This window comes from Schistocerca americana, chromosome 9 (genome assembly GCF_021461395.2).
Source record: "Schistocerca americana isolate TAMUIC-IGC-003095 chromosome 9, iqSchAmer2.1, whole genome shotgun sequence".
NCBI lineage: Eukaryota > Metazoa > Arthropoda > Insecta > Orthoptera > Acrididae > Schistocerca > Schistocerca americana.
In genome coordinates this window covers 81,934,304-82,006,392 of record NC_060127.1, presented here as the reverse complement: position 1 = coordinate 82,006,392, position 72,089 = coordinate 81,934,304, and the positions used below count along the sequence as shown (strand labels likewise).

The following is a 72,089-nucleotide window of genomic DNA, read 5'->3' as shown; positions in this document are numbered from 1 at the left end:
CACAGAAAGAAATCCGGGGACGTCAGTCTGGTGAACGTGTGAGCCATCGTATGGTGCTTTGACGACCAATCCATTACATATTTAGTACTTTAGAACCCAATATTAGTTGAAACGTCTGTATGAATGTGACGCCAATAGAAGGAAGAGATTGAGAACGTATTTTCAGCTTTAATCTTCTTTGGTATCCGAAAAATGCGAGAATGATGCTCTTCTTTTGACTACTGTTTCTTCACTCTCCCAAACAAGACGCCAGAAGTAGTCGTCCATCACCGGAGGGTTCTCGTGGCCTAGATACGTGTTCCATCATAAGGGTATCTTGGTAAAAGTGTCAACCTGTTTGTCGCTTAGGCTACAAAAATTTTTCGCAGACAAATTAATGTGAGAATGTAAAAAGTTAATTTTAAACGACATTTTACCCGCCATGTTCTAGCAGCTGTCGAACAGATCATTCATAGTGGAAACGTCGTTATAACCTCTCCTCTTGCCCAAAAAGTCCATCACAATTGCTTCGGAGGAGGATCAGCAGGTGATTCCATACTTCTGAATTTAGCATCAAAAGTTGGATCTTTCATCAGTTTATTTGTGGTCGAACAAATATTCCTTTTTTTCGGCTTTGCTTTAGTCGATTTAAGAAACTTTTCTTTCACATGACTGAAGTCCTGACAGTAAAGGAAACTCTTAAAAGCTCAAAAATCTTACGTGCTAGAACATTTTGAAAGATATATCCGGATTCTACCCGCCAGAATAGGTACTAAAAAATCATTCAGGAGCAAACCTATCGTTTTGATTGGCAGACCCTTAATCTATTGGTTTTCCAAGAAACCACTTTAACCGAACAGGAGAAGATTAAGTACCTGTCATTCAAAAGGCCGGATCACCTCTATCTTTTTGAATGCCCATTTTGTCCAAATTCTAGGAACTTTGGTTTCGCCAGCCGATGTGGCCGAGCGATTCTAGGCGCTACAGTCTGGAACCGCGCAACCGCTACGGTTGCAGGTTCGAATCCTGCCTCGGGCATGGATGTGTGTGATGTCCTTAGGTTAGTTAAGTTTTAGTTCTAAGTCCTAGGGAACTGATGACCTCAGATGCTAAGTCCCATAGTGCTCAGAACCATTTGAACTTTGGTTTCGTGTTTTCTTCAACCTTTTGTATAAGGCAAATCGTAGAGTCAAGGGTCGCCTCTCGTGTTCCTGCAACACACACACGACACGACACGACAGCGGATGTGAGTAATTGCTACTAGGTTGAACGCAGCGTAGGAGGAAGTGGGGAGATTCTGCCGCGGGTGTAAGAAACGTTCCACAGTACTATGGTGCGTGTAGTGCTGTGGTGCATGACGCACAGCTGCTCACGCACGGAAAATCCAAGGTTTACGCCGGCCTGGCTGTATCGAGCGGGCTGGCGGCTTTCTCAAGAAGTGCCGTGCGCGTTCCCATGCTCCGTGTATCACCGCATCTGTCTCGGTCCTCACCTTTCCATAAAATCTGGCAGATGTACGCGAGAAGCCTACTAGACACCTACGTCTGTACTTAGGTAGACATCCTCTGCATCTGTGTACCAACTCTCCAAGTCTGGAGGGGTACCTTGTACCACTGCCGTACGTTCCCTTTCGTGTACCATTCACAAACGGAGCGAGAGAAAAACGACTGTCTGTACGCTTATGTACGAATCCTCATTTCACTTATCTTCATGGTCGTTACAGTGCAGTGAGTAACGGTAATATTTGGACACTACTAGCTTTTTACATTGTAGCATCATAACTTTATTCTTAAGAGGTAACAAGACTGTAATGACCTTAAAAAAAGCTTTTTTTGACAGTTTTTGAGTGGTAGTTATTGAACATATATTTAAGAGTATTACAAAAAATATCGGAAAATATTACAAAATGGCAAAACTGCATCAGTTTCGCCGAGGCATGCTGAATTTGAGGCGATCTGCGGCACGCGCTATAACTGGTGCCAATTTGAAGATTGGAAAAAAGGAAATCTACGAAATGTACATACTGTAGCTAATGAACCACGTACGGGATTTTAGAAATATTGATTTTTGTGTAATTGGTGAGTGTTTAACTAATGCAAAATCCCTGCATGCTTCACTTTGAAAAGTTATTTCAAAGTTGTGGTTAAATTTTCAAATAAAAATACTAAAAATTATTAGAATTGTGCTACGTGACGTTTTGAAAAATCATGTTCCAACAAAAAGGTGTTTAAAGTTATGAAATGTGTTATAAACATGAAAAAATGGAAAAATTGTTTTAGAAAACACTGACCATTATTCTATCCCAGGACTGACCTGTCGTATCGTTGCCGTCGCGATCTAATCATATCCGCTAGTTTATTTATTTATTTATGCATTTATTTTTCCTGGCAAGATTAGGGTCTTCAGGTCTCCTCTTACGCCTAACAAGACACACTCAGATGGAACGAATTCCACTTTATACAGAACATTGACATACCACGTGTTACAGTATTAATGTTAAAGAAAAAATGTAGAGATTGCAACAGTAGTACAAGGATAATTATAACAATCAAAAAATAATCATAACAATCAAGAATAACAATTATAATAATAATAGTAATGACTATGTATGTGAAAGTAAACATATTTTTCTTTTATGAATGTCAGTCCTATTGCAAGTTGGGAATTTTCTTGTTATGTTCTTGCAGCTTGAGTTATTCTCATCGAGCAGAGACATAAGACGATAGAATGGGGTGAAAGAGATACAAAGAGGTAGCTAGGTTAGAGGAAGAGAAATAGAATGGTAAAATTCGAAGCTGTGATGGACAGGAGAAAGAGAGAGATGACAGGGGCACAATAATTGTGGATATACCGTACCTAATATGTAAGGTTTGAGTTCCCTCTTGAATGTTGAGTGGTTCTGGATAAGACGCAGATCACAGGGGAGCGTGTTCCATAGTCGTATGGCTGAGATGGAGAATGACACGGGAAAAAGTTTTGTGTTATGTAAAGGTACGGCCAAGATGCTAGACGTATCCGATCTGGTATTGCGGTTGTGGAATGATGATATGTGGTTAATGTGAGAAGTTTATCGTAGAACGATTGATACATCAGTCGTAGCAGCTCCATGAACGAACAAAACTTTACAATTCCGTTTAGCCCTACTGCACCCAGGAGCATTGCTAGGACGATTCGACGGTTGTTTTTAATGCGTTCCGTGTAAACTTACTTCATGGTAAAACAACTTCTGGGCAGTTTGGAGAAGCAGTAATTATTGTGAAGCCTGAGTGTCGTGTACTTCGTTCTTGCAATGTGATTGCACGTTTTACGTTGCACTTATTGAGAAATAACAGAGAAAATAACAAAGTTCATAATTCTACAGCTCAATCCTTAATTCACATGAAAATCCCGGTCACTGTCTTTCAGTTTGTTAGCAGAGGCACTGACTCCTTCCGAACTGCTCTCAGCCTCATATCTACTCTGAGGACGCTTTGATGACCTAGCACTTCGACGCCTCGTTGGATACGACGTTTTCGTCTCATTCTTAATAGACAAAACTGTATTCTAAGAACTATCAAAAGTCAGTACTGCACACACACACACACACACACACACACACACACACACACGATTCGTACAGATGCTGACGCTAAGCTAACGTGTTATTGTTTTGAAATGTTACCCAGACAGTGCAGGGGGCATCGAGTTGGCGTTGGTGGGCAGTTTCGGGTCATCCAAGGCGCTAGAGGAGCAGAGTGGAGTTCGATAGAACAAATTAGTTCCTTTTGTTTCTGATTTTAGAAGATTCAAACTATCTTTTAAGGCAGTAAAAAAATTTTTGTTTGAAAATTCTGCAGCGTTGTGACCTATCAAAACGCAATACCAAGTATTATAAATTACGTCTTGTAAATAACAGCATAACCCTTATTAACATAACTTGCAAAAGTTCTTTAATAATACGATTTAAATAAAACACGCTTCTATTTGTACTTTAATAAAAATGGCTCTGAGCACTATGGGACTTACCTGCTGTGGTCATCAGTCCCCTAGAACTTAGAACTACTTAAACCTAACTAATCTAAGGACATCACACACATCCATGCCCGAGGCAGGATTCGAACCTGCGACCGTAGCAGTCGCGCGGCTCCAGACTGTAGTGCCTAGAACAGCACGGACACTCCGGCCGGCTGCACTTTAATATTGGGGCACTTTTCAGAACTAATTATTTCAAGACAAATTTTTATGAAAAGTATGTGTTCAATAACTTTTTGCATAACCATTCTGCTGTATGACTCTTTTCGAACGCTGCGACACGCTGATACTGATCCTTTTTTTAAATAGTCGGCACACAGACCGTCCCATTCTTCTTTTGATCGAAAAGTTTAGTTGAGAAATATTGATGTTTTTCGAATACGTCGCTCTAGTGCTCCCCAGACATTTTCAGTAGGGTTGAGGTATGGTAATGGAGGTTGTGGTTTTAAGACTTTCAAGCAATTGTACAGCATTTTATTTATTTATTTATTTATCGTGTGCCAATACATATACAAAGATTACAAAACTAGTACACGTCAACATTTAAGTACAGGTCTCCAGCATAAAATAACAGCAGCCGACCGCGGTGGTCTCGCGGTTCTAGGCGCGCAGTCCGGAACCGTGCCACTGCTACGTTCGCAGGTTCGAATCCTGCCTCGGGCATGGATGTGTGAGATGTCCTTAGGTTAGTTAGGTTTGGTTGGTTGGTTGGTTTGGGGAAGGAGACCAGACAGCGTGGTCATCGGTCTCATCGGATTAGGGAAGGATGGGGAAGGAAGTCGGCCGTGCCCTTTCAGAGGAACCATCCCGGAATTTGCCTGGAGTGATTTAGGGAAATCACGGAAAACCTAAATCAGGATGGCCGGACGCGGGATTGAACCGTCGTCCTCCCGAATGCGAGTCCAGTGTCTAACCACTGCGCCACCTCGCTCGGTTTAGGTTAGTTAGGTTTAAGTAGTTCTAAGTCTAGGGGACTGATGACCTCAGATGTTAAGTCCCATAGTGCTCAGAACCATTTGAACATGAGCAACTGTCTGTCGTTCCTCACCACAGCCAGACGTTGTGTAGATGATTTGCCCCACTTGTAGATAGTCTGTACATCGACCATGGCCCGTTCGAATGCGGTTCAAGATAGTCCAAATTGCCCGAGGCAGGTCGAATCCAGGGGGTTTCTTCTGGATTGTACAACGAATATTCCTGTACAATGCGAGCGTTATGTTTCGGGTCATTGTCCTCGTAAAACGTGAACGTGTTTGGTATGCCCTTTTTTTCCAGCACCTTGGCGTAAATTGTTTTTGTAATATCTTCAGGTAGACATATTTGTCTGTGGTACTGTGTTAAATTTACTTTCGTAAGTAAAGATAACGTCATTCCACTACGCTTCTTCCTTCGTAATAAACTCTCTATCAAAGACTGATCTCTGTTTTTCCGATTATGTTCATCCACATACGGTTTCTTCCTAGCCACTGTTCCATCCTGGCCACCTTCTTTCAGTGTAACTGGTTGACGATATACCTTCTTTGTAACATCGTTTAGAAGCTCACTTGCTAATTCGGGTGAACTGAGGGTATTTATTTTCCGTATTAGATTGAACGGCACCTGGTGGTGGCGGTTTAACAATTTACTTTGTCATCAGTGCCTGTATTAGCGCCAGGATGATGATGATTGATGGATGATGATGCCGGGGTGATGATGATGCCGGAGTGATGGGTGATGATGCCGGGGTGATGGGTGATGATGCCGGGGTGATGGGTGATGATGCCGGGGTGATGGGTGATGATGCCGGGGTGATGGGTGATGATGCCGGGGTGATGGGTGATGATGCCGGGGTGATGGGTGATGATGCCGGGGTGATGGGTGATGATGCCGGGGTGATGGGTGATGATGCCGGGGTGATGGGTGATGATGCCGGGGTGATGGGTGATGATGCCGGGGTGATGGGTGATGATGCCGGGGTGATGGGTGATGATGCCGGGGTGATGGGTGGTGATGCCGGGGTGATGGGTGGTGATGCCGGGATGATGGGTGGTGATGCCGGGATGATGGGTGGTGATGCCGGGATGATGGGTGGTGATGCCGGGGTGATGGGTGGTGATGCCGGGGTGATGGGTGGTGATGCCGGGGTGATGGGTGGTGATGCCGGGGTGATGGGTGGTGATGCCGGGGTGATGGGTGGTGATGCCGGGGTGATGGGTGGTGATGCCGGGGTGATGGGTGGTGATGCCGGGGTGATGGGTGGTGATGCCGGGGTGATGGGTGGTGATGCCGGGGTGATGGGTGGTGATGCCGGGGTGATGGGTGGTGATGCCGGGGTGATGGGTGGTGATGCCGGGGTGATGGGTGGTGATGCCGGGGTGATGGGTGGTGATGCCGGGGTGATGGGTGGTGATGCCGGGGTGATGGGTGGTGATGCCGGGGTGATGGGTGGTGATGCCAGGGTGATGGGTGGTGATGCCAGGGTGATGGGTGGTGATGCCAGGGTGATGGGTGGTGATGCCAGGGTGATGGGTGGTGATGCCAGGGTGATGGGTGGTGATGCCAGGGTGATGGGTGGTGATGCCAGGGTGATGGGTGGTGATGCCAGGGTGATGGGTGGTGATGCCAGGGTGATGGGTGGTGATGCCAGGGTGATGGGTGGTGATGCCAGGGTGATGGGTGGTGATGCCAGGGTGATGGGTGGTGATGCCAGGGTGATGGGTGGTGATGCCAGGGTGATGGGTGGTGATGCCAGGGTGATGGGTGGTGATGCCAGGGTGATGGGTGGTGATGCCAGGGTGATGGGTGGTGATGCCAGGGTGATGGGTGGTGATGCCAGGGTGATGGGTGGTGATGCCAGGGTGATGGGTGGTGATGCCAGGGTGATGGGTGGTGATGCCAGGGTGATGATGATTGATTAGTGGGGCGCTCAACTGCGCAGTCATCCGCGCCCGTGCGAGGTCCCAATCTTTATACAGTCCACTCTAGCTACTTTATCGAATGATGATGAGATGATAACACGAACACCCAGTCCCCGGGCAGAGAAAAATCCCCAACCCAACCTGGGATCGAACCCGGGACCCCGTGATTTAGAGGCAGCAACGCTAGCCACTAGACCGCGAGCTACGGACCCACCAGAATGAGCCTGCCCTTCTTACGAACTACGTTGTATTGATATTTTCAAAGTATTTGGTATGTTTTCTTCTTGCAAATACGCTACTCAGGTTTGCCACAGGACCGTATCGTGTAAATCCCACAATATTAGATCGAGGCAACTTCTCTACCTCTTCTCGTGGTCATAGTTGCTGCTGTGATAGTGCACAGCAGCCTACGTCTCTTATTACGTAACTTGTCAAACTCGGGTATGTCGTTGGCCGCCTTCTTAGATCCTGCTGCCTGGGCCGGGCGGAGTGGCCGGGCGGTTCTAGGCGCTACAGTCTGGAACCGGACGACCGCTACGGTCGCAGGTTCGAATCCTGCCTCAGGCATGGATTTGTGTGATGTCCTTAGGTTAGTTAGGTTTAATTAGTTCTACGTTCTAGGCGACTGATGACCTCAGAAGTTAAGTCGCATAGTGCTCAGAGCCTGCTGCCTGGTAACGGTCTTAAGGGGACGCCACGAAGTTGGGGTCACAGATTTACAACAAATTTTGTACACCTTTAGTACGCCATTAAACCAACATAGTGTGCATTACTCTGGCAATTCCGAGAAGATCGCGAGAGAAGTGTTACGTATCAGTTATGTAACGGACGTATCTGTGCGTAGGAACTGGATGCTAGAGTTCATAGTGGTCAAGTGGTTAGCGTTCGAGCTTAGTAAGACGAACATGTATGAAGCGACGGTTAGACACCCACTCCAACTCAGTTTTTAATCTAAATTTTTTCATCACTGGTCATATTTTATTTATGACATTTGACAGGTATATAATTGAAAAAACCACGTGTATTTGCATGAAGTTTTAGCGAATTTTGACTACTTACTATTTTTAATTAAATTTAATCATTAGAACAAACATATGTGTAACTATCGACAAGTAAATGAAGAAATGCATAGTGTTTCCCTGAAAATGTATGACTCGTGAATTGCGAAATCGCTTATACATGCGGTCTGGTAAGGTACTCGGAACTACTTCGCACGTCGACGCTTCGAGCTGCAGGCATAGAAGCAGGCCCCATTTGGCAGTTAACCTGCGTAGCGGTGAGACGTTGCTAATGTAGCAAGAACGAATAGTGTAGGTCCATTTTTTTTTTAATATCACAGAATTTGCACGTTTACTAGATAAATGATTTGAGCGCGACTCGAACTGTCACCTCATACACGCTCATCTTACAAAGGTCGAACGCTAACCACTTGACCAACAAGAACTCTAACGTACGTCCGCATCACACAGATACATTAGTTACACAATAGACTCGTAAAACTTCTCGTGCGATTTTCTCGGAATAGGCGGAGTACTACTAAAGGTGTGCAAAATTTGAAATAAAGACGTGAGCCCAACGTCGTGACCTCCGCTTGTGAGACGTACATGCAGTCCTCCAATGAGTCGATGGTCGATTTAGTAATCTACGTGTTTCCTCATGATTCTTCCAACTGACCTGTCTGGATGCGGGTTTTATTTACACTATGTGATCAAAAAGTATCCGGAAACCTGGCTGAAAGTCACTTCAAAGTTCGTGGCGCCCTCCATCGCTAATGCTGGAATTCAGTATGGTGTTTGCCCACCCTTAGCCTTCATGACAGCTTCCACTCTCGCAGTTCAGTCAGGTGCGGGAAGGTTTCTTGGGGAATGGCAGCCAGTTCTTCACGGAGTGCTGCTCCGAGGGGAGGTATCGATGTCGGTCAATGAGGCCTGGCACGAAGTCGGCGTTCCAAAACATCCAAGAGGTGTTCTGAAGGATTCAGGTCAGGACTCTGTACAGGCCAGTCCATTACAGGGTGTTATTTTCGTGTTACCACTCCGCCACAGGCCGTGCGTTATGAACAGGTGCTCGATCGTGTTGAAAGATGCAGTCGCCATTCCCGAATTGCTCTTCAACAGTGGGAAGCAAGAAGGTGCTTAAAACATCAATGTAGGCCTCTGCAGTGACAGTGCCACGCAAAACAACAAGAGGTGCAAGCCCCCGACCACAACATATCACCGCCTCCGAATTGTACTGTTGGTACTACACACGCTGGCAGATTACGTTCACCGGGCATTCGCCCACATCCTGCCATCGGATCGCCAAATTGTGTACCGCGATTCGTCTTTCCACACAACTTTTTTACATTGTGCAATCGTCCAGTGTGTACTACACTCTTTACACCAAGCGAGGCGTCGTTTGGCATTTGCTGGCGTCTGAAGGTGCCCCGGTAAGATAAACCACACCACACATTTACCCCTGGCAAATTCACGGCTTTGTCTAAATAGACGTTCGGATTTGCGGCGGCCCAGTAGATGCAGTTGTGGCGATTTTCTGTACCATTGAATTTGAACTGTGCCTCATGAGACCACACAATCATCTCTGCAAACTCTTCATCGTTGCGCATCATGTTAGTAAACCACTCGCAGTACTCCATTTTACGATCTGGGTCGTCCTTGTTCATTGCGTGTAGCAATTGTGGGATGTAGGACTTCCACTTTGCTGTCTTCAAAATTCGCCGAACACTTCAGCGACTCACTCCTGTTTCACGGGCACACTGTCTCACAAACTTCTGTGGTTAGCGACGGGAGTTGGCTGGACTAATTACTGTTACAGGTCGTCCAGGTCGTTGTTTGTGTACATCTTTAACACAGCCTTCGGCTTCAAATTTGTCTCGCATGCGACGAATCGTTAAACGTGTCGGTGGCTCTGTTTTATATTTCGCCATTGCCGTTGAACCTCATTAATGTTTTCGTACTTAAAATACCACTTCAAAACTGACTTCCTTTCGTCGAATGTAAGCCTTGCGCCAGCCATGTTTGCTCGAGTAAGTAGGTGCAACTAAGAACAAAACACTGAATATCTGGCGACTGTCATCTGACAAAACAAAAAAACGCAATACAACGCTTGGGTGGCGATTGCCGGAACTACAAACTATAACACTACCAAAGATGAGACAACTCCGCCAATTAGTTTGCCGGTTGTAGACTTTTAAACAGTGGATACACTTTTTTGGACCCCTATATATATATTTTCGATAATATTTGGGTGGTTGGCCCTCGGAGCACAGTTATGCAGCATACGGTCTTCTGTCACTACTCTTATGTTCTCTTCGCTATAGTGTGAGAATGTCACGCACACTTTACTATTACTGGATTGTGTGCCGTTTCTCTGCAAGCGTTCTCAACAAGCTCGATCATGCGTCTTCGTCTGAGAATTAGAGCTGTGTAGCGTTTTGAAGTGGAACTCAGTTCTTGCCCTCTCGCGGGCAACGCTCCACCAATTGAACCGTCCCAAGTACGCCTCGCGGCCCCGCCATTTAAGTTTCAATCAGCCAGTGATCCTTCTCTCGGGCTGCAACTCCACGTCGCCCGAGGGTCGACATGAGTACAGGGAAATTCTGGTCGCTGTTGGCAACCAGTCGGAGTGCAATACAACAAATGGACGCAAATGGGAGGTCCAGTTCTACCTCCCGCCGCGGCGACAAGAACTCTTCGACCTGCAGTTCTATGCTTGACGGGCGAGGCAACAAGCTGGCAGCGATAGAATAGTGAGTAACGAAAATTTTACTAGTAGATGGCGCTGTAAGCGTGTTGACATAATCGGGGTCGGCTCCAAATGATAGCTACATCTACATTTATACTCCGCAAGCCACCCAACGGAGTGTGGCGGAGGGCACTTTACGTGCCACTGTCATTACCTCCCTTACCGGTTCCAGTCGCGTATGGTTCGCGGGAAGAACGACTGCCGGAAAGCCTCCGTGTGCGCTCGAATCTCTCTAATTTTACATTCGTCATATCCTCTGGAGGTATAAGTAGGCGGAAGCAATATATTCGATACCTCATCCAGAAAGGCAGCCTCTCGAAACCTGGACAGCAAGCTACACCTCAGTGCAGAGCGCCTCTCTTGCAGAATCTGCCACTTCAGTTTGCTAAAGATCTCCGTAACGCTATCACGCTTACCAAATAACCCTGTGACGAAACGTGCCGCTCTCCTTTGGATGTTCTCTATCTCCTCCGTCAACCCGAGCTGGTACGGATCCCACACTGATGAGCAATACTCAAGTACAGGCCGAACGAGTGTTTTGTAAGCCACCTCCTTTGTTGATGGACTACATTTTCTAAGGACTCTCCCAATGAATCTCAACCTGGTACCCGCCTTACCAACAATTAATTTTATATGATCATTCCACGCCAAATCGTTCCGCACGCATACTCCCAGATATTTTACAGAAGTAACTGCTACCAGTGTTTGTTCTGCTATCATATAATCATAGAATAAAGGATCCTTCTTTCTATGTATTCGCAATACATTACAGCTGTCTATGTTAAGGGTCAGTTGCCACTCCCTGTACCAAGTGTCTATCCGCTGCAGATCTTCCTGCATTTCGCTGCAACAGTGGTAAAAGAACGGACTAACAACATTCTGCGCGTATCGAGCGCCGATTAGCGTCTCTCCAGAAACACCAAAGACTAAAGAGAGTTGTAGCCTGTCGCACCCCACGCCATAGGGCCTAGGGTAGAGCCAGTGTGTGATGAACGCATGCATTCTACGAGACAGCGCTCTCTAGGTCTACGCCGTATGCGCAAACGACAATTAGTTGCGTACAGGCCAGACTCTGCTTTCATCGGTGAAGACCGCGGCGTGCCGTGCCATCGTCCAAGTGACTCTCTGACGGCACCAGTTGAGTCGTGCACGTCGATACTGTGGCGGGAAAACGGGCTAGAGGTGTGAGCGCCCGTACTCCCACTGCTGATAAACGGTTCGAAACAGTTCGTGTACGGTCTGCTACTGCTGCCCTTACAATACGATCCAGTTGGGCGTCCGTGCTCATTGGACGTCCAGCACCTCGTGGGAATGTTTGTGACCACTGATAACAGCATCGATGCTCAACTGACGCAGCACATCCAAATTGCGTGGCCGTTCTTCTAAAGGACCTTCCCACCACTCGCAAGGCCACAATTTCACCCCTTTAATTCCCACCCAGTTCGCTGTATGAAGCACTAGTGCATGGATGCCACCTTGCTTCACACGTTTGCATCACATTGAGCCTTCTGGCTGCGGGCATTCCCTATTTAAAGGATATCTACATCTACATCCATACTCCGCAAGCCACCTGACGGTGTGTGGCGGAGGGTACTTTGAGTACCTCTATCAGTTCTCCCTTCTATTCCAGTCTCGTATTGTTCGTGGAAAGAAGGATTGTCGGTATGCCTCTGTGTGGGCTCTAATCTCTCTGATTTTATCCTCATGGTCTCTTCGCGAGATATACGTAGGAGGGAGCAATATACTGCTTGACTCTTCGGTGAAGGTATGTTCTCGAAACTTTGACAAAAGCCCGTACCGAGCTACTGAGCGTCTCTCCTGCAGAGTCTTCCACTGGAGTTTATCATCTCTGTAACGCTTTCGCGATTACTAAATGATCCTGTAACGAAGCGCGCTGCTCTCCGTTGGATCTTCTCTATGTCTTCTATCAACCCTATCTGGTACGGATCCCACACTGCTGAGCAGTATTCAAGCAGTGGGCGAACAAGCGTACTGTAACCTACTTCCTTTGTTTTCGGATTGCATTTCCTTAGGATTCTTCCAATGAATCTGTCTGGCATCTGCTTTACCGACGATCAACATTATATGATCATTCCATTTTAAATCACTCCTAATGCGTACTCCTAGATAATTTATGGTATTAACTGCTTCCAGTTGCTGACCTGCTATTTTGTACCTAAATGATAAAGGATCTATCTTTCTGTGTATTCGCAGCACATTACACTTGTCTACATTGAGATTGAATTGCCATTCCCTGCACCATGCGTCAATTCGCTGCAGATCCTCCTGCATTTCAGTACAATTTTCCATTGTTACAACCTCTCGATACACCACAGCATCATCTGCAAAAAGCCTCAGTGAACTTCCGATGTCATCCACAAGGTTATTTATGTATATTGTGAATAGCAACGGTCCTATGACACTCCCCTGCGGCACAGACGAAGCTCTGGCAACTAAGCCACTGCGCTCTCTCTTGGCGCACGACGCTGAAACCATCTACTACCCCCCAGGTGGGTCATGGGATCAAGAAAATGCGTCGTCTTTCCAGGTGTACTAATTTTTTTCCAGCAGTGTAAGTAAAGTGCAGTGCCGGTTTCGGCAGTAGCGAAAATAATAAAGCTGTGATAGGCCAGTCTAGGTGACTTCTTTAGCTTACTGGAGGCGGAGGATATCAGTCTGCACCAGGACTGGCATATATATATACGTGCAAATAATCAAAAAGAAATAATTGCGTAAATTCATTTTTCGAACTTTACGGTTGTTAAAGCTGTGACTACCCATTGTGCTAATAGGTCGTATTCTTACTACATCAAAAGAGTAGCAGTAATTTTCAAGGGTAAAAAGCAAACAGATTGCATTCTGTTGGTTGGTTGGTTGATTCTTTCAAGGAAGGGTACCAAACAGCGAGATCATCGGTCCCATCGGAGTTGGAAAGGATGGAGAAGGAAGTCGGCCGTGTCCTTTCAAAGAGCCCATCCTGGCATTTGCCTGAAGCGATTTATGGAAATTACAGCAAACCTAAATCAGGATGGCCAGATGGCGGGGTGCGAGATGATGATGATGATGATGATGATGATGGTGATGATGGTGATATGATGATGATGGTGATATGATGATGATGATGATATGATGATGATGATGATATGATATATGATATGATATGATATGATTATGATGATGATATGATATGGTGTGTGTGTGTGTGTGTGTGTGTGTGTGTGTGTGTGTGTGTGTGTGTGGTGCCCTCAATTGCGCGGTCATCAGGGCCGGTGCAAATTCCCAGTGTGTACACAGTCCAATCTAGACGCTTCAACGAATGGTGATGAAATGAGGAGGACAACACAAACACCCAGTCCCCGGGCAGAGAAAAATCCCCAACCCGGTCGGGAATCGAACCTGGGACCCCGTGATCCAGGGGTAGCAACGCTAGCCACTAGACCACGAGCTGCGGACACGGGGGTTTGAACCGTCGTCCTCACGAATGCGAGTCCAGTGTACTAGCCACTGCGCCACCTCGCTCGGTACATTCTGTTCCACTAGTACTTCCTTATTACTTACTGGGTCGAGTCGTATTATGCCATCATCAGGTAATTATTATCGTCTACAACCACCTGACTGTTAAAATGTAATTTTGTGAGGGGTAAAAGCAAAAAGTTTGTTGTGTTTCGGTAACGGAGCTAACTTATTTTTAAAAGATCGTTACTATTATTGTGCAGAGTACCAATAATAACATTTTTCTGAGATACTACCATTAATGCGTATCACAAAGTGGTGAAGTTGAACTTTTGAAACGGACGTATGATTATCATGTTCCTCACATAATCTAAACACACATACTTTTTACTGTGCATTTATGGTGATAATAAAACTGTGACACATGCATAAATGTCATAAAAATGCCTTCTCCGAATTGTAGGTAGTTATCGCATTAGTCTAGAAATTGCTTCATTATTCACTTCGCAACAATCAACGAACTATTGGAGGACAGCGCAAAACATCAACTATGTAATGGTGATAGACTGCTGTAGGGCTTACACTGTATTATTATTTGGCTGTCATAAGATAGGAAGCATTGGCGGATTGAAGTCTTACAATATCTTCTATTTCAGAAGTAGGGGGTCCAGCAATCAAGTGATTTACAAACAGTATTCGTTAGTATAGTGAACACACTTTAGTTTGGTTGATTTTAAACGTGGGAGTTCGTTAATAAAGTGCAGATAGGGAGAGCAGTGGTTCAGATGAAGCATTATTGTAATGAGTGTCTATCCTCAGTGTAAATAGTTTGCTTTCTTTTCTAAGGAGTAGTTGCACATAACACTCGTTACGTGCTGAGAATTTCTTTATCACCCTTAAGAAAAGGTCGTTACAAATAAGCAGTACCAATTGTCTCAATGACATGTTAGTTTGTGCTATAATAAAACACCTACCAGAACAAAATATCATTTACCTATCGTCATTTTAAAATGAAAGTGTTCTGGGAAGATACTTTTCATTTTAAGGTTTAGATAGGGCCTAATGATGATGGAGGGGTCGGGCGTGGAGGTATAGCTAATATTTTATTGTAGTTAGGGGTAATGAGTCTCTGAAAAAGGAACCAAATCTTGAAGACTAAGGATATTAACTACACAGACTCTTTGATTATGTCATTAGGTAGCGTTTCTCAAATAATGTGCGTCACTTGTGTATCAGGTACGCTACTAAACGTAAAGGCTACTACCTCCTTTAGTGTGTTAGATCTGTGAAGGGAATAAATTCCATTGTAAGTAATGTTCACTGTAAGAGTCACACATTTTAGTAAAAACATCACCTCGGAATTGTTATTCCCCTACTGACGTCGCTTTTCTGCCAATTATGCTGTAATCGCACCGTATTCTACAGCCTGATTCCCAGAAAATAGTCGTGCAGTGTGTAAACACTGGTCGTGAAAGCCTGCAGGGTGGTTGTTGTTTACAACTCGAGAGACTCTGCTTACGGTGTATTTTACTAGATGAGTGCAATCTTAAAAAAGTGAGTGTAAGAGCATTAAACTACAGTCTGTACAGTGAGTGGTATAAAAGAAGCACGAAACTAATACATACGATTCAGATGCAATTGGCGTGTAGCGTACAAATGTGTCAGTTGCTGCGTTATTTAAGTAGCAACAGCTATGTAGCCTCGTTAAAGAGCCAAATAAATTCAGCCAGACCAGGGGGAAACTGAAGGCAACCCTAATTAGCGACAAGCTACAATAATTTACTAAGAGAAATTGTGGATTAGTTATCTTGAGTGACAACCTGATGTGTGGCAGTATTATTAAAAGTTCACATGCACTGATCTGTCGGTGAAAACTGGTCTAGTCGTGTATCCTTGACGACTAATTTACCTAGTAGAATGTGCAGAAGGACTCACTTGGCCGGCGACAGTCGGTAAGACAAGAGGATGTCTTGAGGCACGGCGTCGATATTGTGGAACTAATTGTTGATACACAGTGTGTGATTGGACACGTGCGTCCGCCTATTACCGCGAAACGCGGATGAATGTTTCCCTCGGAACTATTAGTGTGACGCAAAGCTGAAGCATAAAGTAGTCCGTGTGCTGGCGCCCTGTATGGCGTTTGACCGTAACTGTGAAGCGCTTCTCTGCATGCTGACTTTGCTTGGTGGCGCCATCTTTGTCTACGGCTGTGTCTCATATCTTCTAGCGGACACAGCACGTAGAAACTAAGACCGAAAACGTCACCTTAGGGTTTTACAGAAAGTGAGAATGATGAAATAATTTTTATTTTGCGTGGAACACTGTTCTAAATTTGTATAGCTCTATTTGTGATGGAAAATTTGAAAGCTGATGCCCTTACTGACTGTTCATGGATATTAAAGTTTTTATTTATATATACTGCAGACAGAACAACAAGGCTAGCATATGGGCAAAGGAGGTAATGAGCGTTCTAATAGAGCTGACGCAGGAATGTTACACCCGTCTTTTCGTAAACAAAATGTGGTGTGCGAGTACGATACAGTAAACTGCCGCTCGAGCGCGCTGCGATCGCTTATACCACGTTGAGACACGTGACCCGAATGCACAAGTTGCTTCGTTTCTGAGCGTTCAGCAGCCATTGAACTCAACACGCTCAACGTTGGCGTTGGAACGCACGGTCTGTCAGCCGAGGGTTTAATGGACCGTAGTCGAGATAAATCCTGTTCCCTACACGCTATCTGTAGATACCAGGATTACGCGACATATTTTAACCACTTAGTCTGTTTACATGTTTACAATGTATGAGTGTTAGTTGTCCGCAGCTCGTGGCCTTTCGGTAGCGTTCTCGCTTCCAGCGCGCGGGGTCCCGGGTTCGAATCCCAGGGGGGTAAGAGATTTTTTTCTGCCTCGTGATGACTGGGTGTTATGTGTCCATCATCATTCCATCATCACTGACTCGCAAGTCGCCGAAGTGGCGTCAACTAATAAGGACTTGCAATACGGCGGCAGAACTTCCCCGGATGGGGCCTCCCGGCCAACAATGTCATACGATCATTTCATTTTTTTTCAGTCTTAATTGCTTTTTCAGTATTTTATAGTATTCTGTTATTTCAAATAATTAGTGTGTTCATCTTTAAGTTCCTCCTGATTTTAGAGATCGCCCTGGCCTTCAGGAAACAGAACGAAATGAAATACTCAGAAGCACTTTCGGAGGTTTTTGATGATGATTACTCAGATGTTCATAGTGAGAATGAAGATGAAGATGATTGTTTGGCTGTATGTTTTCATGGTTATGAGGCCGATTCCAGAGACAGTGACGTCATTAGACGTGTAAAGACGCGTAAGATGACACTATTTTAAAGTCATTCCGACAATAACGATCAGGGCGATACTGTTCTAGTCAAAGAGTCGTTTTGCCATAATGCCTTTGGAGAGTGTGCCCGAATCTCACTCGGGAGTCGCCAGTGCACGAGCGACTCGGAGTCCGTCTCGAACTAGCGATTCCAGTTCAGTTGTTTGTTGTTGTGGTGGTCTTCAGTCCTGAGACTGGTTTGATGCAGCTCTCCATGCTACCCTATCGTGTGCAAGTTTCATCATCTCCCAGTACCTACTGCAACCTACAGCCTTCTGAATCTGCTTAATGTATTCATCTCTTGGTCTCCCTCTACGATTTTTACCCTCCACGCTGCCCTCCAATGCTAAATTTGTGATCCCTTGATGCCTCAGAACATGTCCTACCAACCGATCTGTTCTTCTCGTCAAGTTGTGCCACAAACTCCTCTTCTCCCCAATTCTATTCAATACCTCCTCATTAGTTATGCGATCTACCCATCTAATCTTCAGCATTCTTCTATAGCACCACATTTCGAAAGCATCTATTCTCTTCTTGTCCAAACTATTTATCGCCCATGTTTCACTTCCATACATGGCTACACTCCATACAAATACTTTCAGGAACGACTTCCTGACACTTAAATCTATACTTGATGTTAACAAATTTCTCTTCTTTACAAACGCTTTCCTTGCCATTGCCAGTCTACATTTTATATCTTCTCTACTTTGACCGTCAGTTATTTTGCTCCCCAAATAGCAAAACTCATTTACTTCTTTAAGCGTCTCATTTCCTAATCTAATTCCCTCAGCATCACCCGACTTAATTCGACTACATTCCATTATCCTCGTTTTGCTTTTGTTGATGTTCATCTTATATCCTCCTCTCAAGACACTGTCCATTCCGTTCAACTGCTCTTCCAAGTCCTTTGCTGTCTTTGACAGAATTACAATGTCATCGGTGAACCTAAATTTTTTTATTTCTTCTCCATGGATTTTAATACCTACTCCGAATTTTTCTTTTGTTTCCTTTACTGCTTGCTCAATATACAGATTGAATAACCCTGCCTCACTCCCTTCCCAACCACTGCTTCACTTTCGTGCCCCTCGACTCTTATAACTGCCATCTGGTTTCTGTACAAATTGTAAATAGCCTTTCGCTCCTTGTATTTTACCCATGCCACCTTTAGAATTTGAAAGTGTGTTCCAGTCAACATTGTCAAAAGCTTTCTCTAAGTCTACAAATGCTCTAGAAACGTAGGTTTGCCTTTCCTTAATCTTTCGTCTAAGATAAGTCGTAAGGTCAGTATTGCCTCACGTGTTCCAGTTCAGTATCATTAGTCATTATAGTTTTACCCACCTACTAATGCCGTCTAGGCTTTACATGTCAACTAACTTGTCAAGAGCCTGCAGAGTCGTTTCCGTAGAAAACGGCCCATTTTAAGTCATAACTTGGTTGCTTACGGCCTCAGCTGTTTTGCGGCTTATGGCCCCAACAAACAGCAAATCGCAGGAAAACCAGATTCCAGGCTGAGATTAACTGCTAGGATCGAAAGGAAATGTAATTCACCCAGGAAAAAGGTACAAAAAATTCGTTCGTCCTGTTCTTGGTATACGTGTGTGTAATGTCAGACAGAACAAAAATCACGCGGCTGGTACATACATGTAAACATGAAGTGTAGCAAGGGGAAGGGAAGGATGGGTGGGAAATTATGACGGCTTGCCGGACAGAGCATTGTGGTAACGCAATGGCGAAAGTTGGAAATTTGTGCCAGACCGGGACTTGAACCTGGATTTACCGCTTGTCATGAGCAGTTGCCTTACTTCCGCTTCGGCCATCCGGACACGGTAGTTCCACCTTCCTCCCCTCCCCTCGTCCCCCCCCCCCCCCTCCCCGATTTCTGATCCGGCACAAATTTTGAACTTTTCGCCAGTGCATTAGCTCAGTGCCCTGTGCGGCTAGATGTTGCGATTTCCCACCCATCCTTTGCCTTTCCCTTTGCCTTCCTCCCCCTTTCCACATTTCATGCCTACACGGTTCTTGGGTATTTTTAGTCAGTCTGGGTGCCTCACCAGGTAAGATGAAAGCAGTGTAGAGGTTCGGTTATACTGAGCGCGAGACCGCTACGGAGAAGCTTAGGAACACGGACAGGTTCACTGTTGAAGTTGCGAAACTCCTCTTTACATTAAGAGTCACACACTATACTACTTCATCCCACAGGTATCTCGGGGAATGGCCACGACGGGAAACATCAGTCAGTTCAGAACTCTAAGGTGGTCTAGAAGGGGGTTCTTCTTCCCAAACACCATGGGTTCCCAACAAAATTTTCTCTAGGACCCCCTCATCGAGCATGATTGGTACCTTGTCATATCACAGTACCAAGTACCTAAAAAAGCCAAATTAAGAGTGTTTTTATACGTTTTCTATTTTTGGTACTTAGAAAAAACAGACATATTGATCATTGAAAAAAATATTGAGCTTAAAACTTTTGCAATTTGGCCATCACTGTTGTTGTTAAATTTTTCATTATTGCTCAAAATCTTTGTCTTCAAATCTGGGTGTTTAGTATAACAAACTCCTTAAAAAAAATAGATTATGAACTGAAAATGACAGGAAAAAATTAAAACTGAGTGTATTGGTCTTTGAAGTGTACTACACTTGAGATTGCATCGAGTAGACATGTGTGAAAAATAAGAAAACGCTAATTTCGTACAAGGTATTACTTATTTGAAAAAATACAGTTACAACAGAGTACTCCATCAGTATACAGTAAGTTTTAATTTTCGATTCTTAATGAGATGACTTCAATCTGACCTTTCAGTCCATTATTTCTGAAACATTAGGTTCCAAACTTGAAACTTTGACTCTGAAATCTGACCGCATGTCTAGCCGATTTCTATATTTGTTTTTCATGAAACATGGATCACACCGATATGTGGTTGCGCCACTTCCATCTGCTACATTGTTTTAGCTCCCTGTACCATTTTCTTCCTGTGTTGTCCATGTTTTACTGCTGACGCCCTGCTTCATCCCACGCTTTGGTGTGGGTGAGCACATATTTTTTAATGATTGTTCCCCGTGTTTTATGTTCCGTTTTATGTCAATGTTCTGAGTTTTTTTTCTTGGCACCCGTCCCACTATGATACTGAACGGGCGCTGAAGACCTTGCTGTCGTGCGCCCACAAAACCCCTCTAGTACTACTACTATGTGGTTGCAAATGGTAGGATCTTTTTTATTGCCTTATCTCCTAGCTTCTTGTAGTCCTTGCGTGCTGATGCCCAGAAGTCTGTAATTTAATCACCGATGAAAATGTTTATCATCGTACAACAGATGGACAGATCCACAAGTTGATATTGCACTTCTTCAGTGAGGTCTTAGATTTTGTCTGTTTCTTCACAGCTGACGTCCGCAGCTCGTGGTCGTGCGGTAGCGTTCTCGCTTCCCGCGCCCGGGTTCCCGGGTTCGATTCCCGGCGGGGTCAGGGATTTTCTGTGCCTCGTGATGACTGGGTGTTGTGTGCTGTCCTTAGGTTAGTTAGGTTTAAGTAGTTCTAAGTTCTAGAGGACTGATGACCATACATGTTAAGTCCCATAGTGCTCAGAGCCATTTTTCACAGCTGAAGAGATTTCGAATCCATCTGTCGTCAGGGTCAGGTTCAGGGAAATACTATCTAAAAGTGGTGGCTAGGCTGCGTAGACGCTCGGCTACATTGATCTTGATCTGGTCAGTCAAACTCTCCTCTGATGACTCCAAGAATTGTTTTAAAGTAGAAAAGTTAGTGACTCGTTTTCTATCCTTGACGCCCAGATCTGACACTTCTTAACCGTAGCACTAATCTTATCCTCAACTTGGACATGTCTACATTTTTTCCTTGTAAACTCGAGTTTAACACGTCCAAGTGTTCAAACACATCAGATAAGTACGCAACTGAGCAAATTCAAAAGAAGTTGGTGAGAAAATCCGCGTACTTTGTGTCAAGAAGGAAGACACGAACCTCGTCTCTAAATTCAAAAAATCTTGACAAAATCCTACCTCGAGAAAAACATCTTACTTCCGTATGAATAAGAAGTTGCTCATGCTCACTGCCGATCTGTTTACACTCTAGGAAGTTGGCGTTCGCTAAAGCTCTGCTCATGCAGGAAGTGGCCAAAACAAAAAAATCTCTTATCATACGAAATATATTTAATATGTTTTTTCTTCTAATAGCATCTTGCGGACCCCTCTGGCATAGCTCGCGGACCTCCGGGAGTCCGCGGACCACCTGTTGGGAACCACTGTATATTGAACGGGAAAGGGTGGAATGATTGTCGCGGCAGGAGCACCCTCCGCCACACACCGTAACCTGTTTTGTAGGTATCACGAAAGCTAGCGCTGTAAGTGGTGATACGCCGCCGGGGCTGTGACGTCAAAAAGTTTAAATGAGAAGCAGTCCATACACATCCGATCCGAATAACTCCGCATTATCACCTACAGCAGAGTGCGAACAGCCGCCTCACTCTGTAACTGGAAAGCTAGTGTCCCTTCCAGTGATTTTATACGTATGCACCGATTGTCTGCAGACGCGATGTTCTGTGTCTACTAGACTTGGCCACTGCTTCTATGTTTCTATACAGTGTATCGATACGTGGAACTGTTTCATTGTTTCGGAACGGCTGTGGTTCACTGTTTCGAAACAGTGGTGTTTCATTCCGCCCCTGTCTCGGATAACCGCACCAGATTCGATCTCGAGCCAGACACAGAAACTGTATCGTTGTTTCAAAATAAGGCTGTTTCAGTCCACCTGTGCTTGGAACGGACTGATTGTATCGAAACAGTGATGTTTCATTGCGCCCTGTGCCGGACGAGATTCGGGCTCGGCACAGGTAGTGAAACACAACATACCACTTCATGAAACACTTTCAAGCGTGTCGAAATCTTTTTGACAAGCAATAGCATGAAGCTTAAGATGTCCTAAAATAAAGATTCGTTTCTAGCTGACTGTCCTATTCCGAAATGGCGTAACATCTACTTTATAAACACTAACCAAACAATAAAACAACGCATACTATTCACATTCAAAATAATAAATATGTGAAAATCATTCAGTTAAATTACACTTTTTTCTGTAACATACGCTTCTCTGTTGATGTACAATAATCATATTAGGAAACGCAAGTAAGCCTACAACGTTTTGAATATAAAAAGGCGTAGAATGACAGTTATTAGACATATACATAAATTTGATGTAGGTATAATTGCAAGCAATCTGTTTTACATATCACTGATAGTGTAATGGTGAACGGGAAGGGCTGGGAAGCATGGTGAATTTATAGTAACGGCTCGAAACACCTTGAAAGACAAAATTTTTTTTGTTATATTTTGTTATTTATTCGAATTATTTGGCGTTATTTGTTAGTCTATAGTCACTGTGCCTATTATCCACAAGGATTCCCTTTGTGTGCATGGAAATTAGCAGGATGGGTGTATTCCCCATACTAACGGAATGTGAGAATCCCAGTAGCATATCCATTGTTTCTGCAGTTGGCTCCCACCTCCAGTTCCGTTCGTGGTGGTTCTTCTGTCTACAGCTATGGCTGTCCTCAGCCAATTGAAAAGTATGTAAGTCACACAACACGAAAGCAGAGCATTTGCTGCAGGAAATACGAAACTGCCGAGACGCCCAAGTGATAGTTTCATACTTTCTGCGATATGATTAGCGCTCTCGCACCTCATTTGTGTTTATATGGACATACTTATACAGTAGACATTAAGATGATAAAATGTGTAGGTTTATTAAACTACAAAACACAAATTGTTTCACTGTTACGAAACAGCGTGTCAAAACATTACATTGTACTGTTTCATTTGTTTCGAAACAGTTACGTGTTTCAGTTTGCCCATCTCTAGTGTCTACGTTTATAATCCGCAAGCCACCTTGCGGCGTGCGACGGGGGGTATCTGGTACCGCTATACGTAATTTCCCTCACTTCCCTGTCCCATTCGCGAAAGAAGGGTGGGTAGAACGATAGTCGGTGAACTTCCGTACAAACTTAAAATTTTTCGAATATTCCCAATGTTGTCATTTCGCGAGATGTATGTAGGAGGAAGTAATACGTCGTGCTGCTCTTCCCGGAAAGTGTTATCTCGAAATTTTAATAGTGAACCTCTCCGTGATGCACAAAGCCTCTCATTTAGCGGCTCTTACTGCAGTTTGTTGAGCATCTCGTAAACCATCCCGTGCCGAAACGCGCCGCTATTGATCGGATCTTGTCTGCCTCTTCTGTTAGTCCTACGTGGTAAGGGTGCTAGATACCGGAACAATATTCGGGTTATAGTGAAACGTGTGTTTCGTAAATCTCTCCTTTCGCGAATGAGTTACTGTTATTTGTCGCCAATAGTGTCATTGCAACGTACTGGATTTTTCCGCCAATAAGTTTGTTTACGTTCAGGATCAACTGCCAGTTCATAAAGCAGTCACAGTTCTTCTTGCATTTTGCTACGGTCTTCTGGCTTTGTCACTTTCTTATTGACGACAGCATCATTTGCGAATAGCGTCACGGAGCCATCGACGTTATGCTCTATATCATAATTATAATGACGTATAAACTGGAATATTACGCGCCCATTCGATAGAGCTGTCGTAGATTTGTCTAGCATGGTATTGTAATGAAAGCGAGAGAACTTCGTATTCCGTTAGTTTCGTTTTGACCTTCGAGCAGTCCTCGGCAGCTCCACTCAGACAATAGGTTGCCAGTGCACGTACAGTCGGCCCACTGAGAGAGAAAAAGAAATCACTTCCCGAGAAAACTTCATCGAAATGCACTTCAATGTACATCACCAATTACTCTCACCAAGTGCTTGGCGAAATGATGCGTTACGCATGATTTGTTATTGCTGAGACCTCGTGTGAAACACAGTTGGCTCTTTATTCACATGAAGTGTTGTGCTATTGACAAGGGACTTCAGATCGATTTCGTATTTCCGGAAGGCTTTTGACACTATACCACACAAGGGGGTCGTAGTAAAATTGCGTGCATGTGGAATATCGTCTCGGTTATGTGACTGGATTTGTGATTTCCTGTCAGAGAGGTCACAGTTCGTAGTAATTGACGGAAAGTCATCGAGTAAAACAGAAGTGATTTCCGGCGTTCCCCAAGGTAGTGTTATAGGCCCTTTGGTTTTGGAGACAATCTGAGCAGCCGTGTTCGTTCAAATGTGTGTGAAATCTTATGGTACTTAACTGCTAAGGCCATCAGTCCCTAAGCTTACACACTACTTAACCTAAATTATCCTAAGGACAAATGCACACACCCATGCCCGAGGGAGGACTCGAACCTCCGCCGGGACCAGCCGCAGCCGTGTTCGGTTCTGTGCAGATGCCGCTGTCGTTTATCGACTAATGAAGTCGTAAGAAGACCAAAACAAACTGCAAAACGATTTACAAAAGATATCTGAATTGTGCGAAAAGTGGCAGTTGACCCTAAATAACGAGGTGTGAGGTCATCCACATGAGTGCTAAAAGGAACTCGTTAAACTTACGTTACACGATAAATCAGTCTAATCTAAAAGCCGTAAATTCAACTAAATACCTAGGTATTACGATTACGAACAACTTAAATTGGAAGCAACACACAGGGGAAGGCTAACCAAAGACTGCGTTTTATTGGCAGGACACTTGGAAAATGTAACAGACCTACTAAGTAGACTGCCTACACTGCGCTTTTTCCGTCCTCTGTTAGAATACTGTTGTGCAGTGTGGGATCCTTACCAGATAGGACTGACGGAGTACATCGAAAAACTTCAAAGAAAGGCAGCACGTTTTGTATTATCGCGATATGTGGGAGAGAGTGCCACAGAAATGATACAGGATTTGGCCTGGACATCATTGTTATCAACGACAAACAGCACTTTCTACTTATAGGGGCACTTTCATAACGAGCATAATAGTCGAAGAAAACCCAAAGTTCATCAAAACTGATTAAAAACAGATCATTTAGCTAAGTGTGTTAGTACTAGATTTATGGAACCCTCTAAAATGTACATAAACTATTTAATCACCGCCGATATTTCAGATAAGGCAAACTTTAATATAATTATTTAGGATTACATACGGTACAAAAGCAAAATACGTTAGATGTTTCTAGTTATTCTTGCATTGTGACATGTTCCTTTCCTTGCATCTTCCGTCTGCTGTACGAGAAATTACGTCTAAACACAACGCATGTATTAACCATTTTGTCAAAACTCTGAAGGTACCGTAGTTATGTCAGTTCATCCCCATTTCTTACGACTGTTTTATATTAGTAAATAAATAGCTGTTCAAATGTACTTTGCGCTTGCCGCCATATTGCTGTACTAAAGTGCTGGCTTCAGTTACATCAGTGATACTATATACGGATTTGCCAGTCTAGTAATGTATGTCTGTGATACCATATGTTACAGCACATTTAACGTCCTCTCTGGAGTCCATAGACTAGAAAAATCTTTGGAGTGAGCATTGTGTTCTGCACATGTTGTCAACATTAAGCTGGAACTGTCACGTAATCTCGGGACGAAGCTGTTTAAGGCCAATTCACATTGGCCATCGTGTCATTACGTTAAAACATTCGTCAATGTATTTCAAATGGCGGCATTCACTCAGGTCATCAGTGGACCGCCACGTTAGGTCAAGGTTTCTCGAGAAGTAAGTTTTAACGGTTTCGTCGTCTGCTAACATCGTAAGTTAATCCGTTATCGCCGCGCTCACTCGTGTCATAGTGGGGGATTTTGTCGTTTTGATCCTTCGTAATTTTTATTTTATTAATATGCTATATTTTCGTGACAAATTGCAAACGTTCCATGACGATTTTGACATTTCTTTTTTCCATTGAGTGTTCTTACACAGGCGAGGTCAGACATCTGAAAGCGTAAGTTATTTACATTTTACAATAACAGAACAGAGCTAACACACACTGTGTGTGTGTGTGTGTGTGTGTGTGTGTGTGTGTGTGTGAAGAACATAAGCTGCCGAAGCAATTTCCATTACATAAAATTTTAAGGAAAAGCCCAGCTTTAATGAGAAGAAAAATAATGAATAAGGTAAACAGGCTCCATTTATTTCTTCATAGCTATTGTTTGACGTGTTTGTATGTGCATATTTCCTTTAGCAAATAAATGCCGGTATTTTGAAATGTTTCTTATTTCAGCACTTAATCAAACAAAACTGATCGGTAACATACGTTACGAAGTTTGCTTTGGCCATTAATAACCTTTGTCGTTTTTAATTGTTCATTTCCGATACTACACTCTACCATTTTTATCACAGATGGTGACTCATAACCCCACTTTCACCACTCCGTACTGGACTAAGCGAACTGACGTGACACGGCGTTTGGTACGGCGTGAATAAACGTTGTCCCGATGGTGCCGTGACGTGATGACCGATGATTTTGCGCATCACAGCGAAGAGCTCAATTTATTCCACGTATCAAATGCAAATTGGCGTGGTGTCTATGAAACATCTACGAAGGGGATATGTCTGTACTAGCGACCTGACAACATTCAAAATTTATAGGATTCATGACAGACAAGCCTTCGACCTCCCAATATCACGTGGCGACTGTGACAATGTATGATTATAACAGAAAACCAATTCTGCGCTTCTGAATGCACACTACAAAAATATTTCTACTATATGCTGAGGTCTCATGGCGTAAAACAGGATAAAATCACAATACGATATACACTATGTGATCAAAAGCATCCGGACACCTATCTGAAAATGACTTTAACAGTTCGTGGCGCCCTCCATCGCTTTTAGTGATGCTGTTAAGTTGATTTGTAAGGAGCAGCCAATTCCTATTATATCTAATTATTTACTTTATTATTTTTCTCCTGTTTTTAATTTAATAATTTCTTTGGCTGTTTGAGTAATTTTCCCTTACTTAACTTATATATGTTCTTTTTCTTATGGGTTTTTGTTTTTTTATGTTATCGGTAATGCTGGAATTCAATATGGTGTTGGCCCACCCTTACCCTTGATGACAGCTTCCACTCTCGCAGGCATACGTTCAATCAGGTGCTGGAAGATTTCTTGGGAAAGGCAGCCCATTCTTCACGGAGTGCTGCACTGAGAAGTAAGTATCGATGTCGGTCGGTGAGGTCTGGCACGAAGTCGGCGATCCAAAATATCCCAAAGGTGTTCTGTAGAATTCAGCTGAGGACTCTGTGCAGGCCAGTCCATTACAGGGATGTTATTGTCGTGTAATCACTCCGCCACAGGGCGTGCATTGTGAACGGGTGCTCGATCGCGTTGGAAGATGTAATCGCCATCCCCAATTGTTCAACAGTAGAAAGCAAAAAGGTGCTTAAAATATCAATGTAGGCCTGTGCTATGATAGTGCCACGCAAAGCAACAAGGGTTGCAAGCCCCCTTCATGAAAAAGAGGACCACACCATAACACCCCCGCCTCCGAATTTTACTGTTGGCACTACACACGCCGGCAGATGACGTTCACCAGGCATTCGCCATACCACGCCCTGTCATCCGATCGCCACATGTGCACCGTGATTTGTCACTCCACACAACGCTTTTCCACTGTTTATGCTCCTTACACCAAACAAGGCGTCGTTTGGCATTTACCGGCGTGATGTGTGGCTAATGAGCAGCCGCTCGACCATGAAATCTAAGTGAGAAAACCTGCCGCCTAACTGTCATACGACTTGCAGTGGATCCTGATGTAGCTTGGAATTCCTGTGTGATGGTGTGGATAGATGTCTATTACACATTAGACCCTCTTCAACTGTCGGCGGTCTCTGTCAGTTAACAGACGAGGTCGGCCTGTACGCGTTTGTGCTGTACGTGTCCCTTCACGTTTCCACTTCACTATCACATCACTGTGGACCTAGGGATGATTAGGAGTGTGGAAATCTCGCGTGCAGACTGATGACGCAAGTGACAACCAATCACCTGACCACGTTCGAAGTCCGTGAGTTCGGCGGAGCGCCCCTTTCTGCTCGCTCACGCCGGCCCGCGTGGCCGAGAGGTTCTAGGCGCTACAGTCTGGAACCGCGTGACCGCTGCGGTCGTAGGTTCGAATCCTGCCTCGGGCATGGATGTGTGTCATGTCCTTAGCTAGGTTTAAGTAGTTCTAAGTTCTAGGGGACTGATGACCACAGCAGTTAAGTCCCATAGTGCTCAGAGCCATTTGAACCATTTTGCGCTCACGATGTCTAATGACTACTGTGGTCGCTGAAATGGAGTACCTAGCAGCAGGTGGCAGCACAATGCACCTAATATGAAAAACGTATGTTTTTGGATGTGTCCGGATACTTTTGATCACGTAGTGTATATCGCACCCCGGGAAGAACAGTGACACCTTAAAAAATGCAGTACTTGAGGCAACTCGACTTAAACAATTCATTCTGTAAAACATATATTAATAAAGCATCCTTTAAATTTCAAGTAAGCGTTTTTGGCAGCAAATTTCATTGTATTTTTCGTCTACGTTGGGGCAGTTGTCACCTATTTTTTCAGTGACAAACTAAAATTGCCGTTTACGACTTGTCACTCTTTTTGGGCGGGCCGCGATGTGTCACGTACGAGGGTATGGCCGCAGACTGTGATTATGTGCATCTTTACGATAACTCTCTTTGAAAACGGCAGTAACCAGAGCTGGGTTTTTTTTTTTTCCAAATTGATGGCTGCCAGCAGTGGGAGTTCGCGGTGCGTAGATGGAAACTGTCCAGGACACAGCACCAACTTAGACCTGCTGTAGTTTGAAAACCCGACGGAGCACCTGCGCATTAAGATGTTTGTTGCTGCCTCGTCGCCTGGATATAACAGAGCGAACAGCCTCGACCTTGCAACGTTGCAGTCGCAGTCAAATTTAGATCGCACCGTGGCGTGGGGGACCACAGGTAAAATACTGGTCTCCGCGAAGGCCGCGGTTCGGTTCTGGATCCGCTTTCCTAACTTTGTTTCCTATGATTTCTCATATCTCCCACATCTACATTCCGCGACCTATACTGAAGAGTCAAAACATTATGACCGTCTGCTTAATAGTTTACTTGTCCGTCATTGACACGAAATAAATCACTGATTCTACGTATCTGGGATCCGACAGTTTTGTGGTAGGTTTGTGGAGGTATGTGGCATTAGATGTCGTAAGCACAGGTCATTGTAATTCGTGTAAATACCTGGCCGCTGATATACATACGCAATGATGCCGCGCGAGAGCGACCCAGATGGTTTCCATAATATTTACAGCAGGCGAATTTGGTCGTCGAGACATCAACGTGAGTTGATATTCTTCACGGAGGTGCAGCTGGACCCCATCTTCAGGTGGCTTAATACTCTTGCACTGCCTCGCCGGAACTGAATTCCAGTCACAACGATGGAACCATTATACAACATGGACAGAGCACCGCGCGTGCGCGAGGTGATGGGCAGCGCCTCCTGGTGGCAAGTAGAGACGCAACGCGCCGGTGGGAGAAGACTGCAAAAACGATAAATCTCAACAGCACTAGTTGGAAGAATCAAATGATCGAAAAGAAGACCGTTGTTGTTTAATGTCGGACAAAATAGGATTCCATATCTTACTTACTAGGGGAAGGCCTCAGACACGGCCAGCCGATTCGGCTCAAATTTGGCAGGTCGCTTGTGTACAACCTAAAACGAAGGAATCTAAGATATTTTAGGTCAACACCCCCTCGTTTTTGAGAAAATCATCCCTAAAGGTTATGACGAGCAATCAACTCAAAATTGGAGGGATCGATAGATAATTGTAAATAGAATTTTTCATCGTCAGCTATGGGGTCCAAAAACGCATACTTTTCCAGAAATGGTGTTAAGAAACTTTTACAACTGCCGCTTCTGTACCGAAATGCAAAACGCTTTTCGCCGGCAGTGCCAATAGCGCAGTGGCCAAGGTAACTGGCTCGGAATGGGAGAGCCCGGGTCCGAATCTCGAAGAAACCTAGCGGATGTTATTCTTTTCGTTTGTTTTTTTCCATATCTCAATTGACAGGGATAGGAGGGTTAATAAGGTAAGTAAATCAATAAGGAGTGATAATAATAAGGTAGGCAAACTAATTTCCCAAACTCCGTTAGTTAGTAAAGTATTAAACTTTTAAGCCTTGTCATATGCAAACAACTCCGGGTAAGAGTGCTGCGAATTCCTCACGATGGATCACAGATAGCCAACCGCGCGACGCTTATTTACAGCGAGGCACTGGACAGAATGCACGCACGGAGAGTTATGTTGTCCCGGTTGCCTCTTCGTGATATCCTAGTTGTGAACTTGGAAGAGTCAAAGAGTCCAGCACGAGCCTTATAGAAGTCAATCGGAAAGAGTTGTTTTCCGTCATTAGGCTGCCGCGAACCTCGCGGATACATGTAGTGATTTTTCCATCGTTAATGCGCCGAATGAAATAAGTTTTGTGAATGAATACAGTGTCCTTCCGTAAGTAACATGACGAGTACTGTATGTAGTTTGTAGTAATTAGCTCGTCTGTTTATGCTGTAGTAACTAGTTATTGTTTGTTGTCATATCTTTCGAGATTCGAACCCGGGTTCTTCGAATCCTAGGCAGTTACCTTGGCCGGTGCGCTATCGGTGCTGTCGCCGAATAGCGTTTACCATGTGGGTACAGAAGCGCCAGTTATAAAAGTTTCTTTCCTCGATTTCTGGAGAAGTTTGCGTTTGCGGACCCCATACCTGATGATGAAAAATGCTCTGTTTACAATTATCTATCGATTCCTCCAATTTTGAGTCGATTGCTCTTCACAACCCTTAGGGGTGATTTTCTCAAAAACGCGGGGGTGTTGACCCAAAATAACTTAGATTCCTTCGTTTTCGGTTGTACACAAGCGACCTGCCAAATTTGAGCCGAATCGGTTGGCCGTGTCTGAGGTCTTCCCCTTGTTAGAGGAAAACCTTTACCCCTGTTAACAATATTACTTGATAATCTAATTTCAATGTATTCTTTAAGAACACATTTGGTCACGTCTTGTCGTAATTTCCTTCTTTTTCCATATTTAGATTCCGCACCTTTGTACTAGTTACTCCATCTAACCACCTAAGCCGGCCGCGGTGGTCTTGCGGTTCTAGGCGCTGCAGTCCGGAACCGCGGGACTGCTACGGTCGCAGGTTCGAATCCTGCCTCGGGCATGGATGTGTGTCCTGTCCTTAGGTTAGTTAGGTTTGAGTAGTTCTAGGGGACTGATGACCTAAGATGTTAAGTCCCATAGTGCTCAGAGCCACTTTTGAACTATTTTTGAGCCACCTAATCTTAAGCATTCTTATGCTGGACTGTATAATAAACCCTTCTTTGCTGTACCGCTTACGTTCACGTTTCACATAGGTAGAAGGCTACACACCAGACTACGGAACACTTAAATGTATCTTCCATGTAAACAAATTCCTCTTTCATTGCTATTACCAAATCCTCTACTTTGGTAATCATCAGTTATTTTGGTATACAAATAGCAAAACTCATCTACTACTTTCCGTGCAATATCAACAAGGAAATCTGATTTAATCGGACTACATTCCATTATGTTTGTTTTACTTTTAATGATACTCATCTTATGACCTCCTTTCAAAACGCTATTAATTCCGTTCAACTGCCGTTCCAAATTCCTTGCTGTCGCTGACAGAATGTTATCGGCAAAACTCTTCTCCCTCAACTTTAAATCCTTAACCAAATTATTAATTGGTTTCTTATCAAACGAAATTATTAACAAAGCTTGAGTCATTTTTATAAAACGGCCTCTTTTTATCTGTAATGACTAATCGAACGAAAAAGTGGGGGTATTAAAGATAGAATAAAATTTGCTGTAATAATGCTAAACATCAAGTAGAAAGTAAGACTTCTTTTTTGTTCCTAGAGACTGAACAGTAATGGTGATATATATAAACTTTTTTTCGTTAAATGGTAAGGCATTAGAGTTTGTATATCAAATTTTAATTTATTTTCATGTGATACATAATTAAACGTAAAATGCTACTTTTATTAAAATTTGTTCTTGTGTTTATTAATTAATATCTCGATATGATAGTAAATTTAGAACTTCAGTGAAAGGAATAAGTCGCCATTGGCGAGAATTGTACTTTGTGGTTGTAAAACTTGGTACGTCTCAGTACCGTCAAATGGCGTAAAGCGAAGGAAACATTTTATATTGCAATCTTTAATGTTGATTTTTTTCTTCGAGTCTTTTTTATTTGCATCATATACTATTTTGGGAAAATGGTAGCCAGGCAGTGATCTACAATTATAAGTATGAATAAAATCGAAGAGGCCGGAGCTGCAGCTAATGACGTGTTGTTGGAAATGCGAGGCTATTGTCACGCGCGAATGTTGCGTTGCTGTTAAGAGTCAGGTATATAAAAATACTTCAAAAATTATGTTTGTTTGATTAAATATTGGTTAACAGAAGGCCTTGCGTGTCTGCCACTTGCGCTTCACACACTAAGAGCGGTTTTAGTTTCTTTTCTGAATTCCCAACATTTCTAGTGTAACTATCGCTGACAAAGATAGGGGTTTATAGTGTATTACATACAGAGGCGTATTGTTGTTAACAGTAACAAAAGAACTGTTCCCTGTGTGAAAGCTTGGGTTTCGGCGCACATTGCACGTCTGCGAGAAAACAAGCTCATTGTCTGTTTCGCAACTGGATAGTCCGTTGCTCGTTGTGTGTTGCGCCGGAAAAAAGCCCGAACAGACTGGTACTTTGCAGTTTCCATTCCACTGCGGTAACGGTGCTATTTAAGAAACATACAAGACAAAAAACACTACAACACAAGCACAAGGAAATATTAATAAACTGGTATAAAATTATAGCAAGTGAACATATAGAAAGGTTACTAATATCAAAAGTTCCGTCAAATTCAGAGATCTCAGTCCAGGTCACTTAACCATGCAATAGTATTTGAAGAGCCTTTCCAGTCTCCTTGAACTCTTATTGGACGTTCAGTAACAATGCTTTTTTCTGTTTGTTCCACCGCGCAACAGCCATATTACGGTCTGTGTTGGATCCCACTTTAAAAACATGTGCGTGCCACGCCAAAGCAACAAACACTCCGTGAAAAGTTCACAGAAGAGGACTCGAATAGATGTGATTATACTGAGTTCATAATAAGAAGTAAAGTATGATGATAAGAATGTTTAACGCTGCGCGTTTAGACTAGGGTGTCCATTCGTCCCGTTTTTCCCGGGACAGTCTCGTTTTTTACCAAAATGTCCCGCTGTCCCGAAAGTTTTTTTGAGGGCGTTCAAATGTCCCCTTTTTATGATTCCGCTTGGCTAGAGTATTTTATGCTACTGGTTGTTTGACTTGCTATTAACTGCGCAATTATTTACGCTAGGAAGCGTGTGATGACTTTCAGCGTATCCCCAAACATGTACCGAACTGTCAAAAATCGCAAGTAATTTTAAACGCACTATAGGTTACGAATAACAACGAAGATTCTTCTCTTCTAAATCGATCCACTGAATCCGTCCTTTCGGTCCAGAGATACTCTACACCACTGATACTTGTTCTGTGGCTTTAGTCACCACACTGTTAATGTTTTGCACTGTGCAATCACTGTTTCATTATGCAAAAACGAAGGTGTAATTTTAACAGCGATATAGAAAGCGAGTTTCCTTTTATCACTGGTAGTGGAGAAACTGTAGAATGTACGTTGTGCAGATCCAAATATGCTATTGCTCATGGTGGAAGGTCTGACATTGTGAATCACATTAAGACGAAGAAACATCGCATGAGTGATCAAACGAAAAGAGCAAATAAATGCGTGGGTGACTACTATGTAAACTTAAAATCAGTAACAGAAATGGAAATGGATAAGCTACGTTTGCATACCACAGTGCAATGCATAACCATAGCTTTAAGTCAATGGACTGTACTACAGCAGTTGTTAAAAAAAACTTTTCCATCCTAAATTCGCATGAGGACACACAAAATGTAATGCAATCATTTCAAATGTTATTGCACCGTATGCAGCTCAGCAGGTTTTAAATGAACTGAAAAGTGCTCGATTCATTCCTGTAATGATTGATACATCGCATCATCCGGATTTGAAGTTGGTTCCTCTCCTTATCAGGTATTTTCACCATCACGGTGAAAGTGCTTGACTTGTTTAATTTAGCTGGAGAAACTTCATATTTACTTCAGAATTATGTGCTGTAGGTTTTAAAGAAATATGATCTTGAGGGAAAGGTGATTGCAGCTTCTGCAGACAACAGTAACACCAGTTTTGGTGGTAAGCATAGGAAAGGAAAAAACAGTTTGTTCTATAAACTGCAACAGAACACAGTGAATAATACAGTAGGTGTTGGCTGTCCAGCAAATGTGGCGCACAGTTCCTTACAAACTGGCTCAGTTTGCCTACCCATCGACTACCAATTAATTGCAAACAAAATCTACCAGCATTTCCACATATATACAGTAAGGGTTGAATCTCTGAAGTCATTCTGCAAGTTTACTGAAACTGAATACAAAACTGTACTTGGGCACAGCAAGGCGAGGTGGCTATCTCTGCTACCAGCATTGCAAAGAATTGTAGAGATATTTCTTGCTTTGAAATCATACTTCATTTCCCTTGATAAGTGTCGTGTTAACCTTACAGAATTCTTTGGTAACCCTGTGTCTATTGTTCTTCTACATTTTCTTGTTAGCCAGCTAAAACCTTTCTCCACAACGATTAAATGTATTGAGAAACAAGACATCACAATAGTGGAAGTTTATTAAGAAATAAACAAATTATTGGGCAAATTACAATATAGAAAATCTGAAAGATTTCTCACATTCTTTGTACATGAGACTCTAAGAAAGCTGGAGGAAGAGGGTGAAATTACTGTAGAATAATTTCACATTTATGCTGACATCTTCTATGACTCTTGCATTGAGTATATTAAAGAATGGTGTTTACTATTTCTCACACCTTTTAAAGCATTTGACTGGGTTAATACTGAAAAGAACAGCTACAGTGGAAGGATATTCAGGACTGTTGTGTTTTTGTTAAAAGTATTGTACCAAATTTTCCTGTTGATGAAGACGAACTGTTCGATGAATTTTCATGTGCACAGAACTTCTCAAAAAGTGAAGGAGGAGACAAAGAGAGTGTTAGTGCAACGTGGTGTAAAGTATTTGCTTATTTCAAAAGTAAAAACATTAACATGAAAAACATGATTCATTTGGTGGAGTTTTGTCTGGCAATTCCTGGGTCAAATGCTGCTGTGGAACGTGTGTTTTCGTTAGTGAACTCTTTGTGGTCAGATGAAAAAAAAAAACAGACTGAAGTTGAAACAGTGAGGGCCTTGCTCATTGTCAAAACACACTTTAATGGTGTATCGCGCACTGACTTTTATGATACAATTTCAAACGAAAATGCACTTCTTGATGAAGTACATAAAAGTGAAAAGTACGGAGATAGTGTGGCAGAATAATTCTAAAAAGTGATTTGGGATCATCTGAGTGCACGTTGTAAAGGTAAACTTGTATGTGTATTAAATTTAGTCAATACAATATTTGTGTCTCGTTTTTTTTTTCTTCTCTAATTTATTTTAAATTTCCCATTTTTCAATGAAAATGAAATTGACACCTTAGTTTAGGCGCACATCGACTCGGCGATAATACAGTACAAAACTTTGCCAGCACATTTAACTTTGACAGCACTAGCCAGCCAGCTGATCCAACTAACCTGCAATGGGTTGAACAGTTACGGTTAAGAGGTAAAACCAGACTGAAAAACACATCATGCTCTCGTTCTTAGCTGAAGTAGTATTGTAATTAAAAACAAGAGTGATAAAAATTCCTAATTTAACACAAGGTAATTTTCTGCGTGAGCTACGCGTGAAGTAAAAGCGTGTTGCAGGGATTTCATATACGTAAATATTGATGCAACTGAAGTAATGTCTGTCAGTCGTCTGGAACTCCCTGAAGCCTTTCCGTAACCGAATCCGAGGAATACATTTCAGAATTTGGTCATTTGCTACACTAATAACGAGGCGATCACCAACATAACCCACGAGCCATTTAAATGTCCCATTTTCTCTTCTTTTATGACGTGCTGTTCTACATCCGGGCAGCGTTCGGCAGCGACGTGTGACAAAGGTTCGTGCATTAGCTGCAGTATGCCTGGAAGCTGAAATGTCTTGTTATTTCTCGCAACAGATCTCTTAACTTCGCTCCAGGTCAGTCGTGTTAGTGTCGGATTGCAGCTGTAAAATTGGATAATTTGTACGATATGCTCGATACTGTGAAACTTGATCCCCGTTTTTGTATGACGCTTACCACCCTGGCTCGTGAGAGACCACATCTGTAATACAAAACAATGGTCGTAGTTCAAATCTGATTTTTCATCTTTGTTCCGAAAATTTAATTTATAGTGTTTTCGTAAACAATCTTTAACAATCTTAATAATAATGATTGGTAATAATTAAATAAATAATCAATTAAAAGGAAATGTACTAAATGAAAAGCAAAATGAACCTAAATATTTCACAGGCGCGCGCGCGCGCGCACACACACACACGCACACACACACACACACACACACACACACACACACACACACCACTTTCTTAGTCTCTATAATGAAAATTATTTTTTTTGTCCGAAAATTCACTCGATATTATCAATTATGTAAAAAAAATCACTGCGCTCCTTACTTAGTACTGTTCCTTTTTTACCTTTTTTGTTGTTTGAAGTGAAGGTCGGTAGACTCGTGGCGTGCTGAAAAACGTTTAATTTGGGTTTCTATAATCTCAGGCAAATTACTGTCTTGTCGCCTCGCGAGAAAATTCAGAATAGTTTAGTTTAATTTCGTGGGTATCGCGTTAGCAACGTAAGAAGAAATGTAGTAAGGCAAAATCTTTAGAATTTATAAATTGGGGATTGGTGATCGTTACTATGAAATGAAAGAAGAAATGCCAAACTGAACAACTATTATTTAACGTAAGAAGCTTTTTATACAGACAACTGACATCTCGTGCATTAATGTCACAGTTCTGAACATAATAAAGAATTTTTTTACGTATTCCGGCGAAATAAGTAGAAATTACAATATTCTTAGCCCGACTCTGGAGCGAAAGAAAGTATTCATAGTAAAGTCATATCAGTAATCGCGATTGGCGATAATAATGGCACAATTAAACAAATTCGTAGCAGGATTACAGTTCCAGTTCATTTGAACAAAATGGAAGAAAATAAGAGTAAGATACTGTCAGAAGGCGCGCGACTAAAGAAGAGAGAAAAGACGAGCCCGCATTCTTATATAGAACAACATACAGATGATAATGTTACGCCGCTCTCATTATCCTGCGCGTACATATTCGCCGATTTGCAGCGCAGTTCATTGACTCTGTGGTTAAATTATATCTTTAAGTCTTGATATTTCGATAGGAAAGGAAAACAGTATGTTATTACGTCGCGGGCAGGGCACAATATTACATCTTTTATGAAATGTCGATACCTAAGAACATATATTTGCAATGTAAACTGGAATTTTGTGTAAGATATGCAATTAAAAAACAAGAAGCCGTGCATTTTTCATAGAGAGAGATTAGATATGTGTTGGTTGGCATATATTATGTTTAACTGATGATGGTATTGGAACTGAATGACAGAAGGACCAGAGCGAGATTCGAACCAGCGATCCATAGAATACATAGTTACCATTCTCCAACTCCACCGGTTCAGCTTCGTATGGTGTTCACGCAAAGGCCGTAACTGTAGTAAACAAAGTTCCTTGGAGAACTTTAAAGCAGATTTTCTCTGTAAACTTGTGGAAAGTATTTAAAGAACCACCTCCTCCTCGCCACTTCTTAAGGGTGTTTTCTCGCGCCTGTTTCACCTCGAACCAGGAAACAACGTCAGCCATTTTCACACTACGTTTTAACAGCGCGACAATCGCAGCACAACATAGTGAGACTGCGACTGTACGCCATTTTTAAATAGCCAAAGTACGATAAAGAAAAAACGTTGATGGCTGGTAATAAATTAGAATATCTTGAAGTTTAATTTGCCATAACTTAGTAATAAGCTATTTAATATGCAAGTAGGACCTACTTCATTCCAGGAACGAAACACCAGTGTAGATGTGCTACGGCTGTGACCGACCACCGCGTTTGTGTTCGTTTACATCAGATTTACTCTTATGATAAAGAAGTATACCGCTAGTTCCCACCCGTTTATTTCTGTGTTGATGACAGAGCAACAGCTACTTCTTGCATTGTTGCTACATATTAATATGCTCTCCTGTAATGTATTAAGACTATGGAGAATGACCTACTTATATTAAACACTGACCCTGTGAGGACTCGATTTCAAACATTTTTTATTCATTTCTTCTTCTTCTTCTTCTTCTTCTTCTTTCGTTTTGGCCATCTTGTTGTTGTTGTGGTCTTCAGTCCTGAGACTGGTTTGATGCAGCTCTCCATGCTACTCTATCCTGTGCAAGCTTCATCTCCCAGTACTTACTGCAACCTACGTCCTTCTGAATCTGCTTAGTGTATTCATCTCTTGGTCTCCCTCTACGATTTTTACCCTCCACGCTGCCCTCCAATGCTAAATTGGCGATCCCTTGATGCCTCAGGACATGTCCTACCAACCGGTCCCTTCTTCTTGTCAAGTTGTGCCACAAGTTGCTCTTCTCCCCAATTCTATTCAATACCTCCTCATTAGTTATGTGATCTACCCATCTAATCTTCAGCATTCTTCTGTAGCACCACACTTTGAAAGCTTCTATTCTCTTCTTGTCAAAACTATTTATCGTCCATGTTTCACTTCCATACATGGCTACACTCCATACAAATACTTTCATAAACGACTCCTTGACACTTAAATCTATACTCGATGTTAACAAATTTCTCTTCTTCAGAAACGCTTTCCACGTTAATGCGCTTCAGCTTTGTTTCTTCTGGTCTTTCTTCTTTCCCAATATTGAAGGCCTGCATTTTTTATTTAAAAATCACCCTGTTATACATCTCTAGTTCCTGTATTCTCATTTCTTCCAGATCTGTTTGTATCTCTTGGATCCAACGTTCTGTGATTTTCTTGTTCATCAGAAATTGCGTGATTCGCCGTTATTTATTTTTTTATATATGGGGAAGAATTTTATGGAACCTTTTCTATATATGCATTCTCATCCGTAAAAAAAAAATAGGGTGAGGTGAGGGGGTTGGACAGTAGTTGCTAAGATTATTGGGCGTTAACAGTGGTATAACTCGTAGCATGAGGACAAGTAAATCTTCTCAGGCAGATATATGGGGTACAAAAAAGCTGCGTATACCTTAATGCAGCTTATTAGAATGTTTAAAGAAGATACACGCTCCAATTACCTTAATGTATCAGCCACCTATGTTCGACGTAGATTGTAATTACCACTGACATCTGGCAGCAGGAGGATATGTGAAGCGTTTAGGGGGTAAGAGGGGGGAGGCGGGAACAGTTCAGTCATTGTCGTTATGGGGAAACAGAGCTATTTACCCGATGTGCAAAAGGCATTGTCACTGACTTCAAGTCCAAGGGTGAAACATTTCCGAAACGGCTAAGTTTGCAAACTATTCTGCGTGCCGTCATGGTTACGGTACGGGGTGTTCAAAAAGTCTCTCCGCAGTGCCGTATGATTTAGCCGCGCGTGCCTTATGCCGCAGTGAATACACCGAAATGAAACTCAGTGAAATAAAAGTTATTAATTTATTGAATATTCATTTTTACTTACAAATTTTCACATTAAATGTTGAAAGTGTCCCCCCTGTTTTTGAATGCACAATTCGTCTAATTATGTTTCCAAACACAAGCTGTAACATTACTAATTTAACGGAGGCAGTGAAAGAGGATTTTGAACGGTCTGTAACAGAAGCAGTGAAAGTGGATTTTGGACGGTTTCTATAGCTTTCGCTGGACCTCAGAAGAAAGTCCCTATGAAATTATTCTATCACCAAAACATCAGCAAGCAGTGACACTGAAACGCGAGCTGTATGCGCGGTTGCACCATCTTGTTGAAAATGACCATTCAGTATTTCACTTAATACAGGTTCTCCTATGAATGGGTACACAATATCACTGCAGTATCGTTGTGCGTCCGACGTCTAGAAATTGCAATCCAAACCCCTATTTTAACAGGATGAAGCGGTTCCTCATGAATACACAACGGATTTGCAGTACTCCACATGCAAGAATTCTGCGAGTTCATGTACCCGGATAAATGAAACCACGCCTCATCAGTGAAAAACGTTTCATTAAGAATATCCCTTCCTTTTTGTTGAACGAAATTTTTGAGCCATTGACAATAATGCAGTCTCTTGCCATATTCAGTATTTTTCAGTTCTTGCACGACTGTTACTTTGTATGGGAAAAGTTCTAATTTTTTCCTTACAGTTGTGTGGGCCGTTCCGACAGTAACAGCGATTTCCTGGGCGAGTTTTCGTACTGACTTGTTCGGACTCACGGACATTTTATCGGAAATATCGAGTAGTTTTTCCTCAGACAAAACGCTAGGACGACCACTTTTTGGTACATCTGTCACCGAACCCGTACTTCGAAATTTGTTAGTCAGATCTCGCACAGTATCGCAATGTGGGAGTGTTGTCTCCGGGAAAACTGAATTAAATGTTTGACGAACTGAAACTGTGTATTTGCCGCCAGCTTTGAACACTTGTTCGACTAAAAACACACGTTCTTCAATGGTCAGCATTTTGACAGTGACAAAAACGAAACAGACGAACAAAGGAACTAAACGTTCACGTCAACGCGTAACGACACACACCAACGATGCTACTGACGCTGGCTGAGATAAACGAAACATTGGAATGTTGGGAGAGTCCACTTGAAGGGAAGTAACCCAGGCAAGCGAACTGCCATACAGCACTACGGAGAGACTTTTTGAAGACCCCGCATATCGTGCATGGCAAAATGGCGCTATCCAAAATCCGCCCCAAGGGCCGTAGATCACAGGGGAGAACGACGGCTGCAGAGATGTGTACGGGCGGACTGAGGTGCAACTGTTGGGACACTGACCCTCTAGATGTAGTGAGCTCCCAATAGGGCCTCATCAATGACCATTGAGCAAACGTTGCTGCTTATGGCCTAAAGCCGTCGGCACACGGACCGTGCATCCGAACGTTGATGGTTGAGCGTGCCCAGTTTCTGACGTCATAGCGTGGAATAGCACGTTCGGGGGTCTTTGCGAACGTGCAGAGCAATATCTGGCTTGTCAGAGATTCTGAGCGTGTGTGTAAGCGTTGACCAATGACATGATACAGCGCCACCTACGTCACACGCACGCCGTCTCCCTTCAGTACAGAGTTGTGAGGCGCCATATTGGCGTTCATTTCAAGCCTATATGTATATATATGCCGTTTGAGCGCCAGCAAATTGAGAATCACTGGAAAAACCGTTGTTAACTGTGTGATTCGTTCCAATAAAATAATGAGAAACATCATATTCGTGGCAAAAGATTATTGCAACTTGCGTATTATGAGAGTAGGTTATTTGAAGGCAGCGACACACTGAAGATCCAACCAAAACGCATTGTTCTTGGTACAATTTGTTATAATTTAAATTTCAGTTAGTAACATATCTACGATTAAGGTTTTCAGCAAGGCGTAACATAATATGAATCGTCATAAGGGTTCTGTTGTTGGGTTAGCGTAATGAGTAGCGTCAGAGTCTGCTAGAAATGTTCGTAGGGACGATGGTTCGCGTCTTTACACTTGTAATTATTATTTTCTTATGATTCGCGTTTTTATTACGTTCTGATACTTTATTATTAGTTTAATATAACTATACTATAATATTTGACGATATGTAAATATAAGTTAACCTTTTTTGAGGGGTGACTTTGTTCAATTGGCTTAATCTACAGGACAGCTTGCGCTACTTGTATAAAGATTTCTTTTACGCTTCGTAGTTCACATGTTGCAAAAATTCTGCTACTGGGTAGGAACAGTGATTAAGTAACACTGACCTTGGGGTTTCACTAAAATGTGGGAATGATGAAATAATGTTTATCTTAGGCAGAGAAGTATTCCAAATTTGTACCGCACTGTTTGTAACGGACATGGTACTTTCCTTTTCGTGGACGATGAAGGAAACGTACGTTTTAATAGAACTAACGTGGGAATTTTACGCGCGCCCGTTTCGTAAACAGTGTGATTTACGAACTAGAAACATCACTCAACTGCCGCTGGAGTGCGTTGAGATCGCGTATACCACGTTGGGGCCCACGTACCGTACGCACAAGTCGCATCGTTCCTGAACGTTCAGCAGCACGGTGAACTTGGCACGTTCAACGTTAACGTTCGACAGCTCGGTCCGTGTGCCGACGGCTTTAGGCAGTAGGTGCCTGGTTCGTGCACCCATGCTAACTCCTGGCGACCAAGGCTCGGATTTGCATGCCAGTACCACAACTGGATATCCATTGAGTGCCGACAGGTGTCATTTTTAGATGAATCACGTTTCGTGCTCTGTCAGCATGAAACATGTTAAACTTCTTGCAACAATCGCAAGGCTCCGGGCCGGAGGAGGTAGCGCTACGGCCTGGGGAATGTTCTCGTGACATTCCCCGTGCGATCTCGTCATTCTGGAAGGCCCAGTAGTTCAACGCAAGTATGCATCTATCCCTGTGGCCCATGACCACCCCTACATGCAGTTTGTTTTACCTCCGCACGATGACATCCACCAGCAGGACAACGCAACGTGTACGTGCGTGCTTCGAAGAGCACCAGGAGTACTTCCCTGGCCTTAGATTCACCGGATTTAAACCCAATTGAGAATCTCTGGGACCAGCTCGGTCAGTCTGTTCACGCCTCTACCGCAGCTGTCCACGCAAATCGAGTCGGCACATTCTACACTACTGCCCATTAAAGTTGCTACACCACGAAGATGACGTGATACAGACGCGGAATTTAACCGACAGGAAGAAGATGCTGTGATATGCAAATGATTAGCTTTTCAGAGCATTCACACAAGGTTGGCGCCGGTGGCGACACCTTCAACGTGCTGACACGAGGAAAGTTTCCAACCGATTTCTCATACACAAACACCAATTAACCGGCGTTGCCTGGTGAAACGTTATGATGCCTCGTGTAAGGAGGAGAAATGCGTACCATCACGTTTCCGACTTTGATAAAGGTCGGATTGTAGCCTATCGCGATTGCGGTTCATCGTATAGCGACATTGCTGCTCGCATTGGTTAGCTGTTAGCAGAATATGGAATCGGTGGGTTCACGAGGGTAATACGGAACGCCGTGCTGGATCCCAACGGCCTCGTATCACTAGCAATAGAGATGACAGGCATCTTATCCGCATGGTTGTAACGGATCGTGCAGCCACGTCTCGATCCCTGAGTCAGCAGATGGGGACGATTGCAAGACAACAACCATCTGCACGAACAATTCGACGACCTTTGCAGCAGCATGGGCTATCCGCTCGGAGACCGTGGCTGCGGTTACCCTTGACGCTGCATCACTGACAGCAGCGCCTGTGATGGTGTACTCGACGACGTACCTGGGTCCACGAATGGCAAAACGTCATTTTTTCGGATGATCCAGGTTCTGTGTACAGCATCATGATGATCGCATGCGTGTTTGGCGACATCGCGGTGAACGCACATTGGAAGCGTGTATTCGTCACCGCCATACTGGCGTATCACCCGGCGTGATGGTATGGGTTGCCTGCCATTGCTTACACGTCTCGGTCACCTCTTGTTCGCATTGACGGCACTTTAAATAGTGGAGTGCAATTAGACATTAGCTAGTACCCCCCCCCCTCTCTCCTCCACCACATTATCACGAATTTTAGCACCTAACTAAACTGTAGAATGGAAGATTTTTCTTGGAGTACTTTTATTATTAAATTAATGAAAGGTGCATGATATTTAGTTTTGTGTGTGTGTGTGTGTGTGTGTGTGTGTGTGTGTGTGTGTGTGTGTGTGTGTGAATGAATGACGAAGGAATTCGTGGTGCATCGTAAGTGCTTCTAACTATCCACACTAAGGGTGCACACTTGTTACAAAACATGCTTCCCCTGCAATACTCCTCCCCATTGCGCCACTTACATATCCTCCGCACTGCAACCCCGTTTGAAAGCATTCAAGTTAAAATGTATGCTCCATACTTACTGTTCGTAAATCACTTCATTGCTGCACTTCTTGCTTCTGAACAGACAGAAAGTGGAAAACTTTAGGCTGTTATTGTTTTGTGTCTGACCACAGCCACTAATACTAATAAAATAATAATAATAATAATAATAATAATAATAATAATAATAATGTGTAAAGCACTATACTAGCCCTTATGTAGTTACTGCTGTGTCGTGCTGTCAAGTAATTCATTTGCCTGTTTCGAAGCGACTAATCAAGCAATTTCCGAACTGCTGCAAATTCTATCTACAACTTGGAGGAGACCTTTTTTTAGAGATTTAGCATTTTTGATGTATGTATCTCACTTTTATCAGCAGCGATAGACAGTAAAAAGCATATGTGTGTAGTGAGTGGGAAATGTGTAACCTCCACAGCATTACAGATACTAATTGAGAAAAAGTAATTATTGATAACTTACGTAATTCAGTATTAGAATCTTATAAAATTGCGGTAATAGTAATGATCTTTTGAAAATGAGTCCGCTTCGTGACTGAAACAGAATCAAATCGTTTAGTTTTCACCCGTCACAAAATTTTATTTTACTCCTCAGCGGGTAATTACCCGCAATTTTGGAACCAATGTTCTAGAACGTAACTGACTCCCCTGTCGCAGTGATCAGCGCTCCAAACGGTGAATTTAGATAGTTTTTGCCCTGGAAACCGGTACATCGGTATCCTGCAGTTGTCTGCCTTTATTATTATACAGCAGGTAAGTCGACAACGTCTTGGTACATTGAAACTGTGTGGGGAATAAGAACCCCGAACCTTTGCTTTATGAGGGTAATGCTCGTACCAGCTGTGTATTAGAACACGATTCCCACGTCAGAACGATAATCCCTTAGACTGTGACTACGCTTTCTTTTTACAGACGTGCTAGTCTCGCAACGTATATTGTAGAGGTTCTGTAACGTCGAAATAAAAGTGCTGTTAGAATTGAAGCTGTCGCGAAATGTTCATGTGCCAGGAAACTGCAAAACAGCGTACGTTCCGTGAAGATCTACGATTGATTCTTTTATAAATCCCCGTGGGAGGAAAATCGTCTCACGCTGTCTAAAAAGATACGTGTATCTTAACGACCTGTGAATTAGTGAATTACTAGCAGGAGACTACTTAATCAGTTTCTGCCTCTTATTGCGGAGAATGCCGGCACTAATACTGTTACGTGGGGCGTGTATAGGATGTGTTTCGTGGAGGCCATCACGTTTGAGTGGAGCTGCATCTGCGGGCACACGTGATGTAACTGCAGAACTCAAGGCTAAACGAGATAGCGTCACTTAACACGACAGGCGCGAACTGTTTTCCATTCAATTCGTACCCTCTCTCCGCCCCACTTAATCTCTTTGTCTCGTCTGCTGACGCACCTAACATGTCGGCGCGATAAAATTTGTGAACGTTGTTCAAATTCAGATTCTCTGGAAGCGATTCTCAGATGAACAGAATTGCTGCTGAGTCACAATTTAACGTAGAAAAGGGCTTTTAAAAATTTGTGACCGGAAACGTTGCACAAATGAAGACTATTTTCCTGACAGGAAGCTTCCACTGGTTATATCATTATCTTGTCATTCGCTCAGTATGACACAATAAGAGGATCATAAGGATTTTCTATGCCAGGAAGCTTCAGGATTTAATAATTTTTTGCACAGAGTTTTACAGCCCCTAAGAATTTGTTAAAGGTTAAAAACTGTAATATTGAAAAGAAATTGTGAATATAGAATGCCAATATTTTCTTATTTAAGGAATAGGTTAACATCCAGGTGTAATCATGGTTAAACTTTTATTAGCGGCTGTCGGATCCAGCGTAAAGAAAAGGATTGACTTTCTGCATTGCCAGACATTGTGAATGTTGTCGCAATATTAACGGCTGCCGCGCGGGATTAGCCAAGTGGTCTCAGGCGCTGCGGTCATGGACTGTGCGGCTGGTCCCGGCGGAGGTTCGAGTCCTCCCTCGGGCATGGGTGTGTGTGTGTGTTTGTCCTTAGGACAATTTAGGTTAAGTAGTGTGTAAGCTTAGGGACTGATGACCTTAGCAGTTAAGTCCCATAAGGTTCAAATGGCTCTGAGCACTATGGGACTCAACTGCTGAGGTCATTAGTCCCCTAGAACTTATAACTACTTAAACCTAACTAACCTAAGGACATCACAAACATCCATGCCCGAGGCAGGATTCGAACCTGCGACCGTAGCGGTCTTGCGGTTCCAGACTGCAGCGCCTTTAACCGCACGGCCAATTCGGCCGGCAGTCCCATAAGGTTTCTCACACATTTGAACATTAACGGATGATGTTAATAAAAGTTTAATTTTTCCAAAATGTTTCAAGCGTCGGTGGAATAATGATTTTACCACTTAGGCAATTATGACGTTTCAATGACCTGACAGTGTAATTGAAGACGTAGTGTTAGTCGCATTGTCAAAGGAAATCGGCCGTGCTCTATCCGTGGGAATTATCCGAACAGTCCCTTTAGCGGCTTGTGGAAGCTACGGAAGAATCAAAATCTCCACAGTCAAAGGGGAATACAACCTCAGCCTCCCGCCCTCCCCCCCCCCCCCCCCCCCCCCCCCCCCCCGAATGGTAGTCCTGTGTCTTTAACCATTACTAACGCTGATTCGAACGAAATGTAGTAGTCAGGTCGTTTGTTATACCGTGGTTCGGTTTAATATGTAAGTACACTGTCTTACATAGCCTCTCCCCGATGTTGTTCAATCTGTATATTGAGCAAGCAGTAATGGAAACAAAAGAAAAATTCGGAGTAGGCATTAAAATCCATGGAGAAGAAATAAAAACTTTGAGGTTCGCTGATGACATTGTAATTCTGTCAGAGACAGCAAAGGACTTAAAAGAACAGTTGAATGGAATGGACAGTGTCTTGAAAGGAGGATATAAGATGAACATCAACAAAAGCAAAACAAAGATAATGGAATGTAGTCGAATTAAATCGGGTGAAGCTGAGGGAATTAGATTAGGAAATGAGACACTTAAAGTAGTAAAGGAGTTTTGCTATTTGGGGAGCAAAATAACTGATGATGCTCGAAATAGAGAGGATATAAAATGTAGACTGGCAATGGCAAGGAAAGCTTTTCTGAAGAAGAAAAATTTGTTAACGTCGAGTATAGATTTAAGTGTCAGGAAGTCATCTCTGAAAGCATTTGTATGGAGTGTAGCCGTGTATGGAAGTGAAACATGGACGATAAATAGTTTGGACAAGAAGAGAATAGAAGCATTCGAAATGTGGTGCTACAGAAAAATGCTGAAGATTAGATGGGTAGATCACATAACTAATGAGGAGGTATTGAATAGGATTGGGGAGAAGAGAAGTTTGTGGCACAACTTGACTAGAAGAAGGGATCGGTTGGTAGGACATGTTTTGAGGCATCAAGGGATCACCAATTTAGCATTGGAGGGCAGCGTGGAGGGTAAAAATCGTAGAGGGAGACCAAGAGATCAATACACTAAGCAGATTCAGAAGGATGTAGGTTGCAGTAGGTACTGGGAGATGAAGCAGCTTGCACAGGATAGAGTAGCATGGAAAGCTGCATCAAACCAGTCTCAGGACTGAAGACCACAACAACAACATACACTGTCTTGTGTATGTGATAAGAAAGAATAAATTACTGGAAGTGTGTTATTGCTTTACCTTGGAGATTAGTTTACAAATTAAAATTCTACTTTCCATTATGAGGAATCAAATGGCTCTAAGCACTATGGGACTTAATATCCGACGTCATCAGCCACCTAGAACTTAGAACTACTTAAACCTAACTAACCTAAGGACATGACACACATCCATGCCCGAAGCAGGATTCGAACCTGCGATCGTAGCGGTCGCGCGGTTCCAGACTGAAGCGCCTAGAACCGCCCGGCTACACCGGCCGGCTATGAGGAATCAGTGAAGTTCCTGTCACATGTAACAGAAATGTGACATAACTGGATGCTGTTTTTTTTATGCAGTTCATGCCTTTTTTGAGCCAAAATTAGTTCCATCGAACAGCTATGAGAGCTTATTTCGGTTTAGGCACAAGTGCGGATATTACACTGAAGCGCCAAAGAAACTGGTTCAGGCATATGCCAAAGAAACTGGTTCAGGCATATGCCAAAGAAACTGGTTCAGGCATATGCCAAAGAAACTGGTTCAGGCATATGCCAAAGAAACTGGTTCAGGCATATGCCAAAGAAACTGGTTCAGGCATATGCCAAAGAAACTGGTTCAGGCATATGCCAAAGAAACTGGTTCAGGCATATGCCAAAGAAACTGGTTCAGGCATATGCCAAAGAAACTGATACAGGCATGTATTCAAATACTCTTGGAAACGTGTCGCTTGGTCGGACGAGTCTTTGTTTTAAATTGTATCGAGCGGATGGACCATGGAGATAGACAATCTCATGAATCCATGGACACTGCATGTCAGCAGGGGACTGTTCCAGCTGGTGGAGGCTCTGTAATGGTGTGGAGCGTGTGCATCTGGAGTGATATGGGACCCCTGATACATCTAGATACAACTCTGACAGGTGACACGTACGTAAGCATCCTGTCTGGTCACCTGCATCCATTCGTGTCCATTCTGCATTCCTACGGATTTCGGCAATTCCAGCAGGACAGTGCGACACTGCACACATCCACAATTGCTACAGAGTGGCTCCAGGAGCACTCTTCTGAGTTAAACACCTCCGCTGGCCGCCAAACTCCCCAGACATGAACATTATTGAGCATATCTGGGATTTCTTGCAATGTGCTGCTCAGAAGACATCTCCATCCCTTCCTACTATTACGCATTTATGGACAGCCCTGCAGGATTCATGGTTTCAGTTACCTCCAGAACTACTTGAGACATTAGTCGAGCCCATGCCACGTCGTGGCGCGGCACTTCCGCGTGCTCGTGGGGCCCTACACGATATTAGGCAGGTGTACCAGTTTCTTCGGCTCTCGACTTCAGTGCAATTATTGTAATTTAATACATGTCATTTCTGTTCTGTGCTTAATTCTTTCAGTGAATGAAAAATCACTCTTGGCTTCGGGGTTGTATTTATTATTTATTTACCAATGACGCCAGATTCAAGCATCTCTAGATTGAGCTACTCAGAAATATACATTTTGTTGGAAGCGGCATGACCCCATTTTGCAGAATTGGAAATACTAACAAATTCCAACATGACTTCTTGATATTACTTGGTATTAAGCGTATGGGATACCGAGCATACAAAACGTCACAGCAAGTAATTGCCCCCATCAGATATTCGGAAACATTGCGCCGTGTCCTATAAATAAACAGAACAAAATATAGCCAAGAAGTAATGAAATCCGGTGACCGGCTTTGTCAAAAAAGTATATGTATTGCAGACAATGAAAAAAAAAAAGAAAAAAAGATTGCCTTGCTGATGCATGCAATGTAGTCCATTCGGGAGCACGAAGAAGCGTGCGCGAAGTGTACTGTTAGTGAGCTGTGAGCTAGAGAGTATTATTTAACTGCCAAATATCGGCAAGGATTAAATAGTAAAAATGAGAATAGTTGTTTGCGTAGCCCTAAAATGACCAACTACAAACCCAACATTTTTGCTTGGTTGACAAATAAATGTAGGGCTGATCTTGTTTTGTTTTCACTGGAATGCACTGCATAACTTAGCAAGGTAATTTTTCTTTTTTTTTCATTATGGTGTGTAATATCTATTTTTATGACAAAGTCGATCACCAAGTTTCACTATTTTTGAATACATCCCGTTCAATTTATTTATGTGATACCACGCAGTGTTTCCAACTTCTTGACGAGGGCAGTATTTTTTGTATGCTCGGTATCCAATGTGCCTAACACCATTTGACATTCTGTAAAGCGTTTCTGAAGAAGAGAAATTTGTTAACATCAAGTATAGATTTAAGTGTCAGGAAGTCGTTTCTTAAAGTATTTGTATGGAGTGTAGCCATGTATGGAAATGAAACGTCGACAATAATAGACGATAAGAGAATAGAAGCTTTAGAAATGGGGTGCTACAGAAGAATGCTGAAGATTAGATGGGTAGATCACATAACTAATGAGGAGGTATTGAATAGAATTGGGGAGAAGAGGAGTTTGTGGCACAACTTGACTAGAAGAAGGGTTCGGTTGGTAGGACATGTTCTGAGGCATCAAGGGATCACCAATTTAGTATTGGAGGGCAGAGTGGAGGGTAAAAATCGTAGAGGGAGACAAAGAGATGAATACACTAAGCAGATTCAGAAGGATGTAGGCTGCAGTACGTACTGGGAGATGAAGCAGCTTGCACAGGATAGAGTAGCATGGAGAGCTGCATGAAACCAGTCTCAGGACTGAAGACCACAACAACAAGTTGTCTTACAATCACTTGCCAGTAACTCTAATTTGGCAAAATTGGGTCATGCCATTTATACCAAAATGTGTTTTTTTTTTTTTTTTTTTTTTTTTTTTTTTTTTTTTTTTTTTTGTAGGCCAATTTGAAGATACGTGAATCAGGCGAAACGCATCATTGGTTAATAATTACAGGCGTGCAACGAAGACCGTTTCCGCGGTTCTTTTCGTGTATTGTGCAAGTTTTCGATGAACTGTGTTACTTGGGATTGTCACATCATGCGAAAGTTACTTTCGTTCAAAAAATGGTACCAATGGCTCTAAGCAATATGGGACGTAAATATCTGAGGTCATCAGTCCCCTATACTTACAACTACTTAAACCTAACTAACCTAAGGGCATCACACACATCCATGCCCGAGGCAGGATTCGAACCTGCCACTGTAGCAGCAGCGTGCTCTGGACTGAAACGCCTAGAACCGCTAGGCCACAACGGCCGGCGTTACTTTATGGCCTCAACACTGAGATACCGAGCTAAAGAAATGAACGACGGGAGATATTCCGTTCAGTAAAATTAAATATTGTGTTTTCGAGGATCACTGTGCGTCACATATGCCGCCACTAGGGTATCTCTAGCGTAGGAACTATGAGAAAAAGGTAAGAGAGATTACTTGGGAACAGAGGCACGAAGAAAGTAGTTCGTCCCTCACTCGAGATACAATAGGGGTATGACAGAAGCGGTGTATACTCCCCCCATGCACTGCACAGTGGCTTGGTGGAGTATACATGTAGATGCAGACAGGTGTGTCACTTCTGGGGGCTGATCGTAATAACGTGTGTGTGTGTGTGTGTGTGTGTGTGTGTGTGTGTGTGTGTGTGTGTGTGTGTGTGCGCGGTGGAAACACGGCTGCTTCCGCAGCCGCACAGAAGAGTGCAGAGCGAGCTGGACAAAAGGAACAGGCCGCCATTACGCGATTGTCCTCCGCAGACAGCTGAAAGCTCTGAAGACGCGCTTACTCAAACAGCCGTGCTCCACCGTATTCTCGTCCCAGAGAGTAACACCTCGCCACCGGCCTTTCATCGCAACCCTCTGCGAGAAATCACCACCACCACAGGGACGGTAGTAATTTCGTCAGCGAATCTTGTCACTGATAAACCTTCACCCCGAAGTTTCATCGCGCTCCTCAACCTCTCTTATTTCAGTCATTCCTTGTTCGATGTGTAGACTGAACAGCACAGGCTGAAGATTAAAAAATGAAATGACTCTGAGCACTATGGGACTTAACGTCTAAGGTCATCAGTCCCCTAGACTTAGATCTACTTAAACCTAACTAACCTAAGGACATCACACACATCCATGCCCGAGGCAGGATTCGAACCTGCGACCGCAGCGGTCGCGCGGTTCCAGACTGTAGCGCCTTAAACCGCTCGGCCACTCTGGCCGGCGGTTGAAGATTACATCGGTGTCGTATGTCCTTTCTAATCCGAGCAGTTCGTTCTTGGTTTCGCATTCATTATGATAGCGGCTCCCTTAAATTTGGATGTGAATGCATGCATGCATGCGTGTGGGTACTTGGCGGCCTTCGCACTCGTCTATGACGATCACCAGAGATAGACAAAACCTGCACTCGTCAGCGGAGAGAACCGGATGACATTGGACCAGTTTCCATTACCGTTGACACTGTGCACACGCGTACCCCCCGCCCCCCCCCCCCTCCCCCCCTTCTTAGCGCACAACGGTGCTATGGCGGGGGGAGGGTTGCAGAGGGGTAAATTCATGAGATTCATTGGAAGAATCCTAAGGAAATGCAGTCCGAAAACAAAGGAAGTAGGTTACAGTACACTTGTTCGCCCACTCCTTGAATACTGCTCCGTACCAGATAGGGTTGATAGAAGAGATAGAGAAGATCCAACGGAGAGCAACGCGCTACGTTACAGAATCATTTAATAATCGCGAAAGCGTTACGGAGATGATAGATAAACTCCAGTGGAAGGCTCTGCAAGAGAGACGCGCAGTAGCTCGGTACGGGCTTTTGTTGAAGTTTCGAGAACATACCTTCACCGAGGATTCAAATGGTTCAAATGCCTGAGCACTATGGGACTTAACATCTGAGGTCATCACTCCCCTAGAACTACTTGAACGTAACTAACCTGAGGACACACACACATCCATGCCCGAGGCAGGATTCGAACCTGCGTCCTTAGCGGTCGCGCGGTTCCAGACTGAAGCGCCTAGAACCGCTCGGCCATACCGTCCGGCCACCGAAGAGTCAGGCAGTACGTTGCTCCCTTTTACGTGTATCTCGGGAAGAGACCATGAGGATAAAATCAGAGAGATTAGAGCCCATGCAGAGGCATACCGACAATCTTTCTTTCTACGAACAATACGAGACTGGAATAGAAGGGAGAACCGATAGAGGTACTCAACGTACCCTCCGCCACACACCGTCAGGTTCATTGTCCCCGAGCGAAGTGTGGCCCCTCTCCATCTTATTAAAATGTGAGAAACACGTCGCTCAGCCCCCATTCCGTACTAAGCCATCATCCTTGTTAAATTACTCCGTATGGCTCAAAAAGTGGAAAAAGCAAGAAAAAATAAAGAGATAGTCGATTTTATTCGTAGTACTTAATCGTAGGGAAATATAGGCGTCCCAAAAATACGGCGATAAATGTATGCTTGAACATCAATGCATGTGCTAGTCTAGCTTGCAGGTTGCGGTGTTTTATTTTTGACCACTTCGATAGCTGTGCAATCCTCTCGATACGTTGCAAGGGTCAGTCCTGGTCAGTACAGTGTTCTGTGCAGTGGTGAGTCTATTATGTCGGAGCTAAATGAATTTGAAGGTGGCCAACTGTTGGTGCTCGTATCCCGGATGCTTCCGTAGCCAAGGGAGCCGAAGTGTTTGGCGTTTCAAGAGGTGCCGCATTTGTACCGCTTACGGGGAAAACAAAAAAACATTGCCCTATAAGTAACGACGCGGACGAAAGTGCGCTTTCAGCGATCGTAACAGACGTTCATTGAAGAGGGTTGTGACGAAAAATAAAGAGGACGACAGCTGCAAAAGTCACTGCAGAACTGAATGTCGCACTCAAGAGTCCTGTCAGCACAAAAAAAAAAACAGGAAGGGAGGTACATAAGCACAGAATTGCACGGCGAGCTGCCATTGCAAAACCGCTTCTCAGTGATGCAAATGCGCGCAGCAGTAAAACGTGGTGCTGAAGCCGTGAAACCTGCGTTATGGAGCGACGGAAGACACGTCATTTGGTTGGACGAGTCTTGTTCCAGACTGCTTCCAACTTCTGGCCGAGATTGTGTCGTCAGAGTGAAGCATGCTCGTGCTTCGCTGATGATTTGGGCACCCATATCGTAGTATTGCATGTACGCTATGGTTGCTCTCTAAGGTCACGTCACTGGCAGTGATGATGTGACCATTTTGGCTGATAAGTACCATCCTATGGTACATTGTTTTTTTCCGCAATGGTGATGGTGTGGGTGAATACAATAGGGCTCCTGTTACACAACCGACATTCTCCAGGACTGATTTTGTGAGCTTACCAGATTTCAATATTATTGAGTCTTAACGTTGTACTTCGGAGGGAAGGGTGCGTGAACGATATTCACCTGCATCAACGTTAACCGAAAATGCCGCCATTGCAGGGAGAATGGTGCAGGGCAGGATTCCCTTGAAGATAATATGGCACATTGGTTTCAGGCGTTTCAATATTTTTGTCCGCCCCGTGTATCTTGTCTAAAACGGGCATTATGAGAGCTGTCACTAATTACAAAGTTTCAGATAATTGACACTTGTAACCAATTTTTATTTATTATAAAAAAATACAGTTCGCATGAATGTAAGGAACAAGGCTGATTAGGTCTTCTGTAGACACATCAAAAAAAAGTTTTGCGTCACCTCGGTTCCGAGAGTTCCGGAACTTGTTCAGAAGATTGGAATACAGACGAACATAAACATCATTTCCGCCCTTCTAATTGCTGATGAAAACCACGTATCGCATGTTGTACCACAATACAGAGAGACCTTCAGATGTGGTGGCCCTGATTGCTGTACACGCTGCTATCTCTAATGCCCAGTAGCGCGTCCTCTTGCATTCATGCATGCCTGTATTCGTCGTGGCTTACTGTCCCCAAGTTCATCAAGGCATTGTTGGTCCAGATTGTCCCACTCCTCAACGGCGTTTCGGCGGAAATCAGACTGATTGGTGGGTCACATCGTCCATACACAGCCCTTTTCGATCTACCCAGGCATGTTTGATAGTGTTCACGTCTGGACAACATTCTGGCCACTCTAGTCGAGCGATATCTTTAACCTGAACGAAGTCGTGCACGAGGTGTGAACGATGGGGGTGCAGATTGCCGTCCATGAAGACGAATGCCCCGCCAAATGGCAACAGCGCATGGCGGCCTGGATGGTCACCCATCCAAGTGCCGACCACGCCCGACTGCGCTTAACTGCGGTGATCTCACGGGAACCGGTGTATCCACTGCGGCAAGGCTGTTGCCACCCTACCATCTACACCAGACAGAATTGTCATTCGCTAGGTGCTCTCGTATGTGGTGCAAATCTGCCGTTTATTTTCTCCTTCGCTCGCGGGAGTCCACACGCCTGGGAGTGGGAGAAAACCGCGCTTCTGTCGTCTTCGTGTACTGCGGTGGACAGTTCTTCTGATTTGAGAATAAGAAAGAATAAAACACTGGCAGAGCAGCACTTTCGCGAATGAACTCCAGCCGCAGCCGAGGAATGGGAGCGCTAAGTTGTGCGGGTCCCCAGCTGCTGCTGCTGCTGCTGCTGCTGTTGGGCGCGCGGGACAAAAGTTTGCCCGCAGTGTCCCCAATGGAACTGAGTGACCGTGCACAGCCGCGCGAGACGGCCTCGCGTATACAAAACGCGCCCCCCAGCCAGTGTGCGGTTTTTGCTAAGTTTCCTCCCAGGGGTCAGGCCAATTCTGGGCTGTTTCCTCGCATTTTCGTACAGGAGAAAGTTCTGGTCAAAACTGGAAGGAAAAACTCCTTTACAGTACCCGATATTCTCATCATCGTTTAGCCGTCGGCACACGGACCGTGCGTCTGAGCGTTGAGCGTGCCGAGTTTCTGACGCCATAGCGTGGAATAGCGCGTTCGGGAGTCTTTCCGAACGTGCAGAGCAATATCTGGCATGTCAGATATTCTGAGCGTGCGTCTGAGCGTTGACCAATGAGATGGCACAGCGCCACCTACGTCACACGCACGCCGTCTCCCTTCAGTACGGAGTTGAGGGCGCCATATTGGCGTTCATTTCAAGCCTATATGTACATATGCCGTTTCTGAGCACCAGCATATTGAGAATCACTGGAAAACTCGTAGTTAACTGTGTGATTCGTTCCAGTAAAATAATGAGAAAGATCATATTCGTGGCAAAGGAATTCTTGTAACTTGCGTATTATGAGAGTAGGCTATTTGAAGGCAGCGACACACTGAAGATCCACCCAAAAGGCATTGTTCTTGGTACAATTTGTTATAATTAAACTACAATTAGTAACATATCTACGATTGTTTTCTGCAGTACCTAACATACTGTGATTAGACGTTCGGAGTCTGTTATTGGTGTAGCGTTATGAGTAGTGCACTGCCCCCTACAGATTAGTTTGATGGGGTGGTGGTTCGCTTCTTGCCACTTCCAAATTTTTTTTCCTAACATTCGCGTTTTTATTGGGTTCTGATACTTTATTTTTAGTTTAATATAAGTATATGCTATAATATTTGATGTTATGTAAATATAAGTTCACCTTTTTTTCAGGGGTGACTTTGTTCGCTTGGCTTAATCTACAGGACAGTTTCCTCTACTTGTATAAAGATATTTTGCTCCTTTTTCTTTTACGCTTCGTAATTCACATGTTGCAAAGATTCTACTACTGGGCAGGAGCACTGATCAAATAAGACTGACCTTGGGGTTTTACTAAAAGTGGGAATGATGAAATAATGTTTATCTTATGCGGAGAAGTACTCCAAATTTGTACAGCACTGCTTGTAATGGAACTTTTATAAGCCTGTGTCCTTATTCACTAGACATGGTACTTTCCTTTTCGTGGACCATGGAGTAAGTGTGCGTGTTAATACAGCGCCCGTTGAGTAAACAATGTGATTTACGAAATAGAAACATCCCTCAACTGCCGTTGGAGTGCGTTGCGATCGCGTATACCACGATGGGGCCCACGTACCGTATGCACAAGTCGCATCGTTCCTGAGCGTTCAGCAGCACGTTGAACTTGGCACGCTCAGCGTTAACGTTCGACAGCACGGTCCGTGTGCCGACGGCTTTAGGTTCTGAATGTTAGAGAGCTCTTAGCGCACATATAACACGTCAGCCTCAGTTGCAAATAGAAAGCAGTCTTTACCTAGGTTTCAAAAATGGCTCTGAGCACTATGAGACTCAACTGCTGAGGTCATTAGTCCCCTAGAACTTAGAACTAGTTAAACCTAACTAACCTAAGGACATCACAAACATCCATGCCCGAGGCAGGATTCGAACCTGCGACCGCAGCGGTCTTGCGGTTCCAGACTGCAGCGCCTTTAACCGCACGGCCACTTCGGCCGGCACCTAGGTTTCAGCCAAAATAATATGGCCTTCTTCAGAAGCTATTGTCACTAAACTATTGCATGCCAAAGGTTGGCCATGTCAAGTGTAAAACTATAGCACCGTAGTATCCAGTCATATATCTGCATTACTTAGATGTGAGAAACAGCGGGCCCCACTGCGCGGATGAGTTCCGGTGCAGCTCTCGCGGCCTACCGACCTCGTCTCCAAAGGTCTCTTTAATTTTCCTGTAGGCAGCATCTATCTTACCCCTAGTGAGATACGCCTCTACATCCTTACATTTGTCCTCTAGCCATCCCTGCTTAGCCATTTTGCACTTCCTGTCGATCTAATTTAGAGACGTTTGTATTCCTTTTAACCTGCTTCGTGTACTGCATTTTTGTATTTTCTCCTTTCATCAATTAAATTCAGTATCTCTTCTGTTACCCAAGGATTTCTACTAGCCCCCGTCTTTTTATCTGCTTGATCCTCTGCTGCCTTCACTATTTCATCTCTCAAAACTACCCATTCTTCTTTTACTGTATTTCTTTCCCCCATTCTTGTCAGTCGTTCCCTAATGCTCTCCCTGAAACTCTCTACAACCTCTGGTTCTGTCAGTTTATCCAGGTTCCATCTCCTTAAATTCCTACCTTTTTGCAGTTTCTTCAGTTTTAATCTCCAGTTCATAACCAATAAATTGTAGTCATAGTCCACACCTGCCCCTGAAAATGTTTTACAATTGAAAACCTGGTTCCTAAATCTCTGTCTAACCATTGTATAATCTATCTGAAATCTTCCAGTGTCTACATGCCTCTTCCACGTATACAACCTTCTTTCATGATTTTTAAACCAATTGTTAGCTATGATTAAGTTATGCTCTGTGCAAAATTCTGCCAGGCGGCTTCCTCTTTCATTCCTTAACCCCATTCCATATTCAATTACTACTTTTCCTTTTCCTACCATCGAATTCCAGTCCCCTATGACTATTAAATTTTCGTCTCCTTTCGCTAACGGTACTACGTATAACGACAAAATTCATGCACACCATTCAACAGTCTCCAGCCATCCGAACTGCATATGTACGTGAAGACAAACACATTACTACAAACAACAGCCATCGTTCACATGAAAGCAGGTTTCAGAACGTCTTCTCGTAAATGCCTGTACATGTTCAAAAATCCCTGGTGGGCCCGAATGCATTGAGAACCATCCACAATGCGTTCTCGGAGATGGACAGTACCAGCAGGGCTGCAATATAGCAAAGGTTTTAAATGGTTCCGGAACAAAAAAACTTCAGTAGGTTGAAGTTGGGGGATCTGGTAGGCTATGGTTATACGCGCGCCACGACTCATGTCGAAGATTTGTGATACGCATTCCCGAACACCAAGATGAAAGTGTGCCGGTGTACCATCGCGCAGGTTCCACATAAATATCCCTTCAGCACAAGGAATGTTATCTAAGCAGTCGATTAGTTTTTGCATACGACGTACTGTGGAAACCATAGATTTCCGGACCTACGCTTATTGGACTTACCTGCTTGTTCCATTACCCTCTAGTCGTTCCATTCGCTGGTATCTGTAACAGACAAACACCCAGTGTAAGTCGATATATCTGTTTTGAGAATGCACACTTTCTTGCTTGTGTTTGCTTTCAAATAAAGTGTTTTGGAAAGTGACTCTGCCCTGAGAAAACACTGTCTTGTTCCTCTAAATATCTTTCAGCGAAGATTCGCCATCATCAGTATGTGTGCTTCATTTTATTAACAGCAAACACTACTTTTACAGAAGCCATCAGTGCGGCTAGTATTTTGGTAGAGTTTGCTCCGTGCAGTTTCCATGTTTTGCGTGTTGTCATATCTCAGGCTGTAAGTGTACGCCCAAGTACGCACTGTCACGAATGGCGCGCGGTCTAAAATTTTCACGTCGTGATCATTTCGCGAGACGTTTGTGGGCTATTAGTAAATGCTGCTCCTCCCTAACGATTCGCCGTTATTAAACGACCCCGTGACGAAACGTGTCGCTCTTATTTGGATCATCTCTTTCTTTCTCGGGCCTTTGTCCCGCTCCAACGCGGGGTTGGCTTTGTTATGACGGATTTGGCAGTGTTAATGGCAGAGGGTGGCCGGATGCCCTTCCTGCCGCCACCCCGTACCCCCAGGGATGGACTCAGTGTACCCCAGCTGTCTGCGACTAGTGTAAGTCATTAAATAGTGCGAATGTGTTCAGACGTCTGCGAGCCTTGTAAATGAGGCGGAACATGGGGACCAGCCCGGTATTCACCTAGTGGGATGTGGAAAACCGCCTAAAAACCACATCCAGGCTGGCCGGCACACCGGCGCGCCTACCAGAGTCCAGGAAGCAGCGCGTTAGCGCTCTCGGCTACCCTGGCGGGTTATTTGGATCCTCTCTCTCTTCTGTCAGTCTTACTTGGTAAGGGTCCTTACTAATGAACAGTATCAAAAATCGGTCGAGCGATTGATTTGTAAACCACCTCTTTCGTGGACGAATTACGTTCATCGTGGTTCTCCGAATGAATCTGTGCGGCACGTGCTTTTCCTACAGTTAGTTTCTATGATCTTGTACCTCAGTCGGTAAAAGCGGAACCCTTACAGGATGACTTAGTTGTCCGTCTGTCCGTCCGACTGTTAAAAAACCCTTTTCCTCGTTAACGGGTAGACGTATCAAGTTCAAATTTTGTCATTCAATAATGTCTACGGTCTCTTGGTGGTGTAAAAAAATTGCCCTTCGTCAGTGCAGACAAAAGATACTGCCATTTATGTCAATTTAGCAGTCGAAGCCTCTCATTACTACCTAGAAGGTACTTCTCGTTGACCTAGATTCTTGATATGTGGCAAGAAGCAAGGTAACGCAGTAAAAGGAGAGAGAAACTCCAAAAATTGTTAAATTGTAATTAACACGCGAAAAAGATTATTTTTTCGTTTATCATATTGACTATCTGTCCTTCTGTTAAGACCTTTTTTCCTAGAATTGGGTAGACTTATACGCTGAAGAGCCAAAGAAACTGCTACACCTGCCTAATATCGTGTAGAGCCCCCCCGAGCATGCAGAAGTGTTGCAACACGACGTGGCGTGGACTCGACTCATGTCTGAAGCAGTGCTGGAGTGAACTGACACCATGAATCCTGCAGGGCTGCCCATAAATCTGTAAGAGTACGAGGGGGTGGAGATCTCTTCTGAACAGCGCGTTACAAGGCATCCCACATATGCTGAATAATGTTCATGTCTAGGGAGCTTGGTGGCCAGCGGAAGTGTTGAAACTCCTGGAGCTTTTATTAGTTCTGGACGTGTGGGGTGTCGGATTGCCCTGCTGGAATTGCCCAAGTGCGTCGGAATACACAATGGACATGAATGGAAGCAGGTGATCAGACAACCTGCTTACGTTCACCTGTCACCGTCGTAACTAGACGTAACTAGACATCACTCCAACTGCACACGTCCCACACCGTTACAGAGCCTCCACCAGCTTCAACATTCCCCTGCTTACATGCGGGTTTGATGGATTCATGAGGTCGCCTAATATCTGTACACGTCCGTCCGCTCGATATAGTTTGAAACGAGACGCATCCGACCGGGCAACATCTTTCCAGTCATTAACAGTCCAATGTCGACGGCTCCGAAATACCATATCGATGATGTTTCATTGAATGGTTCGCACTTTGACACTTGTTGATGGCCCTGCTTCGAAATCTGCTGAAGGGTTGCACCTCTGTCACGTTGAACGATTCTCTTCAGTTGTTCGCCCCATTCTCACAGGATCTTTTTCCGGCCGCAGCGATGTCGGTGATTTGAAGTTTTACCGTATTCCTGATAGTGACTGTTCAACGTGAAATGGTCGTATGCGAAAATACCCACTTCATCGCTACCTCGGAGATGCTGTGTCACATCGCTCGTGCACCGACTGTAACACCACGTTCAGACTCATTTAAATCTTGATATCGCGCCATTGTAGCTGCAGTAACAGATCAAACAACTGCGGCAGACTCTTGCTGTCTTACGTAGGCGTTGCCCATCGCTGCTCCGTATTTTGCCTGTTTGCATCTCTCTCTAGTTTAATGCGCATGCGTATACCACTTTCTATGGCACTTCAGTGTATCTTGCCTGTATCGATAACTGGCGAAAATCGTAGAGATTCTCGATTCTGAAAGTCCGCTGCAGAAATGTTGAGCCATGCCGCCTCCGTAGCCCTCCATGATAGTGAAGGTGAAGGTGTTGCCAGTACAGAAATTTGTGTCTCATAAACGTTCGATGGGATTCATGTCAGGCTATCTGCGTGACCAAATCATTCGCTCGAACTATCGAGAATGTTCTTCAAACCAATCCCGGACAGTTGTGGCTTGGTGACAAGCCGCATCGTCATCCATAAAAATTCCATCGTTGTTTGGCAACGTGAAGTCGACGAATGGTTGTAAATGGTCTCCAAGTGGCCGAACATAACCATTTCCAGTCGATGATCGGTTTATTTGGACCAGAGGACGCAGCTCATTCTGTGTAAACACGGCCCACACCACTATGGTGTCCATTCATGTGCATTGTGCATTCCGACGGACTTTGGCAATTCCAGCAGGACAGTGCGACACCCCACACGTCCAGAATTGCTACAGAGTGGCTCCAGAAACACTTCTGAGTTTAAACAGTTCCGCATGCCACGTTATGTTGCGGGACTTCTACGTGCTCGCGGGGGTCCTACACGATATTAGGCAGATGTACCAGATTCTTTGGCTCTTCATTGTAGATTTGCTTTAATAAAGCCTAAAAGGAAAGGAAGATCGATTCCTGTGCTCCATCATTTTGAAAGTCATAATACAGTCGTGGAGTGCATCCCACATTCGTAATGGAGGGTAACATGATACAGTGAAACTACTTTATTTAAATGAGTGTGTCTGTGCTTAAATTGCTGAATTACTGAGACACACAATATCCTAGCGCAGCGCAATCTGACTGCTCAAAAAAAGATAACCAGACGTCAAATAATTCAAAAGAATGGCCCTGACTAAAAAGAAATCCTAGCAATAACCTATACTTTTTATTAAGCACTTACCTCACAAAAATCTTCATTACGCGAACTACTGCAATACAGCGAGCGTCAGAACTGCCAGCTAAATATAACATTTTAACTACGAAAGCTGCTAACTGCTAATAGGCATGTCGTTAGCAAAGGAAAGATTTTGTTGCAAACCAAATAATGTATTTTTTTTTTACCTTAATAATGTGACATCCAGTTCAGACACGAATATAAATCGTCATTGACATCTAGTACAAAGGCATATAATCATGAATAATATTTAATCTCCAAGACGAACACGTGCAGATCGTTAACCTGCGCTAACACTTCAGGCCTCTACCCTCCACCAATGCTCACATCTAACATCCATCACTGCTGGCTGTTCACCTCCAACTGCCCAACAGTACTTCCACCACTGCTGCCGATTAACTTCCAACAAAGAGTCCGACCAGCCACAGAGTCTCTTAGGCCGGTATTACACTATCAAATATCTTTGTCAAAGATATGATCAAATATGTGATCAAATATTCCGTCAAATACATTTGACAAAGATTTTTGACGTAGCGCTAGAAGGGGTATTACACTGTCATCATATTTTTCATCAAAGTTCAAGATGGCCGACAACAACAACTTGTTATTAACCGCAGCAGTTGCATGTACCACAATTGCACTGTGTGCACATGTGGAGGAGAAGCGAGGGAAAAAAAAGAAAACATACCTGGATGAAGCCGTGGGTTTTAAGACGACACGATAAAAGCATTCAACAAAACTTTTTACGTGAGCCTAATAGTGGAGGACGTCAAGACGTACATCAATTACTTAAGAATGGATGAGCATACATTCCTATATGTGCTCAATGAAATGTATCCTCATATCACAAAGCACAATATTCACTTAAGAACTGCTACATCTTCAGAAGACAGGATCACTGTAACACTCAGATTCCTTGCTACAGGAGATGGTTGGGTTAGGTTAGGTCAGGTCAGGTCTCCAATTTTGTTAATCTATTTTTGTATTCAGCGTACCTCACGTTGTAAAGCGCCTCATCAGCTTCATACATCTCTATTAATTTTGTAGTTGTCGGCACACACCAATTGTATTTACCGGGAAAGTTTATAAGAACACCACAGACGACAGAATGCTGCAGCGATGCTAGCGCTCCATGTGGTAACATATCACATTGCAGTGAACAGAAGACAAGCGACGTCTTTGATCAAATCTGCAGCGGGGCCCTAGATTTGATCAAATATTGGACGACATTTGACAAAGTTCCCTATTACACCATCAAATTTCTTTGACAAAGATATTGGACAAAGAATTTTGATAGTGTAATACCGGCCTTAACAAAGAAAGCGCAGTCAGAGATCGAATGCAAAGCGCTACACAGCGCTGCCAACACAGAAGCAACCCACTCACAATAGTAGTGATCTCTGCAGTTTGAGCTGGGCGTAACTGGAGCAGGTCGATGGCTGTACATGCAGCGCGATTTAAATCAGGCCGAGATAGAGGCAGTTTAATTGCGCTGCGGTATTCACATTGCGAGCGCGGAATGGGGGACGACCGCGGGTCAGCCTAAATAGCGCAGGTGTCCGGTCGCGCCTGGACCGGTTCGCACCTTCCGCGTCAGACACAGCACCAGCCCAGCCTAACGAAGCTGGGCGGCCCAGGCCCCGCCTCAGCTCTTACGCGTTGTCTGCGCCGCATTTAACAGCCGCGCGTAAATGACACCACCGTGACTCACTGGAAACCGCGTTAGGTAAAGACGACTCACTCATTGCCTAATTACACCACTTTGTAGTGCCGGGTGTATCCATATTGGGAACACTGTGTTTAGTGAAATTTGCGCCCATCCTGTAAAATTTGCAGTCCACTACTGCTGCGAACTACCTGTCCGCCCAAGTCAGGGCCCACCTGTACCCGAGAGTCCACGGGTACCGGAAACGCCCCGTATTCCTGCACCGAGGTGCTGTGTTAGCCGCATCGACGCCGCCATAAAAATGACCACCGACGTAGACCTCGGAAATGCTGTGTCCCATCACGCCAAGTTCAAACTCACTTAAACATTGGTAACCTGCGATTCTAGCATCAGTAACCGATGTAACAACTGCGCCAGACTCTTACTGTTTTGCGCGACTGATGGCCTCGCCATTTGGTCCCATATCCCTGTCAATCAATCAAGAACGACACATTCCAGTGCGCAAATTAGAAGCAGAAATTGCGGGTGGACAAGTATTAGCGGGGAAGATAAAGAGAGGACACTTAGTCTTGTGAAGGCGTTGCCGAGCGCAGCACCGTGTTCTGTCTGTTTGTGTCTCTCTGAATTTGAATACGCCTGCGTATGCCAGTTTCTTTGGCGCTTCAATGTATTTGCCTCGGCGCTGGTTTCGTATAGCACCATTTTGCCATACACAGTATGCTTTCACTACGGCTGCATGCGAAGAGTTTACGAACTTAGCTGTTTCTGAAATGCTTCCACCCTTGGCCAATAATCATGTCCATTTGGACATCAAATAAATCGCTCCTTTTGTTCATTACGCTAACGACTGGACTGTTTACTGCGTCCCTCCGGCAGCTTTCTATACCGTCTACTACTAGTGCTGCCATCCGCCGTAGTGGGTGGTTATTGTACGTTGACGTCGGACATAGCGAGTGGTTACATGAATGAATGTGACGGAGCCTTGTATAAAGAAAAGATCTGCTTTGCACTCACAGTTCCAGGTACGCGCATGTAGCTGTATGAGTGAGAGGGGAAGTTGTGTGCAGTTTATGTGATCTATATACATCCATAGTCCTTGCTGTTTAGTAAGTACCCAAGCCCCCCCGCCCCCACGTCCTAATGTATAGAACAGCTGGGTAACTTCAACTCCATTTTTAGAAAACGTAGCTGTTTGACGCTTTTCAATGTTTATGACGTGTATCTCCTGAACTATGTGTCATACAATAGTGTGATTTCGCAGGTGCAGCCAGTGGTATATGTAGATAATGCCAGCAATTTGTTTTGCGAGAAGAGCTGTTAGTAGAGAAGCAACAAATTAAGACGAATGCCTCAAGCTGAAGTTTAACTGCGTAAACAGTGGAAATGTGGGAAGCGATGAACGTTTCTTGTATCATTTTGTGGGGAGTGTCAGCGAGAAAATGTTTCGTAAAGGTTTTAAGTTGCGTTTAAATGTTGTTCAAAGCCGCTAACTGCTCTCGTTTTCAAACACTGGATAAAATAGTCTGGTAACTTGCACGCGTGAGTCACACTGCCTCTAGACATGTGCAAAGTTTCTAGCCGTGATACTTGCCTTAGTTTGGTTAAGCATTTAACGTAAGATTACACTCCTTATTCAGTAATCATAAAAGCATTTTAAATTTTTAATTCGTTGAATAACTGAAAATTTTTGAAAATTGTAGTTTTGTTGGCCCTGGTAGCCATTAGGTAGGCAACCTGCAAATGGGATTGGCCGTTTAGTGATACAGTTGTACAACGTATCAGATGTGCAATGCAAGTACGATATACTGATCCACGTGTATGTACCAAACTTTTTATATTAGTTTTAAATATGCAGTTTCAAGTACAAGAGAGATGATCTCTTTTAATTCATTATTTGTAATTTGGCTTTAATGTTTCCCATCGACGTTACTGAAGATGTGGTCCCACGTAATAATTTAGGAACTGCATTCCACAGAAAATAAAACGGATAATAATCATAGAGAATAAGATTCTTCTGGGTATTATGCCGCGTCATTGCTAAAAACTAACAACAACAATAATAAACTAAGACCGACGTTTCGGCCGAATTGCAACGGCCTTCCTCAGGGCACGACTGGTTTTGCATGGAGACAGGTGTTTCTACAGGGTGGCGCACGAATTGTTTTACCATTTTGTTTTTGAATATAAACTATATTGTCAATACAATGTGAAAGGAACATATACGAGGGCAGTTCAATAAGTAATGCAACACATTTTTTTTCTCGGCCAATTTTGGTTGAAAAAACCGGAAATTTCTTGTGGAATATTTTCAAACATTCCCGCTTCGTCTCGTATAGTTTCATTGACTTCCGACAGGTGGCAGCGCTGTACGGAGCTGTTAAAATGGCGTCTGTAACGGATGTGCGTTGCAAACAACGGGCAGTGATCGAGTTTCTTTTGGCGGAAAACCAGGGCATCTCAGATATTCATAGGCGCTTGCAGAATGTCTACGGTGATCTGGCAGTGGACAAAAGCACGGTGAGTCGTTGGGCAAAGCGTGTGTCATCATCGCCGCAAGGTCAAGCAAGACTGTCTGATCTCCCGCTTGCGGGCCGGCCGTGCACAGCTGTGACTCCTGCAATGGCGGAGCGTGCGAACACACTCGTTCGAGATGACCGACGGATCACCATCAAACAACTCAGTGCTCAACTCGACATCTCTGTTGGTAGTGCTGTCACAATTGTTCACCAGTTGGGATATTCAAAGGTTTGTTCCCGCTGGGTCCCTCGTTGTCTAACCGAACACCATAAAGAGCAAAGGAGAACCATCTGTGCGGAATTGCTTGCTCGTCATGTGGCTGAGGGTGACAATTTCTTGTCAAAGATCGTTACAGGCGATGAAACATGGGTTCATCACTTCGAACCTGAAACAAAACGGCAATCAATGGAGTGGCGCCACACCCACTCCCCTACCAAGAAAAAGTTTAAAGCCATACCCTCAGCCGGTAAAGTCATGGTTACAGTCTTCTTGGACGCTGAAGGGGTTATTCTGTTCGATGTCCTTCCCCATGGTCAAACGATCAACTCTGAAGTGTATTGTGCTACTCTTCAGAAATTGAAGAAACGACTTCAGCGTGTTCGTAAGCACAAAAATCTGAACGAACTTCTCCTTCTTCATGACAACGCAAGACCTCACAAGTCTTCGCACCCGAGAGGAGCTCACAAAACTTCAGTGGACTGTTCTTCCTCATGCACCCTACAGCCCCGATCCCGCACCGTCAGATTTCCATATGTTTGGCCCAACGAAGGACGCAATCCGTGGGAGGCACTACGCGGATGATGAAGAAGTTATTGATGCAGTACGACGTTGGCTCCGACATCGACCAGTGGAATGGTACCGTGCAGGCATACAGGCCCTCATTTCAAGGTGGCGTAAGGCCGTAGCATTGAATGGAGATTACGTTGAAAAATAGTGTTGTGTAGCTAAAAGATTGGGGAATAACCTGGTGTATTTCAATGCTGAATAAAACAACCCCTGTTTCAGAAAAAAAATGTGTTGCATTACTTATTGAACTGCCCTCGTACTACAATGAAGAGCCGTCCATGGAGATTTGTTCTAACTCAGCACATGCTCAATATGTCCACCATTTCGTTTCCTAACTTCCTTCAAACGAACACTGAAGTTAGTGATTACCCTATGGCACATGTCTTCCGTAATTTCACTGCATGCTTGAAGAATAAGTCTCCATTAAATCACATGGACGTTTCGGGAAAAGTTTTTCCTTTAGGTACCCCCAAAGAAAAAAGTCACATGGATTGAGGTCTGGACTATTGGAGGGCCAATTTTGTCCGTCATTGAAGCGACCTGGAAACGTGAGTGAAATGATCCGCATGTCGAAATGCTCGGGTTAAAACTCCAACACAGTGTTTGCAGTATGTGGCCTTGCTCCATCTTGCATGAACCACTGAGTGCTGAAGGGCAAGGCAGTAGCAAGAAGTTGTGGAATGAAGCTATTGCGAAGCATGCTCAAATAACGCTTGTTGTTCACAGTTTCTTCAAAGAAAAAAGGTCCAATAAGTCCGTGACTGGAAATTGCTGCCCACGCTGTAAGCTTCGGAGCATAATGTTGTCGTTCATGAAGCACTTGTGCGTTTTCAGTGGCCCAAAAGCGTACATTTTATTTGTTAACCACACCGTCTAAATGAAAATGCGCCTCGTCTGAAAACCAAACGTTGTTGAGAGATTCTTCTCTATCCTCCGCCCACTGAGCAAACAGTAGTCTCTGCTGCTTGTGTTCTTCAGTGAGCTTCTGTGCACAGGTCATCGTGTATTAGTACATATGGAGGTCACTTTTAAGAATGCGTTCAACGGAGCGTCTGGATATTCCCAGTTGCACTGCTGCCTTTCTACACGTTTTCCCGGGACTTTTCTGTACAGCAGCTCGTACCGCTTCAATATTGTCCGGCGAACAAACAGGCTTAGGCCGAGGTCGCTTCGCTTCCAATACCGTTCCCTCCTGAGCAAATTTATCGTACAACCTGTGGACGGAGTTCTTGCAACGGACCCATCGTGTGTTAAACTGTTGTCGAAAACGCCTCTGAGTCACAACAAGGCTTTTCGTTTCATGAAAAAGTACCACAACTGCCGATCGTTGCTGTGTCGTGTCTTCCATTGTCAGCCATTGCTGCTTACTAGTCTCCTAGCGGCAGTATCGTGAATTACAAGTCATTTCCTAACTCATTGGTTTTTCCAAGCTCTGCTGGTACTGCTGTAGAGATCCCATCGGGATATCTAATGTGCGTGGTAAATTGTGAAAGGAACAATTGGTAACACATTTCGTGCGCCACCTTGTATTTATTACAGACTATAGATGTCTGACGTCACTGTTGTAAAACTTATAAGACTGAAAATTTCAGCATTACAGCTCTTGCTACAGTACCTCTAGTATGCCATGTAAGAGTCCTCGCCTCTTCTACCTGCGGGGCAAGATGCCGAGTTCGGACGGAAGGATTAGTGCAAGTTTCCTCTTCCGCGTCTGGACGCAAATTTTAGTGGGTGCAGTTAGTACGACACGGCCTCGTAGTGTCCTAATCCCGTTGGAAAGGTCCCCGGGCTCCTCTGTTCTTCCCTGGGGAATGCCGCCGCTGTAATCGAAGCGGCCAGGATGCTACCTTCCGGTGCGGGCGAGGGCAACCGCCTGGCGTTCGCAATCTCTCCCCCCCCGCCCCCCCTTCCCCGCCCCTCACGTCGCGCTCTCATTTCCTGATTGACAAATGACTGTCTGCCCTCGTGAGGGACGCCCGTGCCTAGTCGGTTTGTGGCACACAAAGCCATTATCATTTGTTGCCACGCCGTCCCACCTAATAAACGATTTTTTTTTTAATCAAAGGAAGGAATTAGACGGTTCAACAACCCATCGGCGATTACGTCATCAGAGGAAGAGAAAAAACTCGTACAAGCTTGAGGAAGGTAATCGGCCTTGTCCGTTCCTAAGGAACCATCCTGGTATTTGCCGTAACCCATCCGAGATTGATGGGACACACATGTCCCCGTCAAATGATACACGGCTTTGATCTCTGGGGCGTCTTCAACCCGTTTCTGTCCACTACTACCATCTAGCGAGAAGCTTGCGCAACTTGGAGAAAAGTACTGCGGACATTAGGGTGGGTACACAGAATTGTCTGAGCGTGTTTTTATAGCTGTCTCAGACTGGCGTGGGCAGGCCATGTGGAATATTTGATTTCCAAGGTCGGTCGATCAGTCAGCCTCCTACGATCGGTACCTCACGTACGTTGGGAAGCTGATGGTACGCTCGTACTCACTCTCCGTGGCATGATTCGGGCTGTACTGTTTTTTGCTCGCATATCATGTCGTTTCTGGAAACCCAGAATCTACTCTGTAGGAATCAACATGGATTCCGGAAACAGCGATCGTGTGAGACCCAACTCGCTTCATTTGTTCATGAGACCCAGAAAATATTAGATACTGGCTCCCAGGAAGATGCTATTTTCCTTGACTTCCGGAAGGCGTTCGATACAGTTCCGCACTGTCGCCTGATAAACAAAGTAAGAGCCTACGGAATATCAGACCAGCTGTGTGGCTGGATTGAAGAGTTTTTAGCAAACAGAACACAGCATGTTGTTCTCAATGGAGAGACGTCTACAGCCGTTAAAGTAACCTCTGGCGTGCCACAGGGGAGTGTTATGGGACCATTGCTTTTCACAATATATATAAATGACCCAGTAGATAGTGTCGGAAGTTGCATGCGGCTTTTCGCGGATGATGCTGTAGCATACAGAGAAGCTGCAGCATTAGAAAATTGTAGCGAAATGCAGGAAGATCTGCAGCGGATAGGCACTTGGTGCAGGGAGTGGCAACTGACCCTTAACATAGACAAATGTAATGTATTGCGAATACATAGAAAGAAGGATCCTTTATTCTATGATTATATGATAGCGGAACAAACACTGGTAGCAGTTACTTCTGTAAAATATCTGGGAGTATGCGTGCAGAACGATTTGAAGTGGAATGATCATATAAAATTAATTGTTGGTAAGGCGGGTACCAGGTTGAGATTCATTGGGAGAGTCCTTAGAAATTGTAGTCCATCAACAAAGGAGGTGGCTTACAAAACACTCGTTCGACCTATACTTGGGTATTGCTCATCCTAAAAGAAGCTCTACCTCCTGCACTTAGTTTGAAATATGAAGTACCAGGAGGGTCGGATTGAACTTTGACGACTTCTACTGACGTCTCCCGTCTGGCTGCATCAACTTGGCCCGCATCTGTCAGAATATTCACTGACGGCATCAAAACAGGAAAGGGTACTGGCTTTATGGACTACTGCGGAAAGCCACTACCTTGGGCTTCGTTTACGTCAGCATCTTCACTGCCGCAGTTTTTGCAATTAAGGAAGCCCTTCAATATGCGTCAAACGATATTCTTGTTGTTACACATTCGAGGAGTACACTGGGAAATCAGGAAAAGCAACAGTGGGACTCCAACACTAACAGCCATGTCTTTAGTTGGTGCCTTTGTACCGCGGTTTCGCAGGGTCGGCAGTGTTAGGATCGGATTTGGCGAGGTTAATTTTAAGGGGTGGCCGGACAACACTAACCACCATGTACTCGGATGTAATTAATTCAAAAATTGGTGCAAATGGCTCTGAGCACTATGGGACTCAACTGCTGTGGTCATAAGTCCGCTACAACTACTTAAACCTAACCGACCTAAGGACATCACACACATCCATGCCCGAGGCAGGATTCGAACCTGCGACCGTAGCGGTCGTGCGGTTCCAGACTGTAGCGCCTTTAACCGCTCGGCCACTCCGGCCGGCGATGTAATTAATTAATCAATGTGCAACTCGACATAAACGTGTCCAGTATTATGGATCTAGGGACACACCAGCACCTCATGTAACGAAATGGCGGCCTACCTGGCGAAACAAAGTGGATCGATGGCCAACCGTGCCACACATACAAATTTTGTTGCTGGCCTAAAGGAAAAGGGCACCAAGAATTATCAAAAACGTGGGAGATCTCATGACAGTCCAGAGGAAGACGTTACGTCGCAATACAGTCAGGTATTCCGCGAAAAACCTGGCTCTTCCAAGACAAGCTATCTAGACAGCGTGCATCCGGCTCTGTCACAGCTGCTACCCTTCACATCTTTGTAGGATGAAAGTTCAGCCATCTCCATATTGCGAAGTCCACCCAACTAAGATTGCAGACCTAAACCATGTGATACTAGGGTGTTCACGCTATGGCAGACAATGTCGAAAGTTTCTTCAGGCCTTGACCAGAGCAGGAATTCCCCAACATAAATCTGTCATTCATGTGTTTCGGCAGCTGAACATAACGGACTATATTAGTATAGCTCGTTTCTGGAAGAAGCCGGTATCCTGTTATAAGTCAGACACAAAGATTCCAACGTAAGAAGATGTGATACGTGGAAAGTGCTGTGTGTGAGAATGTAAAAAGCGTGCCGTGAATTTTACCTGGAATTAATG

General features: G+C 44.0%; 1 protein-coding gene and 1 pseudogene across 1 annotated transcript; one reads left to right on the top strand and one right to left on the bottom strand.

Annotated features, from left to right (window-relative positions):
* The first annotated feature begins 5,696 nt into the window (after window positions 1-5,696).
* On the top strand, window positions 5,697-6,887 carry LOC124550677 (glycine-rich cell wall structural protein-like). The gene has a single exon (XM_047125401.1). It carries the CDS (start codon window positions 5,697-5,699, stop codon window positions 6,885-6,887), a length of 1,191 nt encoding a protein of 396 aa, XP_046981357.1.
* A 48,326-nt stretch (window positions 6,888-55,213) lies between these two features.
* On the bottom strand, window positions 55,214-55,331 carry LOC124551459 (annotated as a pseudogene).
* Window positions 55,332-72,089: the final 16,758 nt, after the last annotated feature.

Excerpts from the sequence above, each read along its gene's own strand:
- LOC124550677 (XM_047125401.1), top strand. The coding sequence starts at position 5,697 with ATGGGTGATGATGCCGGGGTGATGGGTGATGATGCCGGGGTGATGGGT.